The sequence below is a fragment of the Conger conger genome, chromosome 2 (assembly GCF_963514075.1).
Source record: "Conger conger chromosome 2, fConCon1.1, whole genome shotgun sequence".
Classification (NCBI taxonomy): domain Eukaryota; kingdom Metazoa; phylum Chordata; class Actinopteri; order Anguilliformes; family Congridae; genus Conger; species Conger conger.
In genome coordinates, this window is record NC_083761.1 from 17,087,241 (window position 1) to 17,159,329 (window position 72,089).

The 72,089-nt window shown below is 42.2% G+C and overlaps 1 protein-coding gene across 6 annotated transcripts; it reads right to left on the reverse strand.

Annotated features, from left to right (window-relative positions):
* Positions 1-1,044: 1,044 nt before the first annotated feature.
* LOC133122693 (carbohydrate sulfotransferase 15-like) lies at positions 1,045-46,096 on the reverse strand. 6 transcript variants are annotated; one of them, XM_061232792.1, is made up of 9 exons: positions 45,787-46,096; positions 19,101-19,239; positions 18,207-18,789; positions 16,744-17,083; positions 10,007-10,150; positions 6,071-6,227; positions 4,843-4,999; positions 2,763-2,910; positions 1,045-1,629 (listed from the first exon to the last, which is right to left on the reverse strand). In XM_061232792.1, the coding sequence occupies exons 3-9, from the start codon at positions 18,621-18,623 to the stop codon at positions 1,427-1,429; spliced, it is 1,566 nt and encodes a 521-aa protein (XP_061088776.1). In that variant the 5' UTR covers positions 18,624-18,789; positions 19,101-19,239; positions 45,787-46,096; the 3' UTR covers positions 1,045-1,426. The 6 variants fall into 6 exon arrangements, with proteins under 6 accessions (XP_061088776.1, XP_061088775.1, XP_061088780.1 ...); XM_061232791.1 differs by lacking the exon at positions 19,101-19,239; XM_061232796.1 differs by lacking the exon at positions 19,101-19,239 and having other exon boundaries at positions 46,013-46,036.
* Positions 46,097-72,089: the final 25,993 nt, after the last annotated feature.

The window sequence follows — 72,089 nt, forward strand, 5'->3', positions numbered from 1 at the left end:
AAAGTCATTGGTAAGGCACTTACACATTTACGAGGGACCACTTACCTGTTCATTGAGGAATCTTGTGTTCTGTGTACAGTATTGCACACAAATAACATACAGTATGTTCTGAAGAAAATGTGAGCAATACCTTTTTAAAAATATCTATATAATCTTATCAATTCACCACACAGTAAAATGTGTCAGTAATTAATGTAATACAGTAATGCTTTACCAATATAATAGTTTTCCAACATTGTGCCCAAACACGGCACACTTTCCAACTCATAACTACACTGTAAAATATCTGTGAATTGCATGGCAGAAACAGTACATAGATTCCACATAAGTTCTATCACATTTCACCGATGGGACACGGCTCATGAGCTTACCCCCTTAACCAAGAGGCCAGAAGTTTGGAACATGCTGTTGTTTACCTTACAACAGGATAGCATTGTGACCAAACTGTGAATTCATGATGACCGTCTAATTTCATTTACAATACAAAAATGTCATTAATATTTCAAGCATCTTTCTTCATAAACACATGACATTTCTTCATAAATACATGCCCCCTGTCCCCTCTGTCTCTCTCTTTCTTTCACTCTCTCTTCATAAATGCAAATCAGGGTAAGTGGGATACCGATAAATTAGGAAGCATGTTTATAGCATGTTTATCTCCCTAAAATGATTAGTGTTGTACACTGTATGCATATGGGTGGGAGTCAGGTATCCACCAGTAATTGATGTTAACTTGGGGTGCCACTTCTGGTAGTGTCTGCCAATCATGAAGAAAATAAATTGTTTCTACATTTTAGCCAGTAGGTGGGAGTGTTGTAAAATGAATGTTTCATGCCTCGGTTTCAACTGTCCGTAAAAACACGTTGGGTTCCTATCTGTCATTTTACTGCCTGAATTGAGTCATATATTTTCTGTACACAATTTTATTTTTTTGTATTCAAAATACATTCTGCTTATGTTGTCAATCTCTGTTGTAGAAACAAGGACATCACTTGAGGAATTCAGGTATACTGTATCTGCATACAAACAAAATAAATTGAACCATTGCACGTTTAGAACTTAAACATTTATTACAATTATCAACTGATACTGTACAATCATTCTGAAAAAAGCACAGATGGCTCCATTGATGTAAAAAATAAATAAATAAAAGCAGGCTCCTTGGTCATTATGTATTTTATTTAATGCAAATCGCAAATGCGTGACCAAAGGGAAAGAAATGGCCCCTTTTCTCTAATGTAAAAACAAGATCAGATAAGATAAAATGTTCCGTGCCATTTTGCATCAGTGATTCTTCTCTCCTTCATAACTTAAAATAATTTAAATAAAAACAAACATCCCCAATGCCAATTTTTGAATATGGCCACTCTCATTCTCTTTCCTGAACGAAATATTTCATATTCAGATTTTTCCGATCGGGGCTGATTCACATGTGTTTGGAATGGCCGGCCCACAGGAATGACTCATTCCGGAGCACTTTAGCCAGCTTCTGGTTGAAGGGGGAATAAAAATCCCGGAGGATCTCCTTGGTGACGGAGAGCATGGGTCCCAGGTTCTTGTCTGCTGGCCTCCTGGTGTTGGACGCAGGACTTTTGGTGATCTCTGCCTCCTTCTGTTCTGTCAAAGGCCCTGCGTTCATAAGGCATTTACAAAATACATATGTAAAAACTCAAAAAAGCCATCCTTTCACTGTTGACTATCCCTTATATCGGTGCTACTCAACTCTGTGTCCTGTGGACCGCAGTGTCTGAGTTGAGTAGCGCTGCCTTAATCATGCAGAGTTTCAGTTAATCTTTTGAAAGGTGTGAACGGAAGTAAAAAAGGGAAGTTTTCAAGGGAAAATCTCCCACATTGTTAAAGCACACTTAAAGTTACAATAACTGAGGCTGTGTCGTGCAATAAACTTGCAGGAAAAACCTTATAATTAGTTCCAACTGTTGCAATCAACGATAAGGCAGGCTCCGTGGTGGCACTTTCACACCTGCTCGAGATGGCACGCAAGGTCACTGGTTCTAATCCCGGTGTAGCTACAATAAGATCCGCACGGCCCTTGAGCAAGGCCCTTAACCCTCCATTGCTCCAGGGGAGGATTGTCTCCTGCTTAGTCTAATCAACTGTATGTCGCTCTGGATAAGAGCGTCTGCCAAATGCCAATAATGTAATGTAATGTAATGTTATGAGGGTTTGAATGAGGCTTGTATAACAGCACGGCTGCTTACAGCAGGTCCTATGTTCCTCTACTTACTACTTCAGCCCCCTGTGATGACTAATCTTCCCCCATTAGCCTCATAATGATTTAATGCAGAGAGAGCCAGATGTAGAAAGGGAAATTTACCGAACACGCTACAAGCCAGCTAAAGAAAGGATCCAGTAGGTGCTGTTTTCTTTCTAGGGAAGACGTTGTTTGACGTCAAAATGCGTCTCACATTAAACAGAGTTCATTTCTTTGAGTCTAGTGTGCGCCACTGTCTCTTATTTCAGGCTATTCACTGTCACCGGGTAAGGAGTCTCGTGTAAGAGTTCATGCTAAGTGAGGACAACTTAATTTTCACACAGGATGAGATCCTCCAGAGGTGCATTGTGGGATGTAGAAGATATAAGTAAGCCCATTTTTGTAGGCCACTTCTTGGACAGGATCGGAATGGAGGAGGAACTCACAGCAAGATAAAACAGGCGTGTCTACACTGTTTTGTTTGCTCATTCTAAACTGATGTGAAATGGGAGGATGCTGATAAGCCTCTGATTACATCTTGCACACTCACCCAAGCTGAGGAAGTCGAAGACTCGGTGCATGGTGTATTTCCTATTTGAGGCGTGGTCTTCCAACCGTAAGATTAAAATCTGATCTCTGTCAAAGACCGTCAGCCAGTCCAGTAAATACACAATGTACAGCCCGACCTGTAATCGCACCTGCAAGACAGAAAAACAAAGACCCCCCCTTTAGTACAAGTGCATTCTCTGCCATCTCCCCACACAGCACTTTTGAGCACAGTGGCAACGTGGATCCAAGGGAATGCAGTCCCCATCACCAGATCTGTCTTTTAGTTTTTTCTTGTTTTTTTTACTAGGGACAGTGCACATAGCCAGAGATAGCTAATGAGCTCATTTTCATCTGTAGTCCCTAACCTGCATGTCTTTGGACATAACCTGGATGTCATGTCATCTCTTCTGCATAGCTCAGTGGGCTAAATTCTCAGGGTTTGGTGGGCAGTATGGCACTGGTGCGGTGGGGACCGCGTCGATTGATTGGCTCGGCCACGTACTGCAGGGCAGCAGCAGGGTGCGGTCCAGTCTCAGCCCACGGTCCTGTGGGACTGTGAACCCTCCAGCTGTCTGACCACAAACCGTCCACATGCAAAGAATGTCTGGAATCACTCTGCCATCAGCACATATTCCAGCACAATGCCCAAAACCCTGCAATTAGCGGGAGTATCGCTTCATGTCAGAAGTGCATGAATAAAAACCACACGATAACATTGCATGAATGTTAAAACTTGCGCTTTTTCAGCGGACTTGGGTAAAAATGTCACTGAGAATTGTTTGTTTATAAACGAGCCATGCGCTTATTGTGAATTCAGAAAATATTTTAGAAATATGCATTTGAAAATAAAGTGTAGGAATGGTATATGCAAAACAATAAGATGTGTGGCAATGTGATATGGAATAAATATGCAATTTATTCACCCCTACAGGCAAAACATAAAACTGATTTCAAGACATGTACAGACATTGTATATACAGCAGTAACTCTTTTAAAAGTCTGATTTAATATTGTTCTACCTTCTTTGTAAAGCTACCAGGAGTGTGTTTGGGAGCTAGGTACGGTCTGATTCCCAAATGAGACACTTTCCTTGCATCTGTGAGCAAGGCACTTGGAATAGCTTCAGTAAATGTGTAAATAGTTGTCATATTTTCATATTAAATTATTTGTATTACACGATTATACTGTACTGTTGCATTATAATGTTCAACTGAAGAGCCTCCTTGTTTTGCTGGCTCTCAATCCCATCAATCCATCTTTTTAAAATTATATTTAACCATCCATTGCAACAACTCTGCCCATAACTGATCACATGACGAAGGTGAATTTGAGCAGCACAACACATATTATTGTCTAGAACCGAAGAAACCCACAGTATGGTCTTAGGAAATGAGCTAGTGACCAGAAGCAGGGACGAAAACATGGATTCCCACAGAGATATAATCTCCAAAGATCCTAGACCTCGGGCTGTCTCACGTTGCAGGATGCTGGCGGTAAAGAAGAAACAAGCTCCGCACTCTCGCCCCCTCCAGCCCCAGTGCACTGTGGGAGTTTGGCTAGCCGGTCCATGCCAGGGCAAGGCCACAGGTATTTAACTTCTCCCTCTGAGGGAAACAGACCACAGAAAGCACTACCTCTCTGACTGGCCAGCCCAGAAGTGCACTTCCCACCTTCCTTCCGGAACAGCGTGTTAAATGGCTCCAGCTTCAGACTGGTTTTGTGGTTTGCATGTGCTGCCAGTGTCTACACTGAGCAGTCGTGGTTGTTTGTTTTCAGGATGCACTCTGCTGTACGGAGAAGAGAAACAAGTGGAGCTTCTCTTCTTCTTCTGTTTCTGTTTATGTGTCATTCTATCTCTTTCAGCCTCTTTTCTTCTGTATATGTGTCCTTCCCACTCACTCTCTCTCTTTCTCTCTCTCTTTCTCTCTCTCTCAGCCTTATGTCCCCTCTGCTCTGTCTCTCTTTCTTTCGCTCTCTCTCTCAGCAACTTTTGTTTCTACGCCTGTGTGTGCCACATTTTGTACGAACAGATCAAGCTGATAAGAGAGGTTTGTTTCTGAGCTCCCTTCCCACACACTCACAGGCATGGCGTTGTTGAGGGTGGTGTTGTACACGCAGGAGCGCATCGAGAATTCAGCCAGACAGCCTTCGAACAGCTGAAGGGAGTCGGACACCTTCTCATGAAAGTCCTCCGCTGACTTGTTGGCGATGCCGAAATAAAGGTAGTCGGAGTACAACCTGCGAGAAACAGAAACGCAGACAAAATAAACCACCATCCCTGCGGCCTCATCTGAAGCTCTGATTACACAGGACTGAATTATAATCAATCGATTTTTATTTGTCGCAAAGCAGCAGAACCGGCCCCCAAGAGTATGCCTAGGGCAACAGTGGCAAGGAAAAACTCCCTGGCTAACAGGAAGAAACCTTGAACAGAACCTGACTCAGAGGGGGAACCCATCTGCTGCCAGTTGGCACTGGTTTGTTGTAAAAAATGGTATTACATTAAACAGATTATTACAGAATTATAGTATGTAAATGTCCAATCCAAATTTATTAAGTCCAAGCAAAGATAACTTGGGACATTTAGAGAGATGGCAGAAACACCAATGGGTGGCACTGTCAGACAAGGGGACAGGATTGGTGCTACACCAATGAAGTGTAACACTAATAAAGAACTCGTTGATTTGAATATTTCTCATACCTCACACTTTAATCTTTTGCTCAATATGAATTTGCATGGCGCATGGGCTTAGCAAATACTGTACATTTTACTGTTATCATCAGCAAACAGAAGAATATGATCTAGCATCAGGCATTAGCTGGTACATACATATATCATGCACACACAGGTGTTTTTTGCTTTCGGTTTATTTTCTAAGAATAATAAGTAGCAATTAAATAACAATTGCATTTTGAAGGGCACACAATTTCATTTCGAGTGGAAGTCAGTCTTTTGAGTGTTGAGTCATTTTTCACTGCTCCAGATATAGGCTACATTAAGAGCATATCACAAATTACAGGCATTGTTGTGGCCATGTCCACAACAGTGCGAACAGCACTAATTGGCACTTTGCCGAGCTCTCTTTCCCGGTAGCATTGTTTCCATTACTTGTGTGCAAAAACAGCCTTCCAGATTGCTATACGCTGGGAAAAGTGTTATTGTATGACTTTTAGTGAGCCGCTGCCTCATTAATCATTCACACACGAGAATTTCGAATTCATAAATGCTGATGGAAGCACTGCTGGCTCGCCCCCATGCTAGTGGAAACATGCGCTGGAAAAAAACAGACCGACGTCCTGCTGCTCTACCTCTCCACAGGGTCCCTCAGCATCACGATGAACCGGGCATCAGGCTGGACGGCATGCACAAAGTCCTGGATCAGGAACGGGGGTTCGCCCTCCGTGCCGTTGTCGTAGAAGTAGACCCAGGCGTTGTTGTCCCACATCGTGGATGCGCTGGCCTCGCCTGTCATGAACATACAGATTTTTTCAGATTAGATTTACTTTATTCATCCCCCGAGAGGGAAACAATGCACTCGTCAAGGAAAGAAACAAACAGTTGAAAAACAGGTCAAACGTCAAAACAGGTAAGAGCATAAAAAATCTAAATCATTCTCTAATATGGCAATGTAGCATAATGTTTAGACTGTGTAATTTTTGTGTGAGCTACGAATGTAGCTTTGTTTTCCAGATGGGGTAGTGATCCTTGAGACAGACACTTATCCTGACATGTTTCAGAAAATATACAACTGTATAAATGGATTACATGTGAAAAAAGTGTAATTTGCTCCGGATAGGAGCCTCTGCTAGATGCCTAAAATGTAGATGTAATGCAGTGCGTTTCAACCTCTGGTCTTCAGATTCTAATTGTTCCACTAAAAACTCCCTGGTGGTCCATAGGTAGAGATAAAACCTTATGATTAATGTATCAGCGACAGGTAGCTTGTTACCTTTTGTTTTGGCATTTAGCAGATGCTCTTATCTAGAGTGACTAACACAGATTAGATTTTTAAAACCTATTCAAACAGCTGGATATTTACTGAAGCAAATTATGTTAAGTACCTTGCTCAAGGGTACAATGGTAGTGCCTAGCTGGAAATCAAACCCGCAAGCTTGTGCTAAAAGCCTAGTTCCCTACCCATTAGACTGCGCGGACACATTATTGATGCTCAGACAAACAGGCATGCCCATCCTATTGATGACTGAAAGTAATTTTGTCCTTTTAGGCATTTGCAATTTAATTATTTGACTGTATAATACAGATATTTAGGAGAAATGCGAAGATCTTCATTTTTTTTAATGTGGAAAATTAAATTGCAGTTAATATTCAATATTTGAATATCCTGTGGAAATAACTATTTATGTTTGTTGTATCTAAAGTTGGTGTATCTACAATAATGAAATCTTTGGCATGGACAGATGCTGAAATCTCAGTTCAAAGCACTCAAACAGTTTGGAACTGTTAAAACTTTTAGTTTTAATGGAATTTTATTTCACTCCATTCCACCGTTTTGTTTTACTTTTACAATTCAGAAAATGTGCTTTCTTTACACTTGGTTTTCTTTCTCAATGAACCTTCATTCATTTCAATGGCACACTAGGCTCCTTTTTGGAAGGCATCCTGGAATGTCCCTGGTAAAGCGGGATTAAACATCGGAGAAAGTGGATACAAAAGAAAAACTTGCTCGGAACCGGAGACCCAGAGTCAAAGAGCCAGTTTAAATAGAGAAAAAGGGAGTGGAGAAAGCCTGTTTTCCATTTTCAGAGTAGCGCCTCTTCATTGAGATGGCAGGCCATTTTCACGAGGAGCCCTGGTGAATAGCCAATGAGCTGCAGGGGTGTGTAATCATACAATGCGCTCCTCCAGCAGAGCCTCCTTCCTACAGTAACATATCAGCACCCAGCCTCGATGTGACAGGCCCGCTCACCAGCGTCCATTCCCTTCAATGGACTAAAATAATGCAATACACAAAAACACTGCTTCTCATTACCATCTATCAGCGCCGATGCTAATACGGGCTCTTTACGGAACCGTTCTTGTGCGTTCCTTCAAGACCTCAGGCTCATTTCCTCAATTTTCTCTTTAGCACGGGGTCTGGTCAAATAAAACTGCTGAAACAACAACCAAAACCCTTTAACCTTTATCTGCTGAGTAAAAAAGGCAGAACAAATTAACATTCTTATGAACTCTTATTGTCAGCAGACATCGCATCTAATTAGCTGTTAGGTTAAACAGAGACATACTGTACGGTACCACAGCAAATATCTGGTAAAGTTAAATGTAGAATGAATGAAATATTGTGTTATTGCTGCTGAGGTGCACCCAGGGTCGCTGTGGGTTATTGTTGGGGGGTTTCTATGTTGTATATTTGTACAGGATGGTTGGGGGGCAGCTTTAAAGAAGCAGAGACTGTCCTCCTGCCTGGCCTTTTCCATACAGTCCTGGCAAGGTTCACTGTGGATATTAAATTGGACTCTGGCATGCTCCTTATCAGAAGGCTTATTCATTTTAAGAGGCCAGCGAACCTGGCAGTATACTAACTACCTTCAGTGCAAACCTCTCCTGATGTATACAAATGGCTTTGTTGGATTCCGATCAGTTTTTCATTAGTGCGTTCTTCAAATGCAGGGCAAGTACAGTATATGTCATACTCACACATTTCATGTTTCTAAACCTGTCATGTGCACATGCTGATTACATCGGACCGCTTAAGGAAACATGCTTTTGTAATGGTGTATCTTTGTGGTTGAACTGGGAGACAATTGCAATGGTGTAATGTTTCACACAGCATGGGACCGTAAAGAGCTAGCTCGTCATTAATATGGACCTGTAATGCAGTATCCAAGCTCCCACCCTCTGTTTCCACGCTCCACTGGGCCTCATGCTTCTGGCTTTTGTGTGTTATGAAACATAACATAAACCTTTTTACTTCAATGTGCTACACCTATTTTTAATTTAAATAGTTTTCTCAGTTGAAAGATTTTTGGTTCATTTCAATTAACCTGAACATTTTCATTTGATGTGTATAAAATGGAGGTAAACATTTAGGTTTATCCAATGAATGCACTTGCTTCTTGCCCACTCCAAATTGGCAGGAAACATACGGTACAGAAACACTAGCTGATATCCTTTCCATATTCCTCATATTATCCCAGTTAATGCTGCCAATTCAGGACAGTTTTCAACAGTCTTCAAGGGAACTCAGAAAAAATAGGCTACATCAAAAGAACAAAACAAAAGAATAGAGCTTAAAAGAAAATGTGGATTGAAGCACCTGAAATTTATATTTGTTATTTACACTTGAATGGATAAAGTACTCGTTGGCTGCCTTCCATTACAGTCTGTTAAAAAGTACATTTTCGTAAAGACATCTCTGCGGTTTGTGCGAGCTTTGTATGCAAGAACGCAAACGGAATGCAAAATAGGATGACAAATCCCAGAGCATTTTGTTCTAATAATGGCAGCAGGTGTACTGTTCTGTGCTAGAGGCCAGAAATGGTGAGTCAGGCAAAAGAAAACTACTTTGGCCATTTGCAGCATAACCTGCAATGCAGGTGCAGAAACTCGTTAAGGAATCCAAAGTTCACTTTGAATCCGCCCGGCTCTTTCATGATGGAGTGGATCTGGCGCTGTCCGCAGCAATCCCTAAGCACTGCTACAGTACGCCGTGCCCACTGCCTACCGCTCCACCTGCCTCCCGAATAAGAACAGCCACCGCGTTTCTCTCAGGAGGAACCGGGCTTGAGGTCACTTTCACGAGCTGGCAGCAGGAGCTGGCTTCAAAGTAAAATGTTCTGTGTTAAACTGACTCGCAGTGTGTATACGGTCTCAACTGGACTCCTATATGCTCCGTCAGAGTTTAATTAACATTGAACATATTACTGTGTATACTCCCCTTTCTCCGTAGTCTGTCGACTAATCTACCACTAATCTACCACAATGTCATCGGGACTGTCCTCTGACATCAGCATCTTGTGTGTTACTGATCCTGACTGAGAATGAGACAGATGGAAAGGTTAAAATATGCTGCTCCAGACTGGAGAGAGTAGGATACAGATGTTTCATGTTCAAGGATGCAAATGTCTCTGATGTATATGAGGGTACTGTACACTGTATATTAATGGGACCACACTGAAATCTCTTCTTATGAATCCATTGATAAGGACATCATACCCGGAAACCATTCTCCCACTGGTGAACTGCCTGGATGTTTTTGACGAGCAAACTAAAAAAGTGATGGTTACCTATAATGATGTTGCGCTTGCTGGAGCCCCACGATGAGTTTCCCTGCAGGTGATTTTGGATCAGGTATGCCGCGGGATCAAACAGATCCAGGTAATCCTCCACCGGGTAGCGGTCGTGGAAACCCTCGCTGAGCCTGATGATACCTGTGGAGAAGTAAGGGCCGTCATCCAATGTCACACACCAGTAAACAAAGACAGAAAGGACCGCAGAAGAATCCCCTGTTCATTTCACACAGAGAAAAAACACTGATGAACTTCCCTTGGACGCTTATTTACGAAGATTGGCTGCAAGCCTGCCAAGATGAAGAGATGAAAGCTTGGCTCCTGTTACACAAGCTCCTCTTTTTAATCGCCACAAAAAACACGGAGAGACTGGTCTGCTTATGGTGTAGAGGCAGCTTTTGATGGGATTACATGATCATATGGCAGCAATTACAGATGTCCACTTTCCCTTGAGATTAGTAGCTGAGCTAACGTATTGGATGGGAAGAGTCGATTCCTTTGCCGTGTTTTCACCATGTAAGACCACAGAGTTTGTAACCCAATGTCTATAAACACATTCCAGAGATGTGTCACAAAACTTGATACTGTAATCACATGTGGATTACAAATATGTGGCGCAAGCCTCATATTGGTTTTGTTTTATTTTGGGGTGCAGAATAAGACTGACTTGTGTAAGTTTATCATAAAAAAAATACGAATAAGAATAAGTCTTGATTGAACGAACCAAAAGCTGCTTTATATCATTATAAATCCTGCTGAAAAAAAAAACAGCTCAAGCAATGCTTTGAAACAGCTGGTAACTGGTATTCCAAGCTGGTCATAGCTGGATTTTACACCAGGGACCAAAGAAAACCTGCCCTGCACCAAATACAAAGCCAGATTAAGTTACATTCTCCAGGCCAAATGACTTCTAGGGTTTTATAGGTTTTGAAGTCTGTTGTGCAGTGTACTGTAAGTTGCGATTTCTATAAGACTTCAAGGAAAATGTCCAAGCATCAACAACATTACTGGTGGCAAGTGCGGGTAAGTTCTGTCAAAAACATTTTTTAAAATTCAAATTCATTGCTGAATCAGGGGAAATTAAATAAATAACTATGAAACCACAACATAAAAATGGTATGGTATGGGGCAGCCTATAGCCTAGTGGCTAAGGTGCTTGACTGGTACCTGAAAGATTGGTCGTTCACCATCCAGTGTAGCCCTAAAAAGACAATTGCAGCTGTTGGGCCCTTGAGCAAGGCCCTTAACCTGACACTGCTCTGGTGGGGATTGGTCGAATCAACTTTAAGTCGCTTTGGATAAAAGTGTCAAAAGCGTCAAATAACTGTCACAAACTTTGAGCACTGATTATGCATGCAAAGCATTTGTCAGTTCCCTGAGAGGGAGTAGATAACAGTATGGGTTTCAGTGAGCTACAGAGCTTCATGGTGTCCCATGGAGGAATTAGTCTCTGTGGGGACCAGAGCCGCCCCACTCTGACCTCTATAGCAAGTGTAAGAAGAACAAAGAAAGAAATGAGCAACAAGCAATTCACATTTGCATCAAAGCTTATTTCAGCCTGCAGTGCTGTGACATTTACATATTTTAAAGCTTTTACATGCTTTTTTTTATTGAGGTTGAAGAGGAACACAAACCTTTTGAAATAACATGGAGAATATGCCTAAAGAGAGAATGGCTTCCTGAGTTCTGATTGGACAAATGTTTTTATGAGAATGAGGAGCATTGCTACCCTGATGCACAGCCTTTTGCTTTGCTAAGACTGCACAAACAAAAGCCGACTCTTTGATGTGAATAGTGTTTTCTTTGCTTTTTTGGTGGGAACAGAAAGCCAGAGGCATGCTAACACAAGATGAAAATCCTTCACAGCTGTCTTCAGACTGCAGATATAAACTGCTCTACATGGTCAGCAGTAAGGGTCACAGTCTGAGGTTAAAAGCAAAATCCGGAAGATCTGATTTCGGCAGCATTGAGAACATTAAGCCATTCCGAAAGAGGCAGATTGGGCTCACGTCTGAGTCAGGCACAAAGATGCCTCCCACACACTCTGCACATGGGGGCCTACTACAAAACATACCCTCATTGCAAGTGTGCTGCCTGCCCAATTATTCATGAATTTAAGCCTTTTCCTTCCCCAGAAGAAGTGAGATACGAGTTCTATAAATAAAAAGTAGCATTGACAAATAAACATGCTAATGTTCCCATTTTTGTTTTCGGGAAAGGGTTCAATAGAAATTTGAAATGTGAAATATTACTGGCAAAATTCCCACATTCATTTATATGGAAAATAGTATTGTTGTGTGAGCGATTATACTCTCTTCCAATTTCAAGCCAAACTTTGTGTGTGGCATAAATTAGCAACACACCAATTGCCATCATTTACACTTCAGAAGTCGATGTTTCCCCACTGTAAATGAATATGGTTTACAAGAAAGTACAATATTAGAGTTATAAAATGTTTATAACATTTTTGCCACAGTTAGAACTACTCATTGTGTTTACTTGATTGAAAATAAATACATTACACATTACACTCCAACAAGAGATTCCCGCAGGGTAAACAAAAAAGCCAGTCACACTCCATTACTGTCAATGGTGTCTTCTACAAAGCAATTTTCCCCCTCGCACATAATAACCCAGGGCATTTGCATCATGCAACAGGGGAGTTGTTTTACCCTACCACTGTAGCAATCCATCAGTAGTCTTATATACACACCACCCTACTCTAAAAATCACAGCAATAGAAAGCATCAAAAGTTACAACGAAAGGCAAACATCTGATTGGGATATTTGTGCCAAGAAAAAAAAGTATTTCAAATAATGAGAAATACGTAAAATAATGAGAAATAAGTAGTGTAGGATCCAACTTCCACATGCTACTTTAATGAATGTTTTTCTTCTGGGAAAATAATTTCCTGCCGTGCGTGTAATGTTATGTTATGCATACACTACACGGCAGCACATTATTAATGTTAAGTTAATATTATGCTACTGGACAAAACACAATTCGTTTTCCATTCATTCAACAGCAGCTATTGAGACTTCAAAGGAACAAAAGCATTGCCTCAGACTGAAACAAAAACATACAGTGTTTCCCCTTTTGGGAAGAGATTACTGTGCTTATTATAGTAGGTCATGAGCAGAACCTCACCGTGGAATGTCATGTGAGTGCAAACCACAGAAATATGTAACATGGTCATTTGCGACAGAGTTCTGACGCATCAGTGATGGGTTTGTTGGTTTCCTCACAGTTCTACATCCCGTAAGGTGCACGCAATAATACACTCCACGTATTCCATACTACCCTTCTGAAAAAAATGCCATGTGAGCTGAACATTTTCTTTCTTTCTTTTTGAATGAAAATACTAGTCAAATCCATGCTCCATATTAATGCACTTTGTTGATATGGAGATTCTGATAAGAATCAGCAAGGGACCAGGGTGCCTATTTCTGTGACAGAGTAATGCGAACTAATTAAAACGTCAGTCCTGATGATTTACAGCTTAAGCCCCTCGTATATCACGCAGAAGCTCAAAAGTATAATGACTCGAGTCACAACGAAAATATCTAATCATGACAGTAGTTCAAGATCGGCCGCATCTGATATGGTTTGTTGTTGGTGAAGCATTATGAATGCAATAGAACAAAATCAAAATAGCAACTGTACTACAACTGGTCAACCCCTTCAGCCTGCATTTGTGAATATCCCTTCAGAGTGACTCTGGGCTCTTCTTATTAAACAACAAGAGGGCTATGGGTTAGCCTGTCAAGGATAAATAGCACAGCAACATTGAGGTGCCCACATTTGACTGCTCTAGTTCAGCTGAAATGCTAATGATGAACACTCAATAAAGCCCTCCTTGTTGTTACTCATAGACAGTCTTTGTTCTACGACATTCTTTCTCCAGTGCTAGTAAAGCAGTTTAATTTCCAACATGCTGTGAACTGAATTAATGTTTGCCAGCACTAGCTTGGAAAAGAAATGAACAAATTGATGATCTACGGGTTATAGCTCACCCATTTAAAAGCAAATGCCTATAATATGTGCTTTAAGATAACACGTGTTAATGGAAAACCAATGGAATGTTGGACAAATAAAGCATTTATACATCTACCATTATAGAGTACTTTCCACTGGGGTTCATTGACTTATATACTGATACAATTCAAGGTTAAATTATATTCTTGCTTCAACTTTAAGGCAAGCACTGCGAGGTGTTTTAGGGAACAGTCCTAAAATTGGCTTCATACAATAGAACAGCGCTGTGTAACATCACCCAATCACAGTAGTGAGTGGGTAAATGAACTGCATGTAACACGTTTTCTGGGTACTTTCACTACCATTTCTTACAGCCTAGCAATGGATTAAGTTTTAATGTCCATTAATTTTGATGAGACAAGGCACAGTGGAAATATACATGTCACCCAAGGTTCATGAACGAACACCACACAGCAAGGTGGAAATAAGTGTCTGTATCTGAAATATGTACTGTATTGTTATGGACAAAGACCATATGTTATTGAGTAGCTACTTCAAAATAAGCACTGAACAGAATCCAGAATGCACCCTTGATAATTATGCACAAGAACAGTACACATAAGTACTGTGGCAATTGCCCTTTTGTTTGTTTGTTTGGTTTGGTTTGTTTCTTTCTTTCTTTCCATGAACCTGCAGGCATCGAAGAGCACTAATTGACAGGTCATTTTGGCTTTGGCTTTATTTGCTGTAATCAATAGAGAGTTGCCCAACAACACAGCTTCATGGTCATCAGACAGAAAGCAATAGGAAATCGGGGAAAGCACGTGTGATTTATGATGCCAACCTACATGCCTGGGAAATGCGGACCCCGTGTGGGTAAGCCTTTATCTGATTAGACAGAGAAACAGAACTCTAGAGAGAGGGGGGTGGGTAGTGAGAGGCACTGTATTCACAGTCGAGCCCAGCCCCCATCACATGGCACGTAGCAGTGAACACATTATGCGTGCTACAATAGGCATGTACAGTAACACACGCTTGAGTCCAAGCCAATGTTCCCTCATCCCCTGTCTGTGCATGGCTGCATTCAGGCATACAGTATATGCACCTATCATTACATTCAGGCAGGAACTCATACTGACAGCGTAATTCAGAATGACGGTACATTAGTATTGAAAGTTGTTTGTGAAACCAGCGAGCTCCTCCTATGGGGAAAGGTTCAGACACTAGGCAGCTTTTCAGGCATTTCCACCCGAGCCATTAATGTGCAGCACTATTGAGCTATTTCTGGATTTACCTGGATAAGGGAGGTTTGAATAGGACCAAGGCTCGATAAAAAAAGTATTCTTAAAAGCACAGTGTTCGTTATGCTCCAATGTTGACAGTGGTAGCATGTACAGGAGATACACTGTCACATTTCTCCAGCCCTCTCAGTCATTTTCTGTCTCCTCTAAAGGGTACCTGTACCCAAGACGAGCATATGCCTAGATCTGTTATATATCATAAAAATAACTTTTCCCATTCTTGTGAGCTAAATAAGTCCACGCATAACGATTTATTTAAGTATTTATACTCAAAGTTCAAAATGGCACAACGAAGTTTTGACAGCTCAAACAGGAAACTGCTAATTCCAGGTAAACACAGGAGTATCATGCAGAGAATTAGCAGTTTTTTTCAATCTCGGCATCATTATGACTGGTGAAAATTATTCAGAAACTGGTTATTTGTGAAAACCACTGAAGAGGGATTATCCTCATTTAGTATGCTCAGGTGGAGAAAGTAACGATTCAGATGATGACATTATGGGACCTCCAGCACAATCGCTTGCTCACAAGGATGGCATAAAACAGGAGGGTGAATTGAAGTAACTGGCTCAGACAAACCTATGTCAGTTTTGACACATCATCGTTACCAGTCTTGTCCCGACTGGCAGCACCTTTATCATGGGTTGTATCAATTGTCTTCTCTTTTTTGTGTACGAATATCGTTGGTGCGGTGTGAGACCTTCGTTCAAAGCATGTCGGCCTGAATTGATCCTCGCAAACAACAAAGTTCCTGCCGAATGGGAATGTTTTTACGGTGTGACCTGTTCCTATCTAACCACTTTTTGGCAAGTCATGCCTTTTCCACTGTCCACAAAAGTACTTTTTCTCTTTGTTATTTTGCTTTTTATTAAGACAACCATACGCCTTGCACGCCATTTCACACTCAAATGTCCCGTCGATAAAATAAGTGGCTCACATTGGCTCCTGGCTCAGAAAGATCATTTCAGGCCGACATGCTTTGAACGAAACTTACAGGATGTCCTGAGACTCACACCGCACCAGCGATTTTTGTACACAAAAAGGAGAAGACCAACGTGGTCCAACGAAATGTATTTAATATGTCGTTATGCATGACTTATTTAGCTTACAAAAGTTAATTTTATGATAGATGAACAGATCTAGGCATATGCTCATTTGGGGTACCTTTTAAGCATGGACAGACGGTATTGTACCACATAATTCAGACATATGGTCAACTGACATATTGAGTCATGAATAATTGAGGTCCATGTCCCCATAATATGTACAAGGCAGACTTAATCAGAAAACCTTGCATCCATGCGTCTTTTGCGCATATATAGAGTAAACTTCTTCTTCTAGTCTTCTCACAGCTAACAATAACTAATAATAATTAAGAGTTTATCTCAGACATGACAGTTAAAAGATAAACTATAAATCCTTCAGCTATTAGTCTTAAAAAAGAGGCCTTCACTTACCAAACCTTTTCCGGGTCCACCAGTGGGGCTCTTTGAAAGTGGTGAACCTCACATCGGGGTGTAATCTCAGTCTGTCGTAAAGGTCGGTCGTGCCACACTTTGGCTGTCCTATGATGTAAAAGTAGGGCAGGCACCGCAGGCGGTAGTACTTGTTCCCACGGCGATACAAATGTTCCCTGAAAGTGTTCCTCAGGTTGTCGAACGCGGTTCGGAAACGCTTGGAGTAGCGGGCGTACAGGTTCGCGCCGTAAGGGTCGCCGGTGATATTCCCAGAGTGTTCCTCGTACCAACACGGGTTCTTGGCATCAGGGAGGAATTTACGGGGGATAACGGAAAACATCTGCAGAGGTAGCACACAGAAGCCATGAAGTGGCAATCAGTTTCATTCATAGCATAGCTCAGGATGTAACATTTGTTAGCGACACAGAGAAGAAATGTTTCCTAATATAAATTTAGTGCAGCATTCACTTTCAGTCAATAAGTCTACACAGGATTGCTCTGTGGCATCATGTCAGCCCTTGGGTAAATAGGCTATTATTCATACATTTACGATGTAGAGCAATATCAATTATGCCCACAAATTAATTATTTATATCCTGCTCAATAACTAATTAAGAATGCCAACTTGTATCACACTGCATACGATTTTATTCACATAAGAATTTGACTAGAATTTAACCTAGTTTAAACAGATCATGGGACTACAAGGGACAGAGGTCAGATCAGACATTGTCTAGAATATTCAGCATGGTAAGTGGTATTCTCTACAGCAAAGCTCTTCCCTGGAAACGTGCTCTGTTTTGTTAGCCGATTAAATAAACAATAAAGCAAGGAATGCACTGTTTGTGCAAGTACATTCTTCACAATATGTTTTGTTCATTTTGGAACAATATTTCACATTACTTGTCAGCATGTAAATTAATCCATGTTTGGACAAGACAACAATCAGCATGCTATAATTTCAGTGTGTATCCGTTTCCAAAGAAAATGACTGATACAATAATGAAAACCAGTCACACAGTTGATCGGGAAGTTCAATTAAAGTTGAAAAGGAGATCAATATAAATTGTGCATGCTCTGTCATATCAAAAAAAAAAACTTTGTCAATACTCTAAGTAGCCTGTTACATTACATTATAGGCATTTGGCAAACGCTCTCATCCATAGTGAAGTACAGTTTCAAGTGATAGGAATACAACAAATAATGACTATGGCCTTGTAGATTAATCTGACGACAAAGGATTATAGGTATACAACCGTTTTAGGAAACATAACGCTAAAGAATAATATACACTTCTGTAGGAGCAACAATAAACAGCGTACTTAGCCAAATGAAAGTAGCAATGAAACCATCCTAGCGAAAACAACCCTAGTAATAATGAGACATACAATTGTGAGAACTAAGAAATGAATAATGAAAATGTGAATATTGAAAATTCCAGACATCCAGAACCTGGTACTCACATGCGGTTCATTATGGACCAGGTCCCTCCTGTCAGGAATCGGCCTTGAGCTGAACACCACTTTAGACGCGATGGATTTCACCACCATTTTGATGTTGGCGTAGTCCCTGGCTGAGGAGAGGTTGAAGGGAAAGGGACCCGGGTTGACTAACGCAGAGAAGTGGTAAGGAGACGGAGTCAGCAGGAGTCTCTTCTTGTCCCCGGTCAGGATGTAGGAAGCCATGATCAGAAACATGACCATCAGCCCGAAGAAGAAGCCGTATAGTCTGGCCTTCCGGAAGCAGGCCAGGGCACTCCATCTCCGCTGGGGCTCCCTCTTCACCTCCAGCAGGGCGAACAGGTTCATGGGACTGTCCTCCACCTGCAGCAGGAGCGGCCTCTCCCTGAGCAGGCTGAACTTGTAGTCCGTTTGAGTCATATTCCCAGGGGCGGATGTGGGAGTCAGTCAGCACTGGTGCGAAGCCACAGCGTCGGAGGGATGGTAGGCACATGGAAGCGGGCCAAGACCCTCGTCCATTCCGGGTCTTCTGGCAGGAGGCAGGGGGAAGCTTGTCCAAAAGTCGAACCTAAAACCCTTGGTCTCCCTGTAAACAGAAGGAACATTCCGTGAGATTTTTCAGCTGTCAGACTCTTTGTGTCTTACTGAAGATGGTCCACTCAGTAGTAGCGCATATCACCAAGAGGACAATGCATCGTTGCAGCTTTCATATGCTTGCTTTTCTAACCAATGGGTCAGCTCATGCTTAACTGGTATACAGAGCCTAAAACCATCCTCACAAGGATTCTACAAGATACAGACTATTCTCAAGTGAAATAACATATCATGCATTGAAAAAGAAAGGTGGCTAAAGTATATTAGGATGAACTGAGTTGACACAGTACCTAACATACTCACCCTGAAAATAATGCACATAGACTATGCCGGCTGATTTTAAAGTATGGCTTTTGAGGAAGTGCAATCTTGCTTTTGCAATCCGTCTGTTCAATCTCAGAACGTTGGCTGAGTCACCCGCAAGTGAACTATGGTTAAGATTCTGATGAAAGAGATATTTGTTGGTCACATCCTGTGAAAACGCTGCCTTTGCGGATGTGCTCTTCCGGCCATCCTTCCAATGTGCAGAATGACGTTTCTCTGTGTTACAACAGAGCAACATGTGTAGCAAACAGATAGCAGAATGTGTGACAAGCAGATATTGACAAGCAGATATACGTGATTGAAAAGATATTGCAATGTGTCAGCAACGGAAACTGCATTTCGAAATAACAGATACGGAAAAAGCAAGCCAGGTGGTTAACATTGAAGTGTTACAAAAATATTTGACAGATTTAATGTGTTACCAACTTCAACTGATGAAACCACCCAGTGTATATTGGGGTAGTGTTTAAAATGTAATCCATTACCTTTTGACAGCTACAGCACTTGGGCCGTTAAGAGCAGGCAGAAGTCAGCTGTTCCCTATGATGCATGAGGCAGACTGGCCAGAACAGACTCCACTTGGGCATCATCGACAACAAGCAGCTTTTAAAAAACTACGTACTCAGCTTATGCAAAGGTCTTCATCGTCTTTAACTTGTCAGCCAAGCATTAGAGCTGGCTCATTGCATTCCAGCACCGCCCAAGGGTTTACTGTAGGTGTTGAGGCTCAAAATGAATCCTGTGCAATATTGAATGCTTTCAAGTGTCTTTTTTTAATTATGCTAAACTTTTAGCAAGGTTCGCTCTTTTTTTTTTACGCTACACAGTTATCACCAGATTAAATTGCTTGTGATGCCGACACAGATGTCCACTCCATTGCATGGGCACATATTTCAGAGAGAAACTGATAAAATCATTCTGACAGATGTTAAGTTAAAGTTCAGGTGGTGGCATGGAGTTAATCCATTTTCTTTTCCCTGCAATTGATTCCCTCTCGCTATGCCCAAGTTCCAAAAATCCTGATTAAACGGCATCACATCAGATTGACTTTTTCTACCAACGCACTCCCGAATCGCAATGTGGAGGGTCTGATAAGGCAGCCTGTTTTAAGGCAGTAAGGTATGGTATTGCATTCCTTTTCCCGCTTCACAGGGAGAATGTGAGATTTTTCAGGTATTGGGGAGTGAAAGGATTATATTATCAGAGACTGCCATTCCTCTGTGACCAGCCATACCGATCAGCAGAGCTTCACTGATAAACAGAGAGCATTCCATCTCAGTGAATATACTCTAGTCTTCTATGCCAACACAAATTAGGATTCTCATACCTTCTCCAGCCGGCTTGGTTAGTACATCTTTTGGCACGCAATACCTGAATTCCACTCAGTCCTTCCTGGGCTTGAGAAATGAAAGTAGCACGACACAAAGTGTGTTTTTCAATCTGCTGTATTTCAAAAAGTACACTTGGATATACTGCATTGCCATTAAACTGTCTGCCTGGCACCACACACCAAGCCACAGAAACTCATTCTGTCTCTAAACGCGGCACATGGTCTCCTCATCAAGTGTCTTTGCTTATTACAAAATGAGTCGAAAAATGAGTCACCATAACTCATGGCTCTTGATATTGCTTCCTCGCCATCTTACTGCCAGGAGAAGTGGAGATAGCAGCAGGGTCACTGAGTGCCCACGTAGTGTCATTTACCTCCAGCTGGGGCCCAGGAAGCCCCAACACCATTCCAGGCTTTTGGCCTGATGAGAGCCATGATGGCTCATAATAAACTTACAACTGAACGTAATCTAGGCCCAAACTGACACTAAAGCCAGGAAGGTCTGTAGAAATGGCTAAAGCCTAAAACCTCCGACAGCGAAATCATGATTATTATGATCTTGCATTCCAATAGTGATAAAAGGCTTAAGACTGAGGCTCAAACATCTAAAAGTGGGAGGAGCTAACATATGCAATTAGTGACAGTGAATTTATCATTTGTTTTACCGTAGAGAGCAATTATTTTTTACGTCTTTTGAAGCATGCAAGTCAGTCATATAGTCAAAATTAGCTGAAATCTGAAGACAAAAGCAAATTGGTTGTAAAGGCTTTCTAGGAAAGTAGTGTAGAGCATTTTCAGTTCACACTCAATAAATGCTATTTATCTGTTCCACTGATTCTGCAACGCATCAACAGTTAAAATTAAAGCTTTAATAAAACCTGTACTCTCATTTCAATTCACCAATCTGAATAGCAGAGATTATTCCTCAGAAATGGTTTTGGATAGTTAATTTTCATAATTCAACATCCCCCGCAAGGCTCCTTCTGCTAATCATGACAATGAACAGGCACTCTGATGAGATGGAGACTGTCTCTATAATCTCCGTGCCATCAATGTTTATTGATTCAATCAAGGCTGAAGTCAATTTAATGGTTTTGCCTTGGGCTGTGGAAGGAGGGAGGAAGAGAGTGAGAGAGAGAGAGAGAGAGAGAGAGAGAGAAGGAGAGGGAAAGAGAGTGAACAAGAGCGAGACAGCAGGAGGCACAGGCACAAGGGTCATGCCAAAAATATATCTGTACAGGAACTCATGTGGGAAACAGGAAAGACAATGCTAATTTGTACATCCACTCAACAATTAACCCAGTTCTCCACCCAACCGAAGCACAGGAAAGAGGTCAATGGTCAAGAAACTGTTATTGCTAATGATTTTCCTTTTGTCATTTTTCTTACATTGCTAAGTTTTATAAGAGAGAGAGAATTTAGCGTCTTTCAAAGAAACATACTTTCAGTTCACATAGCTCTGGCAATACATTACCCTGTATAAGCTCTGGCAATACATTACCCTGTATACAAAATCTCCATCAATCTGGCCATAAACATTATACTTAGATCATGTGATGCTGTAAATTGAACCATCTCATGGCATCAAATTTATTTTCCTTAAAGCCATTTGCGTAAGTGTTTCACCTAAGATGTAGCCCTACAGTATGTTGTTCTTGGAAAGGAGAAGTTACAATAACAAGTGTACAATAACAATAACACCTTGACCCTTTCACAATGTTCAGAAATGTGTTCTAAATAGACATAATATTAGTGCCAACAAAGTTGGGAGATTAAATCTGACAACTGTCACATGAATTAACCCATTGTTGATTGTGGTGAAAGCCACCTGGTCTAGTTGTTTAAAATAATTGTATAAAAGGCAGTTCACGATTACAGAGCCAAGAGCTAATTTTAACTTGTACAAAGAAAATGTTTTTCCCTGTATCCTTTAACACTTTCAGGGCTAAAAAGTACATATGAAGACCATCATATGCATATGTTGTTCCGGAAATGTATTTTAACTGCTCACAAAAAAAAGAATGAGTCCAGATCCTTGGTGGCCTAAAAGTTTTTGTGACTTGAGTATAAAATGGGGAGCAGCGATCCTCATTCATTATCAGAGAACAGTGTCCCAGTTCTGGAAGAAACTTTCTTAATTCTCTCCATTATGTTGAAAAAAATCACATAACATAAGACCCACTTACCATTACTTGTTTGGTTTGTTTACATGACCGATTAACCTTTATCAGAAGGAGCAGGGGTGCTGCCATTTTGGGCCCCATAAAAGATCTTAAACTGGGCCCCACCACCCCAGGCCACACCATCCCTGCAGTTAATTTAACCACAGCATTTTTATGAGGGCCCTGACTTGGAATCATCCAAATCCCCCCACCCCCTCCCCTCCCTTAGAGCGAGCCACATCCAGAATAAGGCTTGTTTTGGTAACTTCAAATAGAATGGAATGTTACTCAAGATTTCGCTAAGCCGAGTCAATAACCTCAAGAAAGCACAGTCCACAGCCTTGAAGTCTCCCAAGGCAAATACAGATCCTTCCAGATACTTGCTGTCGTAGGAGATGAGAGTTCCGATTGGTCAGCCTCAGATGTCTCAGGAATTTGTGGTCGGAAATAGAGACATCGCCTTGACTACTGAAATCCATGGCACAACACCGTGGCGAAGCACAGCTACTCAATTAACCAACGTCAATAGAGCAAAGCAAATGAAAAAATTGTACAGCTGTGGGGAAAGCTAATTGGTTGTGTCTATTGTGTTGTGACACTTGGCTTGTTACAGAGGCACAGAACTCTCACACCAGGGAGTCAATATTCCAAAGCTTGGAATTGATCTGGACAGTCACAGCCTTGCATAAAGGTTAGTATGATGGGGAGAGCAAGGGGATTTCTCCTCTGTCAAGGTACTGTGAGCCAGCACCTTCCCCTCTTTGCGCTACAGGTTTGCCAGGCTTGACTATCAGTGCTGGTGCAAGAGGAGAGCCAGGCCGCAGAGTACAGGAGAACTCCAAAAACCAAAAGGAAACCTCGTATATAATGTAGAAAGAGTGCAGCCAACAGAATCAACGATATCTTACACTCAAAAGAATCTACCGTAGACTGTGGACCCCCCAGCTAAATCAAAGGCAGACACCTCAGGAATGTTCCCGTTTGTTTACTTGTTTGTTCCTGCTTTGTGAAGTGATGCACTGCTGAAAAGGCATTGAGAAGTGTGAGTGACAGAATGTGTGAAAGAGTGGGCCTGAGGTACCTCAAAATGAAGGCCCTCCTCTCAAAATGAAGGAACAACACACCATAGTAGTGGCATGTCCAGCCATAATAGCTGTTCTGAACTTTGGCAAGTGGAGTTTCAAAACAAGTCTATTTCTATCCGCCTCTCAGAGATGCCATCCACAGTAATCCTTCGCTCTGGACTACACGGAAAAACTTTACAGAAGTTTGTTTCATAACAAGAAAAACAAATGTTGCATAATTGCGCACGTCACTCTTTAGACAAAACACGAGCGCTCCCATGAAAAACAAACAACAAAGAAATAGCAACAAGTACAGTAATATAGCCCATGTCAAAAATACAGTGTTCTACACACAGAAAATAGTGTTACAGCATTCACATTGACTCGAATGCAGCACTTTTCTGATAGCACGTCTAAAGTTACAGTATATCAAACAATATCGTGTAACTTTGTCACCAGCCTCAGTCATAGAAAGTGTCACCAGCCTCAGTCATAGAAAGTACAGTAACCCCAAACAAATGTTTGAGCAGTTCCTCACAGTTCTTTACACCAAGCTGAACACGAATACTGTTTTCCACAATGCAGCTGGATAAAACCAAAAGTCCAGCAGCAGATTGAGCCGATTAAATAATGACTCATCCCATGATTTGCTCCCCACTTTCCGCAGGGCGCCCCTGTTCATTCTGTCTGCTATTTATGGACCATTATAATTCCTATAATGTGACATGGCCTCCGCCCAACTAATTAATTCAGTCTGAATGAACTGCATCCGTAACTAAGAGTAGGTATCAGGGTGTGCTAACACCTAAGCAAACCATAATGCAAGCAATACAGCATATATGGAAATGCAGCAATATTCATTGAGTACTGATTATTGTCTATTTAATATATAAAGAAATATAATAATATCCAAATATGACAGGGCAAAGGAAGGTTAATAGGTGAATTGAGTATTCCCACAAATATAGGCCTAGCAAATATAGGCCTAGCAAAAATACTGCCTTTGTATTTGTGAGTGCAGTCAGGTTGTGAGTGCAGTCAGGGGTGCAAATGAGGCTGAAACCTGAAGGCTTTCTTATCGTCTTTGCACACATTTTATTCAAAGCACAAGGATGCAAACCTTTTCTCGGTTCATAATTAACACTACATTCGGACAATGATTTTGACACTAAGCTGTCAAGGGTGGACAAACAGCATATGGTGAATAAAATGTAGACTATATTATGCTTATTAGAACACACTTCTCAGACAGTGCTTGAATAAAAATGCTGTGTGCATGTGTGATGGAAGTGTCCATGTGTGAGGTTAAAATAAAACTAGCTAATACAGGACAGGTCGCCAGTCCATCGCAGGGCACACACACCATTCACTCACACACTCATACCTAGACTCTCCAATCAGCCTAACCTGCATGTCTTTGGACTGTGGGAGAAAACCGGAGTACCTGGAGGAAACCCACGCCGACATGGGTAGAACATGCAAACTCCACACAGAGAGGCCCCGGCTGACAGGGATTCGAACCCAGGACCTGCTACCCACTGCACCATCCGTGCCGCCACTGTAGGTTTTCATTGCAACCCAAATTTCATACACCTGATTCTACCAATTAGCAGGTCAACAGGATCTTTAGATGTTGAATGAAGTGTGCTTTGCTGAGGTGGGAGTGAAAACCAACAGGACAGTAGATCTGCAGAAACAGGGTTGTGACCCCTGATGTAGACTATTATGTTCTGTCCCACGTTCTCGAGAAGAATGATTCACCATAAAGTTCCAGAAAAGAATCTACCCCTAAAAAGGATTAATGTAACCCAATTCAATTTTTATTGAATTGCAGGCCTAATAAGATATTAATAAACGGAAGATCAACCATATTAACATGTGAAATTTAAAATAAAGTCTGTTTTATTGTTGCTTTAGGAGATTTGTCTGGCATTTCTATGGCTACTGAACATAGACAGTTGTAAACCACTTGATTTATAAGCTCAATGCACTGCTTGTAAGTAAATTATGAACTTGCTATGCATCGTACATCACACACAGTGCAAACGTGTCAACTGGAATCAGTGATAATACAAAATATATAAATTTCTCATTAATCTATCACACAATATGCTAATTTCTCATTCATCTATCACATCCATCCTTCTAGGCATAGTAACCACTGGGCTAACCTCAAGCTGACCTTGGACCTAAAGCAGGCCAATGACTCTGGAGTCCTCCCAAGTCACAGTGCTCTTTCATTATACACATCCTGTCCCCTAAGATTATGTTGATGTTTTGAATGAGGATCAGATGAGAAAAGACCACTTCAGCACTTTCACATCAAATCTTTTATTCATTATTATAATTTCCTGGGAAGACTCTATACTAAGACTTCTGTGGGGTGGATTAGAGCTTTTAATGGAGTCATAAATATTATGTAAAAACAAAGATTAAATATTAAATTATTAATTACTGTAATGGCTGTATACTGTTTGGCCAGAGGCAATGTAGTGCTTCACAGAAATGTTGACGCAGCAAGCATAATAATAATTAAAAGAATTCAATTTAACTAAAGACAGCGGTCCCACATTATACACTTATTTAAGTTCTGAAGCTTGGGTTATATAATATGGAAGAATACCTTCCAGGTCAACCAGGGATAGCCTAACTTGAAAAATAAGCACAATGAGGTGAAGTTCATTTGTTTGAAGTTTTAATTAGAAACAACAGTGCATCAGTCTTTAAACCCCAGAGAGACAACTTCATACAACACTGCAGAAAATCAATCATAGGCCTTTTATATGTCCAATGCTTAACAGTAGTTTTAGGCAGCAGTCTCTTAATGAATAATTCACCAGATTAAAAAAAGAAAAATTGAAATAATGAAGCCTATATTTCTTAGTTATTTTTCTCATGTTATTCATACCATGACTAATATATGGAAATTCCAGTCAGAAACCTTACCCTGGATTTATACATTTGCATACTTATTTCAATTTCACCCTCACCACTTTTGTTTTCTTTCCAGGTTATCACAATGTACACTGCGAGAAAGTTCTGGATTTCTTTGCTCTGACCGTTCACATTCAACTGCTGCCCTCTCGATCTCTCTGCTCTGCCACTTACTACACCAACACCAGGAAGGGGTTTTTTGAGATGGGTGATTCTGGACTCATCCTCCCTCTCCATCCACTGGCCTATTTCTTGAAGAATTGTCACTTCAGTTACTTACCCTCATAGGTGTTCTTTTCCTAACAACACCCCCCATAAATCTCTAGTTACTTATCAGGTAATTCCTCTCTTTACTGTTTACTTTTTTCTGTTGCTCCTCCTTTTCATCTCAGGCAAACTCTTTTTCTCATTTTGTCTGTCTCTCCCCCTCTCTCAAAGAAACCTCTTTCATATTCAATTGTTTTTCTGTGGTGGGTACTTTGGGAGCCTGAAGTGTGCAGCATTGAAAATCAGAAACACGGCTGACAGTGATGTGAACAGCGTCAGTAAGCCTACTTGCTTGTTTGTGGTGTTACCAAGCCGGGCAGCCAGCATACCCTGCTACTTATAGAGCGCACATGAAAGACATGTGAGCTGGGTTATATGCGCAAAAGCTGGTGCACACATGCTTACCAAGGCTGCAGCTTCTACTGAAGCATAAGTCCGCACAGAAAATTTACAGGACAGTCAGCGATATGGCTGTAACTAACACTTTGAAAGGGTAACATCTCGTTTCCTGATATAAGACATCAGGTATCCAATTTATGGCATTAGATTCATATCTGATACAGATGGCTGTTGATCCATGGTGAACATTCAGAAATGAAATTAAACTTTAGAGCCAGTTACTGACACAACACCTACGCATGTTCCAATAGTTCTGCCTACAGTTACAGTATTTATAGTGAATTACCACAATTATAGTAAGCTTGTGAATATTGTATCAAGCTGCTTTAAAAAAATGTAGATTTGTCCGCTCATACTTTTGATAATGAATGGAGAGAGAGAGCTAACTGTTACAATGGATCCAAAATGATACAGGCAACCCAGCCATACCGCCCTCATAGCCTCGGTAAAACAGGAGAGCCCCTGGTGAGTTCTATTTGTGAGGAACCCGACGTGTGTGTCGTCTGAAATGTATCTTGCTTGCCCACCATACTTGAATTGAAAGCATCTGTCGTTTCATAGACACGACATTTGGAGTCTGATTTTGACTTGTGATTGGTTATCATGCTTTTAGGAGGGAGATCTTTCGTTCTGTTAATTTTCCCCTACACATCCTGTGGTTTTAAAAGTGAAAGCGAGCCATGTCCATTTCATCCAACAAATTTAGCTTTTGTTTTACCCTGTTTTTAATGGGTTGTATGCAAACCAGAGGCAGCCACTTTGGCCCAAAGCAAAATACAATAAAACACTACAAAACACAAGTTGGATAAGGTCCAATTCTCATAAAGTACTAGTTATCCATAGCCAAGAACATGAAGTCTAGCTCACAAGGTAAGCTTACAGCATACTAAGTCGGTAAAGTTCTGGCAAGTCATAAACCAGAAGTGAGTCATGATTACAAGAAATATGATAAAGAGCAGCAAGAACATCAAGATGAAGACACAAGTGCAAGATAAAGATACACCTGCAACAAGACAGTGTTAGACAAAGACACAAGTGAAACTTGAAAGTGCTAAGTGTTGCTGCAGGCATGAGGCAAATAACAGCAACAAACTTCTGAAGCACATCATCCCAGTGTCTTCCAGTCACATCCTGAAAACGTGCAAATACTTGTGCTAAATGTGCTAAAATGTGCTCAAATTTTCCTCTTCCTACAAAACTATGGTGGCTCCTCAGAAACACCTCTGTAAAATTCAGGGCTGTACGATGCAGAGATGAACAGGGCTAAAGCAGCAGACCAAGGTAAGAGGGATTTGTTCACTGTGTTAGAGAACGAGCAGGCATGCTGCGTTTGGACTCTATTATCCTCTCCACTAAACCTCTTTCACAGCCTACCGCCATTGCTCTCCCCTCTCCTGTAAGCAAAAGCAATTAGACCACCAGAAGCAAACAGCAGTCAAATTGTTGCTTACTTCTGAGGAAAACCAAAGGGGTTACTCACTGTATGTGAGATACCATCAAATTATTTTGACAATGAGAGAAGAGCTTGTTGGGGAAGCGAGGATTATGTCAAATGCGTTTAAAACAGAAATTACTGAATCCAGCCGTTTTAACAGTCAACACCCTCGTTTAAATGTCCAGCACCGAACACTGATCAGAAGTGTGTCAACAGTTAAAATACCTCACTTAACCAACATTTAAAAAATATTTATTTGATTTAATTTGGTAATTATCAGATATGTCATCAATTAAATCGGCAAATTCTGTTGGATCAACCTTTATCAAAATGTACATCGGGTTAAAATTAAGAAATGTATTATGCATGTCTAATCTAAAGACATGGTACATCTACCTCAAAAATAATGAAGGTCACAGACACAGACACATAACAGTCACAAAGGAAATGGATGAAAGAAAATACCAAACCCCAGCAGCCAACATTCCAAAAATAATGGAAAAGTATAATGCCAGACCAGGGTGCAGGACTTAGATGTTAACTTCCAAGTCTACCCAAAAAGTAAAAAGCTAGGTCTGTTGTAAAGTTTGGGATCTGATAGCAGGATGTCAGCATGAGGCCTGTTAGGCCACTCCCATTGAGACAGACATACACACGCAGGCACACGCACACAGACACACACAGAAACACACACATTTGGCCCAATGGTGAATTAGGAATTAATTCCCTGACAAGCTCTAGCCCCTGTTTCCGTCCATACTTTCAAAGAGGCAAAGCTCTTGTAGGTTCCGAAGGGTAATATCGTATTTAGTAATCAGTCTCATTTAATTATTAAATTTAGCTACGTTATTAATAACGAACTCAATGGTAATGATTTAATAAATCATTCAACAGTCATACCGTTGAATTAATACTATGAATTCAACAACCACTAATATGAGTTCGAATTTTATAAGTAGCCTTATAAGTAGTTCTTAAATAGCTAGTTGGCTTGATTTAGTGTTTGAAAAACATTGACGGACAACCGGTTACAATAAAGGGGTATTTATTGAACACAAAAAACATATAAACACAGCTAAATAAGAAGGGCGTGACGGAAAAGTAACGCATTGAAGTGGGAAGAAAGATGGAGGACAAAGGAATGCGCGTACACGTATGCCCGCGTCAAGAAAGCGAGGGAAGGAGACAAAGGAAGAGGGAAAGAGCGCGTGCACGTGGGTACACGTAGCGGGCGAAGAGGATGGGGGAAGGAATTGGTGGAGAATGTAGGTAGGGCCTTATAATGGTGGACCTATGGTTCTAGCGCGTAATGGCGCGTACACCTAGCTAAAATTTGGGTGGTCAGGAGACAAATTAATGAAATCAGCGCAACAAGAGTACTTGCGCTTTGGGAAGCGTTTCCGCGAGTTTGCGGTGCTTGATTAAATTAATTTATAAACTTACAATCCACTGACTATAAGCCCGGAGGGTTATTTGTACGGAGGAGAGAGAGAGAGAGAGAGAGAGAGAGAGAGAACAATGTAATTGGATGATCATGTGGAAGTTGTAAACGAGAAAAACAATTTAACAAAGTTACATAAAGTTAATCTAACGATACAATGTGTATAACATTAACAAAACTAATGCCCAGATGCGCAGCCTTACTTGGGGGCGAATATCTGATGATATTCGACCAGTCTCAAACAGCTGACCGTCGTCAGCAGGCAAAGTTTCTTGCTTGGAGAATCTGTGATGCTCCAGGGAATTAACGCTGCCCAGGTACCGTTGTCCCGGGGGAAGGGCGTCTCTGGCGGGACCAGGGAAATCCGTCTCTGGCCTAACCAGGGGAAGGCGTCGTCGTCTCACGCGTGGTTGGAGGAGGAAGAGAAGCCGGTCATCTTCTAGCTCCAAAGTTGATTAAAACCGCACAATGTATGTGCGATCTCCGATAAAATATCGGGTCCTTGCAAGTATTCGGATGTGTATAATTTCAGAACTAGCAGGCCCAATGAATAGAACCGTGATCAAGGGTTCAGACACAAAGGGAGTGTTCTTAAAATTAATTAGATGGGAGTCTCTTTTGGAACGAACAGCATGGGATAGCCGTAGATTAGAAAGAGGCCGTGAAATTCGCGCCTGAGGCTTTTGTGAGGTCCAGCAGTTGCGTATTTCCGGCTGTTACTGTATTGGCTAAATTTCCATTAAATTACAGTGGGAGGCGGCATTGATTGCGTCATCAATGGCGTGGACAAAGGCGTTTCCCTGTTTCAAAAAGTTCTTACGTTGGCCCCAACACTCTCTTCCCCTCCATCTACAGAACTCTTCTTCTGTGGGTTTCCTGTTGTCTTAACCTAAGTTACCACACACTGGCCTGCTTATGTTTGTTGTATAAGTTCATTCTTCTCAGCAGCTTTGATTCCACTTCAGCTTAACAAATGCAAGAGGAAGGACTGAAGAACGAAGGAGTCTAATTACCCCAGTCTGGATGTTTACTATGTACACTGTGCATGACTGCTGGCTGCAGTCTAAAAGAGTTTATATGGAATTCAGTGTGTGCATGAGCAACAATCATGGAAACTATGTCTTGCTTAAAATGTAACTGATTTGCATATGGCTAGTCACATATAGCCAGTTTCCAAAGTGGTTCCCTTTTTTAAAGCTTGGATGTACTTCCACCCACAATCTTACAACCAAGAGGAGTATGTAGGGATGCAATAAAACAAGTTGTCTTATACTTGGCTTTAAAACATCCATGCTTGTTTCAATAAAGACAGTGACTACCTTCTTTAATCAGGTACACATGTCCTTGGCTAGAACTGTTGGCAATGCTGGCTATACTATTTGTTTTCAACCTCATCTAAAGAAAACACTGAAAGTGGAACTTTTGTGGGTGTCAACACTAAAATCCTACTAGCCTCTTTTTATCCAGTGGGTTTAAGTAAGATCACACTTCACTTCTATTGAAAATAAATAGCTCTTTTTAGAATGGATGCAATGAGTAAAGACCTCATTACAGTCTTACACCCACGTCCCTATCTAATTAAGATGTAGACCCGGTAATGTTGGGGACAGAACACAGTTCACTGTTATCCATGTCACTGATCAAATCATCTTTCATCCCAATCTTTGTACTAATATTTGCGTGTGGGCTATGTTATTATTGTCTATATTTGTATTGTTGCCTGCTATTTTCTGTTATCTGGGAAGTCATGGTGACAATGAAGCTATTAGAAAAAGAGCAAGAAGAAAGAAATAATAATAAAAAGACAACATTACTAAGAAAGCCCACACATTTTCTGGCAAAAGTAAACATAATTAATAGGAAGGATGACTTTTTAAAGAGTGACCCATTTGGAGCTGAAGTTATGAAGTATAGACGGTCTGCATATTTGAATTCTCTCATATTCTCTGTCACTGAGTACAAAACCGACTTTGTCTCTCATACACTCTTTCAGTGAGACAATAAAACCAAGTCTGAGGCCTTTGGATGCGTACAAAAGGCTGAGTTGAGGATAAAGCTAGGAAAAGCATGCACACCCAAAAGTGTTGCTGTTGACATGATTCATCACACACATGCCGAATGACTCTTGTGCAAGCTAAAAGTCATCCTCCCCCATTCCGTTTCTCCTCCTCATGAACCACGAAACAGGCCAGAAACAGGACTGTTTATTCCACTGTAATGTAACCTCTCCACACGTGTCTGTCGCCGCAAGCACAAACTCATTTAACAGATGGAGGCAAACCAGAGAAAGGCAAAGGGCAGTAGTTATTTGAATACAGCTACATCAGTAAATTTGTTCAGGAGCAGAGGTCATGGAATTTAAAACAAGCACAATTAACTAAATTCATCTGTGTGTGCTTTAAACATGTATGAACATTTCACATATAAAATGTTAAAAGAAACCACGGCTTGAATTCAATCACGGCTTGGATTCAATGAAAAGTTGCCCTTGACTGTGACAAAATGAAACGATTTTTTCCCCGGCGAAACAATTGGTCCAATTCAGCAACCATTCAAAAAACCTAATTTTCCCATTCAAAAAAATAAACACACAGCATTATAAAATGTGCTAAACTGTGAAATATTCAGGGAATTCACTTATTTGTGAAGGCCAAGCCTTGAATCAATGCATTGGCTCATTCAGCATATGAAAATTTTGCATATTCGGTAGCAATGAAAACTTCAAGGTCTTAAGTGTATTAACTGTCAGTACATGAATATGAACCCGAACAAAGAGAGATTCGCAACAGCAAAACACACAGGTATAGCATAGCTGTAAAGAAGGACTGATGATTTGAGACTCCACTATAAAACATACCATTCTCTAAGAGCAATTAGTCGTCCATGCTACTCACTCAGGTCTTTATCACAGTGAGATACACATCTCTTGTTGTGTAGTGTGGAAGATGGGAATGCGGATTGAAAAATACAGCATGACGCGCCTCCATTACAACAGTGCCATGACCTGGATAATGCAAACTGATGCCTATCAGCTGGCTGCAGGATTTTAAAGGGAGCTCGACAGAACTGATTGGCTTGGGAATCCAGAAAAAGTGTGTTGTCAGGGCTTTTGGCAAGGTACCCAGGTTTTCGGGTCAATGAGCTGATCGCACACGCTGGCGCGCCATCCAGACGGCGAGGACCGTGGTTCAGAGCAATCACCTGACCCACCGCTATTACGCATGCATCGCTTTTCAGCGCACAGAGCTACTTTCTTTCACCAAATCCCACGCATCCTGACAAAATTGCCATCCTATACACTACATTGACATCTTGGCTCCTCCATTTTTAATTTTAAGATTTTTGCCAATAATGAGATATGGTAACTGTCACCAGCAATACATTAGTAGAGAACAGGAGAGCTCCAAACGGTCATCTGCAAAATGAATCAAAAATTAACCAAAAGCCTCTCAACAGGAGACACAAAGTCCATGAAGTGCGTACTGTGGTTAAGTACACACTTCACGATCCACGGCGTTTTCCACACACAGTGCAGACACCCAGAGTGTTCACTGCAGAAGGGACCCTCCTCAAGATCCCACCCCAGGCCCCTCAGTTTGCTTTAGCAGGCCCCCCGCCCCGCTATGTTTACTTAGACAGCCTGCTGATCTCAGACTGGGGATGTACACATGACTGGGCAGCCAGTGGCCCATGACCCTCCAAGAATGCATGTGGATTAATGAAACTTATTACTGGCAAGCTAACGGCTGCCTTCTCTCCCTCTCTGAAGTAGAGTGTCACTGGGCGGGTTGCGCAAGTCGACCTTGAAGCGTCCAGGAAGAAACCTGGCAAAACGACAACGCGCAGTTTACAATTTCAGTTAAGGATGGGTCAAACTATGCTTCTGCTTTGCTTTAATGAGAGGAAGAAAATAATATCCTAGCTAGAAGGCAATTAATATTCAGGCTAAGGAGTGAGTTTAAAGTACAATATTAAATCAAACTGAATGAATTGGTCAAGCGAGCGCCTCCTATCTTAATTACAAACAATTAATATTCACTTGCCATTGATCCACTTTTGTGCGCCTCGTAAAACCTATTCCCTACATGCAGCATTTCTGGTGCAAAAAAAGAGTAAGGTGCTCTTGTGAGAATAAATCTCAATAATATATCCATTCCCTCAGTGCACAGACTGCTAGTAGATTGTAGCGCAGGCAATTTAATCACAACTGTATCTGCTGGGCCAGCTTGTGACAAATGGAGCAGGAAACAGAAGTTATGACAACAGCCGCACATTCATCTTCCCTGCTTAAACTCCCCATAATGCTGCCCTTCACCAAGTCTGCCAGGGTTTACGACGGCCACACGAAAAAATATAACACGCCCCGCCAGGTGGGCAGGTTTTAAACCACACAATATGTAAAATGCTGCAAGTATTGTAACAAGAAAAAGGCCTTTTAAGGGCATATTGGAAGAGTGAACACTAGCTGGAGATGGTTGCGCGTGTCTAGGCACACAGTCATTCTGGGTCTTGTAGAAAAGTGAACACTAGCTAGGGATAGATGTGCATTTCTAGGCATTCGTTTATTACCTGCAAGAGTGAAATACAGCTGTGGACTGTACACAGTAATGGAAGTCTACTAGAGAGAACACTAGCCATGGAGAGACTCTCTTGATTTATTTCCCAAATTCTGCACAGGAGAGAAAATTGGGTTGGCACAGGGCAGGGCACCGAGGGATGACGTCCTCTGGAAATTTTGAGCGTGCCTGGCAAACGGAACTAGACGACGACCTTTCACCTCTGTCTGACACAGAGTCATGAAGGCGCTGGCTGGTGTGTAAACAGCAGGGAGTGTTTTCTCTGGGTGTTCCAGAGGTAACAGGCAGGTGTGGAGAAATGTAGCACATTTCTGCCGAGAAAAACATCTAAGGAGTTCCACTGGAAAACAAACTTGCCTCCCTTATGTGCACTCCAAGCAGTGCACTGAACAATCAGCACAGCATGCATGTTGATCAATGCAAGGTCCAGGTCATGGCACTGTTGTAATGGAGGAGCGTCATGCTGTATTTTTCAATCCGCATTCCCATCTTCCACACTACACAACAAGAGATGCCATTATCTCACTGTGATAAAGACCCGAGTGAGTAGCATGGACGACTAATTGCTCTTAGAGAATGGTATGTTTTATAGTGGAGTCTCAAATCATCAGTCCTTCTTTACAGCTATGCTATACCTGTGTGTTTTGCTGTTGCGAATCTCTCTTTGTTCGGGTTCATATTCATGTACTGACAGTTAATACACTTAAGACCTTGAAGTTTTCATTGCTACCGAATATGCAAAATTTTCATATGCTGAATGAGCCAATGCATTGATTCAAGGCTTGGCCTTCACAAATAAGTGAATTCCCTGAATATTTCACAGTTTAGCACATTTTATAATGCTGTGTGTTTATTTTTTTGAATGGGAAAATTAGGTTTTTTGAATGGTTGCTGAATTGGACCAATTGTTTCGCCGGGGAAAAAATCGTTTCATTTTGTCACAGTCAAGGGCAACTTTTCATTGAATCCAAGCCGTGATTGAATTCAAGCCGTGGTTTCTTTTAACATTTTATATGTGAAATGTTCATACATGTTTAATGCAAGCTGACTTGATTACACCTTAAGTTTTGCACTATTGACAGAAAACCAGAGTCACCAGAGCTATCGAAACAGCATAGATCCTGGTTTTATGAAAGGGAAAAGTGTACTGCAACTGGCCAATTGCAACAATCTGTCAAACAATTTGTATCAGAAAGCAGGAACATGACACATCCCCAGTTGACAGGTTTTCATTGCTCGTTTCCACAAAAACCCCAGAGGTACTGTAAATGGAAAATTATCACATCATCTTAGATGTGTAAAGACCAGGCTCCCACCAGGTTTAGGTTATAGACATACATAAAACCCACATCTGGAAGACATATGCTGTGGCAAAGAGACAAACAGAAGCGAGTACAGGAAAACTTACATGCTGACTGACATCCTTTTGCAGATCTTATATCCTGTCCTATATATTCCCTCTAAGTAGGGAATTCCCTCCGCCTCAACAATGATAAACTATGCTGCCGCCAATATTGACACACCATCTGCCCCTGAGGTACAGAATAAAGTGCACTGCTAGATTGAAGCTGTGAATCTGTGTTACAGTGCACCACCAGTTCTGGTTTGCAATGAAAAGGTGTGGAATTAAGTGGAATTAACAGGACACTGCAGGGTGTGAATCACACTTCAGGGTTCCTCCGTGGCTATTTCCAATAAACTGACCAAACAAAGCACAACTTTTACAACTGAAACTTCCACATCCTCCAAGGAAAATGGCCTGTTACCATTAATTGAGTCTGTAATTAAAACAATCAAATGCACACCATCTTCCAAATTGTTTTGATAGAATCATACAAGAATTTTTATTTCTTAGATTCGACTGCCAAAAATCGTACTGTAGGCATCACAATGCAGAAACGGTGGCCAGCCCCCAATAAGTGATTCAAATGCCGAAATAATATTAATGGACAGCAGGCAATTTTTTAATATGCAACACTGTAACCATGAGCGTTATACTCACCCAACAGTGTATATCATTGTGAATTCAAAAAGGTTAATTCCCCCTTTTCTGTTCTTTTCAATTCTATTCAATTTGGCATTGAATTCCTTCCCCTAACCCCATGAAACCTGTAAATATAAAACCTGATTACAATTCAACTTCAAAGCTTCAGCATTGGCAAGGAATGTAATTACGCCATATGCCATTTTTCATGTTTCTCCATTCTGCCCATCGCAGTCCAGAACTCCACTATCAAATGTTGGATGTCCTCCCCAAACTGTAAAGGTCAGCCACCATTTTTAGAATTCCTCCCCCAAAAAACGTAGTCACCTCAGATGTGTTTTCACAGTGGTGCCACTCAACACAGATTGGAGTCGGGCTGGGGGAGGGGAGTATTCCATTTTACAATTACAACGGGGACCAACCCGAATCTTGGCAGCGAAACGTAACCCAAAGTACGTCCTCCGAAATCCACCTTTTTCCTCCATCATGCTTGCTCTGATGAAGCAAAAAGGATGTTTAGCTTGGGTGGCCAATGCTACTTTGGGGCCGGGCGCAGCTCAATATTCCTGAACCTTTCCAGCAGCCCTGAAGCTTATCTTCACTGCAGAGGCTCTACCAGACCTCCCCCTCTCTCCCACAGGCTCTCCTGGGGAGCCATGCTGTGTATTTTCTGCAAGCCCCTAGAGATAAATCATCAGATACAGGTCAACGTCTGGCAGATCTCTCCATTCTCACCCCCAGAGGAATGCGGAGATATATGTTAAAGAGGTAAAGGGACATCAACATTTTTCAACTCCGTTTCTCCATTTGGAAATGAAGTGTCTGTCCCATATTGCTGTAAATCTGCATTCCAATGCGTAGATGGGAGCACAGTGAAAATTATTTATTCGTCGTCGCACTATACAGACTGATTCAGCAGTGACACAAATTTCCCTGAATGTTGAAGTGGAAAGACCTATAATGAATCACTCGGGAAGACAAGTGTATAACACCTCCTGGCTATAATGTCGTCTCTTAATCCTGTTGTCAGGATTGATTTGATTTTCCCTGTTACTCTAAATCAAGTTTTGGATCAATGCTTCAGAGTCATGCACTGTATCAAGCCACCAGAACACCGCTGACTGTTTGTCTCAAGCAATTTCACAAGCCTCTCATGCAAAGAATGTCATTTTTTGTTGCACAATCTTTGCTGACTGACAGTGAACTTTTAATAAAGCCTTGTTCTCAATCCTGAAAACGACTTGTGCAAAGTGCTCTGATGTGCGTACAGTGAAACCCCCTCCATAAAATATTTTAATTGAACACTATGATAGGTTTGTATTAGGAAACCTATAGTTCAAATTCTATGATATTTGATGAGACTAATACTGTAGGTTTTTAGATACATAATAGATTCATAAAGAACTTAAAGATGGTTTACTATACCGCCATATGCACACATATTGTATTGCGCTGTGTTAAAAATGATCCATTAAGGAATGAATTATGGAGCCCTGATATTATTTGTGAGTTGGCTGTTATTGACTACAGGGAACCTGGGTGTTTGATCACTTGCAGCTCATCAATCAATGGGACAAATGGCTTCGGTGTACTGGAGGCAAATTGCCAGGAGTAGTGAGGGTGGGGGGCTGAGCACGGTTTTGAAGGAAAAGGAGCACCCATCATTAGCCCTAAATGTTTCAGACTGGAGATACGTGGCTAACATTAAGAATAAACAAATGACAAATGTTCCTCATCAGAGACCCAATCAATCTCCCCCTCTCACCTACCTGCATTCTGCTTGAGATAGCATTCTAATGCTATGCGCTGCTGTCAGACATTCTGTGGCTAAACGTTAGCCTGGCTCGTTGTCACATGCACAATGCTCATCAGTCACAAAGCTTTTACTACACTGAGGTTTCACCGCTGAGAGACATACCGCACAATAGAAGTTAAACGTGGTTCTTTTTTTCTTCTTCTTTTTCATTTGAATCAAATTTTTTGCTGTCACAATGACTGGATTTCGCCAGCTCCATGTTCTGTTTTCTCCTCTTTACCTTTGCTGGCTCCTGTCAGACACTGACCTTGACCACTAACCGCTGACCCTGACCACCAGATACTGAACACTGACCCTACTGACCATTTCACTCCCTTTAGTAAAATGTCATGGTGCTTGACTCTGTAGTGGCACCATTGCTCATATAGGAAAGTCTCTCATGCCACACTTTCATTAATGGGCTGTCGCTTGAGGAAGATTTAACCTTCCACTGTGATGAGTGTCTCTGTACTGGAAATAATCAGCTGCAGGGACCACACGGTCAGAAAGCCGCACACTTCCGTGTCACTATCGCCAACAGACCAATGAAAGGTTAAGTAGACCCTGGTGCTAAATTTCTGCACCAGGGGCAATATCCGTGAAGGAGCTCAATTACGGCAGGTTCACAGGCAGCCATGCATAGCTACTACAACATGCAGTTTCTATTTATGTTGCAGGGGTTCCACATACAATTTTTCCATCCATCCATCCATCCATTATCTGAACCCACTTATCCTGATCAGGGTCGCAGGGGGGCTGGAGCCTATCCCAGCATACATTGGGCGAAAGGCAGGAATACACCCTGGACAGGTCGCCAGTCCATCGCAGGGCACACACACCATTCACTCACACACTCATACCTACGGGCAATTTAGACTCTCCAATCAGCCTAACGTGCATGTCTTTGGACTGTGGGAGGAAACCGGAGTACCCGGAGGAAACCCACGCAGACACGGGGAGAACATGCAAACTCCGCACAGAGAGGCCCCGGCCGACGGGGATTTGAACCCAGGACCTCCTTGCTGTGAGGCGGCAGTGCTACCCACTGCACCATCCGTGCCGCCTACAATTTTTCCTTCTGTTTTAATTTAAAAAAGAAACACAAGCACACTTCAGACCTGCTCCACATCCAAGCCATCACAAGAACAATGTCAAATAATATATGGAAATGCATAATTCAAACATCAACATCAGTAATCGACAGTAGTCAATGCACATACTGTAAAGTCAAATATATCCAAATTCTGGCTTGTTTTAACATACTGTAGCACCTCATATGCAGAAATCTCAAAGCCCTTTACAGATACAGCATCCCTTGCTATAATACCTACAGCCAGACCCACCCAAGTAATGGACAGCAGCCATTTTGTACAGTCCAACACACATTTGTTACAGTGAAGAGACAAGAATGTAAATATCCACTTAGAGTTTGGTATGAGTTCATGGCCAGACTGACAGAATTAGTCACATAACAGGTGTTATGACTTTGCTACAAAAATCATGGGTTTTTAGGCTATAATCACAAGCCTACCTTGCAGTGTAAACAGTGGTGAGATTCATTACAGCATAGGGAATAGTGGTCTAACCTTTCTCCATGACTGTGTCATTTATAATGCGTTAAACAGCTGAGTTTAGTATTTTCAATGGTCCCTGCTTTCTCCTGAATAAGTCAATGATGTTCACAGTCGACTTATTCATCGAGCTAGAAGTTGCAATAGGATGCTATCGCATTGCAATGCCATTTGTGTGTCTTATACCTGGAAGACTGTTGCAAATAGCTTGATCAACCTGCTTCATCTGAGATCAAAACAAGTTTTCACACTACAAATGGAACATGTCTGGGGTTTCCCCCCCCTGCATGGTTTCATCATCTTGGTCAGTCTGGCCTCCACAGAGATTAAAAGCCAGAAGATATAACTCAGAACGGTCTGCGCTCCAGGCAAAACTAATACTGTGCACAGGCCACTGAAAATCCTCTAAGGGCCCAAATATTGCTTTGTATTTTCTTCACTTATAAAATATGGAGCCTTGGGAAAATAAAAAGATTAGGGCTGAAATTAAAAGTGAGCGGGCATATTTGTCCATGCTGCAATGGTGGGAGTAGGGGGATGGGAAACAGGCGTCATGTCTCTGGAAACTGGAAGTTGATATGAATCTGAAGAATAGGTCTGGGAGGACTCTACAGCTGCTCAGAGAAAAACAAGCCTGTCCCAGGAGAGGACTCTAGCAGTCAATAGCCCCTCTTCTCCCGTGCTTTGTCTGACAAGGTCTCCCTGTATTTACTGGAAAACCAAATGAGGGGACATGGTGAGAGGGCATTTGGCAGCCAAGAACCAGGATAATGGGGTGCAACACAATGGCTTTAAGTGGTTTATATTTCAAACCAATGCAGACTGGCCAATACGTTTACATGTCTGTGTGGCTGTGAAAGCAGCATTTATTTATTCGTAATGTTAATATTTCGGTTTGGAAAATGTTGATGCTCAGAACTTAGCAAGGCACAAGTGTTCGAAAACTTCTGCTGCAGTTTCTAATATGGCCTATTGTAGGCCACAAGAGATTGGCTAGTATATGAGCTCAGGCAATTCCAAATTTAAAAAATGTTTCATCTACAAAAATACAGGACATTGACACTAAAATTGCCTTCCAGCTGATGCCTTTCCCCAGACGTTTGTCAGCCTCTCTGAGGTAGCCAATTCCAAATAAATAAAAAATGTAAACTGAAAAAATGCAGGACATTGACACTGAAATTGCCTTCCAGTTGATGTCTTTCTCCAGTGGTTTGTCAGCCTCTACGAGTTAGTAAATTAATCTTTGGTTTCCTGTTTATTCCGAAGACCTCCAAAAGTTAACACAATCTTGAAAGATGTAGTCCCCATGCCAAATCTAGGTTGAAATGCATACTAACCCTCAGTCTCACAACAGCAATGACCAGCGAGAAGAATGGTCAAAATAAAGTAGCCTTACTGAGACTAACTCATATTCAAGATGCACAAAGAAATCTGAACAGCATAATTTAAAAACTTGGAATTAACAAAACTGGAGTCCCTGCATTCATCATGATAAAATAGCAAATGCAGGCAGAAACTTGACCAGAGGACCCGTGTACCTGACCTCATGGCACAAACTTGTGAAGCCATATGAAAGATTGTGATTTTTTAATGAGCAGCAACCAAGTAATTAATGGAGCCTGTGCTAATGTGTATCACATGTGCCATTTGTGTGCGGCTACATTCCTTCCATTTCATTGCAGACTGGCAATTAAAATACAATAAAAACATTTTATAAACAGGAATCTAAGAGTAATGGAAAATACAATCCTTGTTTGGCAAAAAATAGAATACAGCAGTATTTTACTGTGGCTTCTCTTCAATTGTCTTAGCCAGTTTCTGCCTAACAACAAATTAAGATGTTTGATCTTCAGATCATCTCATCAGAACATTTTGAAAGTGACTGTTGTTAATAGTACCTTCAGCGTTATGATTAAATTAAGTGAATGATCACATGTGCTCACTTAATCACAGATTATAGCAAGAATAGACTATTTTAGTTTTTACTTATGTTACATAAAAGCAGCTTGGCAGCTGGAGGTTGATATTTTAGCATAATGTAGCCAGTCACAAGGCTCCAATGAGGTGAAAGTGATGTTAATGGCAAATGCATATTGATGGAAAAAGATGTCTTTTATAAATAGATCGTTGAACTTCATTAGCATGTGTACTATGGATTTACATACAGATACAAAAGGCCATTGATAAATTAATGCAATCCTATTTAAAGAGATATACAGTACTCAACCATGTTTTATGGTCATTTAAACAGAAGGGAAAGCAGTGAGCTTTTCTCTTTGTCAAAAGTGCACGTACCATCCATAGGGACTTCACCTCTTTTCCCTCCAAATGAATTCACTTGATAACATGCTGAAACTATCAACGGACGTTTCTATTATTCTCGGTGCACACTGAACGTATCTAACACATACATACACACACAGAAAGTGAGAGAGAGAGAAAGGGAGAGAGAGAAGATAAACCCTTCAAAGCAACCTTAGATCTACTGAAACAGGCACAGACATCATGCCAGTGAAAATGTGTGCTAGAGAAACACAGCTTCAGCATCAGACTTTGTAACAGTTATGAAAAATCGAGAAAACCTTTCTGAAACCCTGCTTTAAAATCAAAACTATATGCCTCGTAGACGAAATGACAGCTTGTTATTTAAATCTTAGCCTTATCGTTCATCCCACTCACTGTATAATAATGCACTTAACTGCACTGCTTGTGCAGCATTGGAGAAAATGACACTATTTTATCACCTCGCCTACACGGCATTGTTCTCTGATTTTAATAAATAAAATAAAAACATTTTAATTAACAGGCACAGAATGAGAACATGAGGGAAAACTAAGCATGTTTCTGCACCTTACTGTGAGTATCGCTTGATGAACCTTTAAATATGACCGTGACTGCAAATGTTTAAATCTCCACACTTAGTTGACTCCCCTGCAGAAAAAATAGCACAAGCTAGGTTTTGAAAACAGCTGGTAGCTGGTTGACCAGTTAAACCAGCTCTATGCTCAACGTGGTTTGACCAGCTCAAGCTATGTTTTGAAACAGCTGGTAGCTGGTATTTTAAGCTGGTCACAGCTGGATTTTACACCAGGGTATACTGACATTTTCAGTCCTGCATATGTGTGAGAGAGATCCTTGTGTCAAAAAATCTCACCTATTTTGTGATTTGTACACCCTTTCTAAAAACCTGTGTCTAGATGTCAGAGGTTCCTCTGCAATCAGATGGGCTCAGCAGCCTTCTTTCTGTTGCTTTTCAAATAAACAGGTTAATCATTTACCACCCTTTTTATAATTTAGTTCCCCCCTCTCCCATTCAGAAAGCAAAGCAATCACACATCAATGCAAGATGAATGTATGTGTTATTAACAACACCTTAACAACAAGTGGATGCACATAACAACAAGCATGTAACAACAAGTTCTTGCATCAGACATACTGAAAAAAGTGTGTTTCTTGTGGTAACATTTCTGCACCATCTTTCAAACTTTCTGTGGAATTATTCTTCAGACCTTCAGTTCCCTCCTCTCTCAGGGACATGCAGTAGTAAGTTATATTCCTGGAGACAGACCTTCTATTTGAATGCAGAAGTGTGATGATAATAAATGGTCCATTTTATATGCAGGTTGTGCTGTGCTGTTCCAAGGTCAGGGGAGTGATGACTTTGGGCCCTACATAAAGCCACTCTAATTTGAATGGACCAGAATCAATTTAGCAAAGAAAATGAAAGTGCTGTACGCTGATTGATTTAAAAATGCTTTGAAACAATGACAATTTGTTATGAATTAATCTCCATTTTTCTTAGATAATTAGCTGGTAGTGTCCGGCCACAGATAAGGACTTTAAGTCAGGCGGTTGCAGGTTTCAATCCCAGGAACAACTATCACACTATGTGAGGCACATAAGTGTAACTGCACATAAATGTTCTGCTATGAAATACGATAATAAACAAAATACAAGACACTGAAGCTGACCAAGAACCAAAAGTGCCTATAAGCAGTGCAATGTATTCAGCCATGTGGTAAATACATAGAATGTTTCATATTCAAGGCATGTACTCTACATGCAGTTTTATTTTTTCATTTATATCTGTTCTAAAGAAGAGTTGTGCCTTGCTGTGAAGCAGTTGGGGCATTTTTGTGTGTGTGGGTGTGTGTGTGTGTGTGTGTCTGTGTGTGCGTGTGCTTTTACTGATCAAGCCAGGTACATACTGCATATGTCTGTAGCCTTACACTGCTGTTGAGATGAACAAGGAAAGTACAGAAATGCAATGTCTCCACAAGAGGAAACTCCAAGGACAACAATATATCACCCCTATGTATGACAAATCCCAAACCTTAAGATCAGCAAGTAAATCATAGGTGTAGTACTTCAAAAGGATAACAACAATAACTCCACATTTGGAATATGTTCTGGTGTAGTTATATAAATGAAAATAGGGTGAATTTTGATGGAGAAGAAGAACAAGAAATGGTGGCTCTCAGACACACACTAAATTCCTCTTCACACTCATTCTCATCCTCTGCAGCTGCTGTATAAAGTACTGATCTGGTGCTCAGAGAAAACTGTAATCTGGTGTCAAGAACCCAGACAAGGCATTTGCACACCAAGGTGTAACAAGCTCTCCTTCAAATGCAGCCATTCATTCATCATCCAAAGGGCAAGGATAATCAGCAAAAGGAAATATATTGCAATAAAAAATGAAAATTAAATATTGTAAGAAGAAATGAGGAGTACTGTTTTATATGCATTCCCATTTAATTTAAAAATCGAGACTATTGCTTCCAATTGATTCTGTTATGCTGTTTTATAGGCTACGCGTTTGAAACCCTTACGCACGTCTATCCCCACTGCTTTGTGTGGTTGTCCCTGTATGCCACAGTGGATCCCTCCACACAATAGCAAGTGGGCGAATCCCTCACACGTTCAGAAGTAGGTGGGAAGTTACCAGAGTTTATCAGCGTTGTGGGTGTGCGTGTAGTCTATTCTGAGCCAGTTAAGATGGGCAAAGCCCTACATCGCATCTTTTGTTTTCAAGGCAACCACTTATTGCGAGAATAATCATTTTCAGCAAGCACACATGGTTCGATGTGACGATTTGTTTTTGCACTGCTAATGCTACTTATAACTCACGCCTTTATTGGATGACATCACAAATACGGTTTTTGTTCTTTTAAATGTTTTCTTGATATGGAAGTAATTCGACAATGAAGCCTTATCTCGGTTTCAAATACAGTGCACGTGTAGCCAACTAGCTCGTTCACTCAATTCAGAGAATTCCTAAGAACCTTCGTAGATTTATAGTTTACCGTTCGGCTATAAAGATATCTGAAGACATAGAAAGTCTTTCATCCGGCACCAGCCGCTCGCAGTGAAAGACACCCGTTATACTACCGAGTCTGCTTAACATGAATGAAAGCGAATGGAAGCGTTATAAAACACCGGGATGAAACGGAGGTCACGCAACTATGCGTGGTGCGATAGATAAAGAGTAAAACGAGCATAATCTATAACCCAACAAAATGTTGTGCTAAACCACGGACAAAAACTGAACTTAAAACAATGACAGCATGAGATACCGGCTCTCCAATCGCGTTCCTCGATTGTATTGTCTGTAACAGATCTCGAAATGAACATGTCAAAAAACATGTATCGTGGAGACAAACATTTTCATTAATTAAAAAAAAGAAGATTTCAAAAACAGCCTACCATGAGTGTGGACAGTTTATTCTGTGAGTTCGAAGCTTTTTCAGTTCATCAACGCTTTAACAAGTTCCTTCATGAATATGTTTAATCCCCATATGGTTAAACAAAAGAAAGAATGAATAGCGCTTGAAGATCCTTGTCCTTTCGCTTACTTGCAGTGGGTTCTGAGTTATAAATTGAATGTGTATATGCCTATGGGAGTCCGTTTGAATGTCGTTGGAGATCGTACCGTTTCCATCCTTCTGAGTAGGTGTTTCTGAATGTATACGGATTTCTCTTCCTCAGAGTGATTTTCAAAGCTGCAGTCACATAGTCGAAGGGGGGTAGCTTGTGGGGGAGGGGGCGGGGATAAAGAGGGGCAAAACGACTGGACAGCTGCACGCAGCGGACCCTACTCTTTGCCCACACCCTCGCTTACAATCTGAAATCTTACTAGTGTCTACAGTAATGGATAATAAGGATAGGGTTACAGCACGATGAAATGAAAGAAAAGTTTCAACGAGGGTAACTTTGTCATCTTCTTAGTCTTTCGTAATCGAAGAAATAAACTTTTATATTTAATTTTGAAGTAGGCACTAGGTGAGCTACATATCATAACACCGTAATGGACCAGCGAACTATGGCGTGGTAGGTGGTGGTACTAGGTGGAGATTTATACATGTATAACTCAACTTTGATGTAACTTATTATTTAATAATTTATAAAAAAATCTCTTTCCAAAACAATATACTGTAACCGTTTGTGTGTGTGTGTGTGTGTGTGTGTGTGTCTGCGCATGTGTGTGAGTGAATATGTCAGCTGACTACCCATGTAGTGCTACTAGTCTACTGGGACACCCCTGTCTGTTTTCCCCTTCCATTGCCTAGGCATGCCGAGAAATAAATGCCAAATCAGAATCAATCAGAAATAAGTGTCACAACCATCCCTAACCTGGGCAGCCATTACTATGCCACATGCTATTTTGGCATGTGCGTTTGAAACAAGCATGAATTTGAAGCATCACATTAAGAGAAACTGCTTATTACTGCCACGGAAATGAAACCATTTTGCCTACAATATTGTGACTGCTAAACAAAGAATAGAAGCGATGTTAATTATTACATTTGTACGTCAAAACCTTTTCTTTTTTTTTTGGGCTTAAAACACCCACTATTTAATATAGAGTCATCAAACTTCTCCTGTGAGCTCAAAGGGCAATTTGAGTAACCCATTGTTTTAACCATCCTTGGTCTCTTCTACTGCTACTAATACTATTGTAATAATAATAATAATAATAATAATAATAATAATAATAATAATAATGAAACATATTGTTAATTATTATTATTATTATTATTATTATTATTATTATTATTATTATTATTATTATTATTATGTCAGTTGTAGTAGTGTGTATATGTTTGTCTCAGATGGACTTGACCGTCAATGCAATGCCACTGTAATTTTTAAGACTCTAAGATGTATAGAAAAATTCAGAATTCATACTCTGCTGCATGCCAGTGTTTGTGACGCACTGATCTGGTAGGGCTTAGTGATCCACAGTAAACCGCTTGCCATTTAGACAGTCCTGAACCCAGCACTTATAATACAGTAGTAGGTTTCCTTCTTTTTGAGTGGGCCTTTTGTATAGACAGTGTGATTAGAAAAAGACTTAGTGCGAGGATTAATTGTGATTTATAGGTGTGAAATAAGATTCTAAGTCAAATCTAAAAGATTACAGTAAGTGATAAAAAAAAATCTGATTCATATATTTTCAATCGTTTTAGCACAATAGAAACTCAGAAAACATCTATCTACAATTCTTGGGATTAACCTTCAATTTATTTAAGACTTGATTTTCCCCCCCCTACATAATCTTGGATTGGGTTAACCTTCTGTATGTCTGTAGGTAACTAGGGCTCTACAATAATAATTATGATTTTTGAACAAGTTCTATGTATACATTTATTGTAAGGTTGTTGCATGTGACAACTGCCCCTAAATCATTGAGATAACTTGCCCCACACTAACATGTGTGGCATTGCTGGCTATATCTGAAGGTCAGCTTGACATGATACTTTATTATCTCCTGTATTCAGTACAGAAAATATAATTTTGAACATTCATACCTAAAATTGTCTTATTACATAAATTGTGATGTGCCATTTTTGACTTTGTTCTCACCTCAGATTAGTGTGACTTTGGCCAGAAGGTGACCTTTGGCCAGAAGCTGAACATGAAATCACAGAAAATGGCTATTCAATTAGTGCCTCTGGTTTGAGAAATTAACAGTACAATCTCAAATCACTTTGCAGAGAATGGGGTAGATTTACCTCAACCACCATTAATGATTGATTGATAGGTTGGGATTTACCATATGGTAGTTGTGGGGATTGATTAATCTATTCATGTATTTTATAAAAATGAACTTGTGAATAATTTGGCATTAAAAAAAAACACAACCCACGCAGACCGAATATGAAATATTAAATATGCAAGGTACTTGGCATATAATATATGCCGGTGACTCCTTTAGTTGTTGGGAGGTCGCTATATTTATTTCTAGTTGAGAAATATATTACGCCCAAGAGAGGTACTGTCAGCAGAGGATTTAACTGCAAAAACCAGAGCACTAAGCCTTTCAAACATTGTCCAACCCCTGTGCACATATGCATGAATGCAAGTCCAAATAAATGCTGTGTTCATAGGCAAAAGAAAATAGGAATTTCAGTGATGGAGCTCAGCTTGAAATGACTCTATTAATATGCATCTCCAAAAAATAAGTAATTCTGTACAGTCACATAAGAGAATCCACACAGAGTGGTCAATAATTACTCTTCATTGTGATCTTCTTAGATGTCTTTAAATTATTGTCTATCCTTCACTCTTCTTCTCTAGATAAATAAAGAGCTGGTAATCAGGGACTTCTGAAAATGCTGCAGAATTGTTGCCCTCAGGAGTGAGACTGCAATTCACTTTCAGCTTTCAGCAGTTATAGGTGCATTGAAACCTCACAGATCCTGTAACATGTTTTGGCTATAGACATTTTATGTTTTTTTTACATTAAGCATATACTTTAAGAGTTTACATCCTTCATTGGTGGGACAGTAATGAATGGTATTGCACGAGGGGAAACGTCTAGAGTAGTCACAGGTGTTGAAAGGTGTTATTTCAGTTATTGCTTTTCTAAGGGTGTCGCAGAATAAATGAGTTATGCTTGTTGTTTACAGGCCCATTTGGCAAAGTGTAGCCAGAGAAGCACATGATGAATGGTGTCTGGTTGCTGAATGCAATGTCCAAATCTGTGAATGAACAAAGATTGCTTTTCTACACATTGCAAAGGTTGGTTTTCGCCGTATGGTCTGAGTATAGTCTGCAGTACGCAACCATGAGCGTGTGGCACATCCTTTCATGATGCAAAGATGTCAGAGATAATTTGCCGGACTGGTTGTTCGAACATCTGTCAGATCTGTCATCGGTGGAATAACACACTCACTGGCAAGCTGGTGTCTCTGCTACTGTGAGCTGACTGGTGCCACTGCGTGCTCAGATGCCTCCTGCCACCTGGAGCACCAAGCTGCCTGGAAGGCCTCTATCTGGGAAGGAAATCCAGCACATCTTGATAAAGGGCTCAAAGGAACAAGCACAGTAATTAATCCAGGCAGCAAACAGGCAGTCCAGTAAAAATAAATCAATGATCAGCCTCAGTAAACCTGCCTTCATGACATTAAACCGCGAGCGATCCATTTCAGGTTATCGTAAAATATGTCTGCCCACGTTTGTGAGTATCTCTTTCGACCCCTTCTTGTCTGTAAATTTATGTACGGATTAAGTTATAAATCAATTAAATCACGGAACAGACTCTTTACCCATGGCTGACCGAGCCTTCTGTTTCTTAAATATGAATGTTTTTACAACTAAATGTGAAACCGTTAAAAACCACCTTCTTTAATTGTGTCCCAGCCAACTGTTTTTCCAGCTGCGTTATTAACATGTTCTCACATGCGAACAAGAACAGTTGCATTTGAATGCTTCCGACTATTGTCATCATTTTGGTTATAGTTATTCTGCTTAAAGACGACATTTTATATTAGGATATTAAAATACCACCAGCACCAAATCAAATTTTGATTATTGAATTACTTTTGGAATGAATTGCTACAACTGTGTCGTAGAAATGGTTCAGGTATGTGAGTCTGAATACAGTCTTCTGCCCTGTGACTCATGTGTCTGGCTTATGAGTCAGATGGCTCACAGAGATACTGGGGGTCTAGATCGGTCTTGCTCCCTCACAGCTGCAATATCCATGGAAACATTATCCCTCCAAAAAAATATTGGGTTGCACGAATGAGCTATTTATAGTAGAACACTTCCCATTGTTTCCCAAAGTGACTTCACAGGATCTTTTTGAAGCAAATCTTTTCTCTTAACTTCTGTGATTCAACTGCTAGGGCTTGACTTGTCTGATCGTTATAGTGGAGTACTTTCTATTAATTGACATAAAATATTAACTTTATAACAAATATTAACTTTGTTATAAATTATGAGGAAAAAATTGAGGGGAAAATCTATAATTTAACCAATTATTGTATTGTAGTCATGGGATTTGTGGTGCCTGGGGGTAAATCCTGAGGCCGTGGGTGGGCCCAGGTGTCCGTTGGTAATGGTGGGGCCTCCTTTTAGGTTTAATCCTCCAGGTCAGTATGGTAGAGGCTCTTTCCTCTGCTCTTCCTTCCTCAGCATAGGCGCCGACCGACTCCGTTTGCAGCCTCGACCGCGCCTTAAATATCTTCCCCTGCTCATTAGGGAAAAGAGCTGCAGCTGAGTCAGTAGTTTTCCACCGTGTTCACTTACGTGCGCTGTCCGGGGTCCTGGACCTGCAGGTAGAGGGTTCTCTCTCCATGGTGCTGATCTCCCCATCACTTCCCTAGGGAAATAGACCCCTTCGCATACCTCTCCCAATGCATAACGGTTGCAGGGTTGCGTTGTGCGGGCCCTTCTGGGGTTCTCTACCCACGTGGCGCAACATGCAGGAGCAGGGGCGCCACATATTCCCCCCCTCAGCTCCAAGCCCCGGGCGGGAGCGTCTGCCCCTAGGCCATCCTCTCTCCTGGATAGCGCATCAGCATTCTGGTGCAGCTTCCCAGCACGATGCTCCACCTTGAACCTGTAGGGTTGCAGCTCTAAAAACCAGCGGGTCACTCGGGCATTGCTGTCCCGGTTAAGGTACATCCATTTTAAGGGGGCATGATCAGTCACCAACAAGAACTCACGGTCGAGTAGGTAGTAGCGTAATTTACCTACTGCCCATTTGATGGCGAGGCATTCCTTCTCGACCGTGGCGTAATTCTTCTCATGGCTGAGGAGTTTCCGGCTGATGTACGTCACTGGGTGCTCCACTCCGTCCTGGATCTGCGAGAGTACAGCCCCAAGTCCCACTTCCGATGCGTCGGTCTGCAGCACAAAGGTTTTCTTAAAATCAGGGGTGATCAGTACCGGTTCCTCCCCCAGGGCTGCCCGTAAGTCCAGGAAGGCTGCAGTGGCGAGGGGGTTCCACTGGACCCGGTTGGGCTGCTCCTTTTTGGTGAGGTCGTGGAGCGGGGCTGCTCGTGCTGCAAACTCTGGAACAAACTGTCGGTAGTACCCCACCAGACCCAGGAACATTCTCACCTGCTTCTTGGTGGCCGGTTGGGGCCAGGTGACGATGCTGTCGACCTTGTTCGACTGGGGCTTCACCCGTCCCCTCCCGACAGTGTGGCCAAGATAGGCCGCTTCCTCCAGTCCGAGCCGGCACTTCGCAGGGTTAGCTGTCAGCCCGGCCTCCCTCAGTGACGTCAGCACAGCTTCGATCCTGCCGACGTGACTGTCCCAGTCGGTGCTGTGTATGATTATGTCATCCAAGTAGGCTGCGCAATACATCTGGTGGGGCCGTAACACCTGGTCCATCAGTCGCTGGAACGTGGCTGGGGCTCCATGTACGCCGAAGGGGAGGACTGTGTATTGGTAGAGGCCCGCGGGGGTCGCAAAGGCCGTCTTCTCCCTGGCACGGGGGGTTAGGGGAACTTGCCAATATCCCCGCGTCAGGTCCAGGGTGCTTATGAATCGGGCCGGTCCCAGCCGCTCGATGAGTTCGTCCACTCTCGGCATGGGGTACGCGTCACACAGGGAGATGTCGTTCAGCCGGCGGAAGTCGTTGCAGAACCGCCAGCTCCCATCCGGCTTGGGGACCAGCACCACGGGACTGGACCAGGCACTGCGGCTTTCCTCAATGACCCCGAGGTCAAGCATTTTCCTCACCTCCTCCTGTATGGCGTGTCTGCGAGCTTCCGGGATTCGGTAGGGTCGTAGCTTCACCGTCTTCCCTGGTTCGGTGCTGATGTCATGGGTGATCAGGTGGGTGCGGCCAGGCATAGTCGAGAAGACGTCCCGGTTCCGGTCGACCAGCTCACGTAGCGCTTGCTTCTGCCGGCAGCTCAACTGCTCTCCCATCCTCACATCAGGGGTCGGTGGTGGGACACACTGGGCGGAGAGGGCTGGGGTCGGAGCTGGGGGTGGCTCATGCCATCTCTTCATCAGATTAACATGGTAGATCTGGAGGTGGCGTCGTCGCCCCGGCTGCCTCACCCGGTAGTTCACTGGTCCCGTGCGCTCCACGACCTCATACGGCCCATGCCATTGGGCCAGAAATTTACACTCACTGGTGGGGACTAGGATCATCACCTTGTCTCCTGGGACAAATTCTCTCACCTGCGCTCCCCGGTTATACAGCCTCGCTTGCTCTTGTTGGACCTGTTCCATGTGGGCCCTCATCATGGGCCAGATCTGGGCCATCCGCCGGTCCATTTGTTCCACGTGTTCGATCAGGCTGCGGGTTTTGGACGGTTGCTGTTCCCAGGCCTCCTTTGCCAGGTCTAGTAGTCCCCGAGGTCGTCGGCCATATAATAGTTCAAATGGAGCGAAGCCGGTCGTGCTCTGGGGTACCTCTCTGACTGAAAAGAGGAGATAGGGTAAGAGCTGGTCCCAGTCCTTACCGTCAGTCTCGATTGTCTTCCTCAGCATGGACTTGAGGGTTTTGTTGAACCTCTCCACTAGCCCATCGGTTTGGGGGTGGTAGACGGAGGTCCGCAGTTGGGTCACGTGTAGCAGCCGGCACATCTCTTTTAGGACCCCTGACATGAAGCACGTCCCTTGGTCTGTCAGGAGTTCCTCCGCTATCCCGACCCGGCTAAAGAGCATGAACAACTCCTTGGCCACTGCCTTTCCTGTCGCAGTCCTGAGCGGGATAGCTTCTGGGTAGCGAGTCGCATAGTCCAAGATCACCAGGATGTACCGATGTCCCCGGCTGGACTTCGGCAAGGGCCCCAGGATGTCCATCGCGATCCTCCTGAAGGGTACATCGATAACAGGAAGGGGGATTAGTGGGTTTCTCAGGGTTACCTTAGGGCTATGGAGTTGGCACACAGCGCAGTGGCGGCAGTAGTCCTCCACAGCCTTTTTCACCCCGGGCCAATAGAACCTCGCCAGGATCCTCTCGTAGGTCTTCTCCCTTCCCAGATGGGCTCCCAGTAGGTGAGTGTGGCCTAAATAGAGGACTCGGGACACAAACGGTTGGGGTACGAGCAGCTGCTCGACTTCCTCCCCCTGTGGGTTACAGACCCGATAGAGCAGGTCACGTTTTACCCTGAAGAAGGGATAAGCTGGTGTACTCACCGCCCCTTGGGGTACCCCGTTAATGTCTCGGGCGTCTCTCCAGGCTTGAGCGAACTTGGGCTCGTTTAGTTGGGCAGTGCCGAAGCGGGTGGGCGCTTCGGCCTCCTCGCTCGTCTCTCGGGGCCCATCCGAGAAGGCCAGACGGACGTCTTTCTCCGGGGGCAGGGCCTCCCCAAGCTCTTTTTCGGTCGCGGTGACGGTTCCACTGGTGGCCGGGGGTTTTGGTTGGCGTTCCCACTCTGGTAGCGGGGCCTCTACTTCACTGTCCCCAGATGTCACTGCCCAGACTGGATGGGGGGTGCGGCGGGCCGCCCGTCGGGGCCGTCGTGGCCTCATCTCGTTCGGAGACCGGGGCCCCTCCTCCCAATAGGTCCGGAACAAAGGGCAGTCTCTTCCCATTAACACAGGTACGGGTAGATTTGGTACCACTCCTGCTCTCACCGAGTGGGTTCCCCGTGGGGTGATTAGGTCCACCCACACCGTGGGGTATTTCCTGGTGTCCCCATGGATGCATGCCACAGCCACCTCTTCACCCCTCTCTTCTCCCGCAAATTCTGGTCGCAGCAGGGTGATGGCACTGCCCGAGTCGAGCACTGCTTCAGTGTCCCGGTCCCCCACTCGTACCGGGAATCTGGGGGCCTCCGTACTCTGATGTGCCCAGCAGGTGGTCAGGTACAGGCAGGGGTGCACGGGGCTGCTCGCACCACTGGCGGTGGGCCTGGACACCTCCTTCCCAGGGCAGTTCCTGACTAGATGCCCCTCCTCTCCGCAGTTGTAGCATCTCCACTCAGGCCGTGGTCTCCCTGTATTGGGTCTGCCCCGGCGATTTGGGTTAGGGAGGGGCGGTGGGTGCTTCACAGGTTGTGGGCCCTGGGTTGGTTGGCTCTGGGTTTCGGTGCGTTCTGGTTGGAGCATCTGCTGGGTTACCTGATGGTTTTCAAGGAGGGCCACTAGGAGGTCTACCGAGGCGGGTCCCACCTGGGCTACGTATTGTTTGGCCTCCTTCGGTAGGGCGCGGGTGCATCGGTCCAACACGACCCTCTCCAACAGGGGTGGCCCCTCTCCCTCGGCCAGCCAGCTCTTAGTCAAGCGGGTCAGGGCGGCGATTTGGGACCGGGTAGGCTGGGAGGCATCATATGACCATTCGTGGTAGCGCTGGGCTCGTGCGGGGAGGCTGAGCCCATATCGGGCCAGGATGGCTTTCTTCAACTTGAGGTAGTCGGTGGCATCAGCCACGGCCATATCCCGGTAGGCCTGTTGGGCCTCCCCCATTAAGAAAGGGGCTAGTATGGCCGCCCAGTCTGCTGGCGGCCATTCTTCACGTTGAGCTGCTTGCTCGAACACGTGGAGGTACGCCTCGACGTCATCGTCGCCCGTCATCTTCATCAATACATCTCGTGGGGTCCATCTCGACCCGTCGCGTGGAGATAGGCGACAGAGTTCAACCACCGCTTCCTGCAGGGCCCGCTGGGACTTTGCCAGCTCGGTGATGACCGCTTCCAACATCATCCCTCGGGACTCCTCCTCTGCTTCTGCCTCTTGCATCTCGGCCAGGGTAGGTGCAGCCAGCCGTGTCCTTCGTCTCCCTTCACTGGGGGGTGTGGCCTCCATTCGCGGTGACCTCAGTCGCGTTGATTCTTCCGTCCAGACCAACTTTCCCAGCGTGGCATCAGTGTGCCCGCATTCTCCACCATATGTGGTGCCTGGGGGTAAATCCTGAGGCCGTGGGTGGGCCCAGGTGTCCGTTGGTAATGGTGGGGCCTCCTTTTAGGTTTAATCCTCCAGGTCAGTATGGTAGAGGCTCTTTCCTCTGCTCTTCCTTCCTCAGCATAGGCGCCGACCGACTCCGTTTGCAGCCTCGACCGCGCCTTAAATATCTTCCCCTGCTCATTAGGGAAAAGAGCTGCAGCTGAGTCAGTAGTTTTCCACCGTGTTCACTTACGTGCGCTGTCCGGGGTCCTGGACCTGCAGGTAGAGGGTTCTCTCTCCATGGTGCTGATCTCCCCATCACTTCCCTAGGGAAATAGACCCCTTCGCATACCTCTCCCAATGCATAACGGTTGCAGGGTTGCGTTGTGCGGGCCCTTCTGGGGTTCTCTACCCACGTGGCGCAACATGCAGGAGCAGGGGCGCCACAGATTGTAATTGATCTCTCAACAACTATAGTTTGAAAGTTGATCATGGCCATGGTGCATCAAGCTCTCCCTCTCCCTCTCTCTCTCTATGCAGTTTTCTCTATCAGAAGGATTTATTATACTCTGTTGTAAAAACAGCAGTGTTCTGTGTTGGCTGGCAGCCAGTCGATGATCACGTGATTGTTGTTTTCTTAGTTGTGTTTTGATTGTATGGTATCAGTCAGTTCTAATCTGGATAAGGATTGAGCCCATGATGCCAAAATTAAAGAGTAGCTGGCCGTCATTTGTCAAACTGCCTCTTGGCATAATTCAGTCATGTCACATTTGCCTTCATAATCCGTACCGTACATTTTTGTTCTGCTCATGGCTCTAAGGGTTTAATCTTGAAATCAGACAAGTCGGAGTGCTACAGCTAACAAAGCAGATCACATGCCCTACACAGTAAGAACTAAATCATCCCCAGTGATTTAATCTGCCTTCCTTTCCCCCACCGGGGACAGTTGGAGCTGTCATCCGCAGAAGCCGAAAGAATGTTTGATGAAAAGGATGAAAATTTTCTCTATTGAGGATTGAATTTCTTCTCATCCTGACCAAGATTCTGCTATGATGGAGTCAACATTGGCCAAAGAGGTGGAAAAGCCTGCCAGGCCTATTTCTAGCCTTTTCCGCCTGTTTTTCCTTCCTACCGTTGGTTTACCCAACATTTCCTTTTGAAATCAATATTATCACCCACCCACAGCTGGATTAAGCAAATTAAGCTAAATGTAAACATCAGTTCTTTGCCACTACACCACATAAAAAAATAACCAAATATATCCCTTAATGATTCCAGTCATGCTGAGAGAACTCAAAAATAAGAAATGCAGAAATATTCACTTCTGTCAATAGATGCACTGAGGTTAATGCTGTACAGGCAATTAACAGATTCATGAGACCCTAACCTTTCTCAGCGTCATGCCCTGATGGACCAACAGAGGTCTTAAACACACACACACACACACACGCACTCACACACATGCATGTGCACATACACAACCACACACACACACACACACACAAATTAATTCTCCTACTGCATTAATATAATCACTCTATTAAAAATAATGAATAGATGAGATGTTATTTATTTTAGACCAGTGTAACCAAAAACAATTATTCCATGTCCTTCCCTGGGATAACCAGTATGAATAAATGCAATTAGTGAACAGATAGGCCTGTGGACTATAAGTATCAATGCCTGATGAGGTCACTGCAGTGTTAGTTAAATAATGACTAGATAGGCCATACTAAGTCAAGACGAGACACAATAAAAATAATTGTTTCAGAATGTTATCTTCCCTGGTTTTGCTTTGCGTGTTGGACCCACTTACAGCCTTAAGCTAATGGCTGTTTGTGATTTCTCAGAGAGGCAGTTTGTCCCAGTGGGGCACCAATGAAACAAGGAAACCAGACAGGATCTGCCCCATTATCAAGGAATTGGTGTCAGAATAGCCTCATGGGAAAGCTAAGAACAGGCACTCTCTCATTGCGTGTATAGCTTAAAGTCTATTATGACACATCAGGCCTTTATGCAGTATCCCTCTCTCACTCACTCGCACTCTTCCTCTCTTTCCCTCCCTCCCCCTTTGGCATCACACGCCACGCTTTTCCCATCTCCAACTGCAAAATAGATTCAGTGAAGGGTAAACAAAGGAAACATTTCCCTGTGAAGTCACATGATCTGAGCTTCCAATCAAAAAATTCTACTATTACAGGAACTTCACACAAAGCCTGATGCTTAGAATGGAAAACAGTGAGTATGAGAACCATATTGCCTATTGCACTGCACTTTAAGGGACATTCACCTCAAAGATGATTCTTCTGTGTTTGGCCTTTCATCTGCACTATGAAGGCCCTGCCATCACTACCACCCATAGAGTTTACTTCCAGTCAAGCAGAAATTAATTCACTAGTACAATTACAAAGATATCATTGTGTGAGAGAAGCTTTTCTGTGCTTTATACAGGAGCTTTTTCGAGGTTACCTATAGATTTTCTCAGTGCGGTGGTCAATACAGTGCATGGCCTTGTTATTATCATTTCACTTACTCGCCAAACTAGGGTACTGAGATTCATTTCAAGGTTTCTGGTAAGTCAATAATCAAATTGCCAATAGAAATCCTGGGAAAGTACATGATTGAATGTATAGCCATTTTCCACAAGGGTATTTCCACACGGCTGTTTGGCCATGGTAGTTTTCATGAGCAAATAAAGTATATCATACAAAATGAAAGTTATGTAGATGGAAGCCTAGAGTTGGTGAACCTGTGCGGTTTTCTTGGAAACAGAAGGCCTCACATTGGTACTAACACATAATATTGTTCAGTTTAGTGTGTCCAAGCAACCACTGTCCTTGAGTTTGCTGTTAAATATATTTTCATATGTAGCTTATTGATGAATGGGAAAGGCATCTGTATTGCGGTCGAGTTTCCGTGGAAGTGAATGTCCAGTCCCTTTATGTTTTTCTAACGCAGCCATTCCAAAAAAATAATAACAAAAAAAGTTAAAAACAACTTCTGTGATATAGTATATTCTCAATTATTTGATGGCACCAGTGTCATTAGCACCCAATTAAGCAGTTATACTTTTTTACATGTATTCTTCTTGAAATTCTTTCCTTAAAAATAGATTTAATAATGTGTTTTAGAAAAAAGACACTGAGCCAACCATTTTAATTATTTTGTAGGTTTAGCACAAGGTTATTTATTGCACTGCAATATCATTTCCAGCAGCAATAGAGCTTGGTTATTGATATTGTATTTGACTTTCTTTGCTACTTCTCCTGGTCTGTTTGCTTAGTAACCCAAATGGAGTGAAAACCCTCTCATACTGCTTGGTCAGTAACCACACATCCAGCCTCAGGACTGTTTCGTGTGTAACAAGGCCTTTTTTTTGTCTATACAAAAAATCACTCCAGGAGCCTGCTGCACTACAAGCTTTTCCAAAATGTTGATTTGATTCGCCTTGCAGATAGTTTTTAAAAAGCATTCCAATTCATGGAGTGGATGAAATAAGGTGAGCATATTTCATGCCATTCGTATATGCGTGTTCGAGTATATAGTACGTATGTGAGGTTTTCCATTGATAATTCAGATGGAATGTTCCCTCAAGAGAGCAGACATTGTGGAAACAGAGACTACAGTACTGTGAACTCGCCTGAACATATTCAGCAACGTACTTCACCAGGATTGGTGCCAATCAATTCCCATTTCCATGCAAATAAGAATAATTAGAGTCGATTTCACACACATGCCCGCTCAATAGAACCTCCGTCAGAGATCAAATGGAAATAATTGCCATTATGTAATGCAAAATCAGTACCGTGTATGGCGTAATGTGCGAGGGATTGCTTGCAGAACACAGAAACTGAAATATAACATAGCGGGATGTCCATTGGTGGTATGACAGTCTTTTCAAACAAGAGCTCACAGGCAATTCATCACTAATGCTCTATTCTTTTGTGCTCTTTGCTACTGTGATTTCTATGAATTCCAGCAGAAATTCTAGAAAAGTGCAAAAGTGAAAAGCAATTGCGTGAGGTAAAGGATAATCAGGTAGTATTGTATGCACAAAGAAATAAAACATATAAAACTAAGAACATCATGTAAAAATTTAACATTGCACCACTTTAAACGAATAGATTCAAATAGCCCATTGGTCAATTTAAATTATGGATAGGTTACTGAATTTCCACAGTGATGTTTCAGGGTATATATTTTTCAACATCCATGCTGGGTGATGATATTGCACGTAGGTACAATATTAGAAGGCCAGAGGTGACAGTGTAAATGCACATACGACTGTCTCTAAGAAACCACTAGTAACCTCTCTCAGAGTAGTGATCATTGCTCTCAGACTTGTACATGTGAGGTTAGCCTTATACACAGTCAAAGTCTCAGCAGCCTTACATGTCTCAAAGGCCAAAGAGTACATTACATTACATTAATGCCATTTGGTCTTATCCAGAGCAACGTGCAGTTGATCAGACTAAGTGGGAGACAATCCTCCCCTGGAGCAATGCAGGGTTAAGGGCCTTGCTCAAGGGCCCAACGGCTGTGCGGATCTTATTGTGGCTACACCGGGGATCGAACCACTGACCTTGCGTGTCCCAGTCATGTACCTTAACCACTCCTCAAATAGTTACCAGCCGTAATTGAATGGATAGTATACTGCAGGAATTGAATGGGAAGGGAGAGGGCTATTGTTGTTTGGGTATAGACACTGCACACATACAATATAGCAGACAGGACTGAACTCTAGATTGTTCTTTAACTTTATTCTTTTTAAGTTAGAGGCAGCATGTAGGCTAATAAACACACAATGTGACAATAGACACAATGTGCTCAATAGCACATGATATTAACTAAGCCGAAAACAGATATGGGACATGTAGGTCTGCACTCGGATGTGCTACTTGCTGAGTCATATCAAACCATTGTAGGAGGAACGAATTACAGGAAACTGTTGCTGTGCGGTCTTTTATTCACAAGGCCAACACAAAGAATGTAAAAGTGCCTCTCATGCAGAAGTGCAGCCTAGCACTGACACATTTATTTATCGTGACATGGTGGGTAGAGTTATGGCTGCACCTTAAACGCACTGATTATCAGGTCAACCTCTCGAATCAATGAATCTGCAGGGACACGCTTTAATGTGACCCGTGAAACATACGTATTTCACCAGATAATTTACAAGCTTCCATGTTAGGCTAGAGTCGTGCAATCCTAGTCCTTGACCAAACCTTCTATGGCAAATATCCAGAGCTTGAAAGAAAGGTCTTTCTCATGAAGGAAATTATTCAGTGTGGAGTGAATGCATTAATATTCATACGGTTATACAGTTTTATTTGACTGGGAAGGGGAGGTGGGGTGGGGCGGGGGGGTGCTCTAGTGTTTTTCATGGGTTGAAGGAATTACTTTAGAAATAAGACCTGCTGGCATTGACCTTTTATTCATTCCTGCATATTTCACATTGAACATTTTTTAGCTGCATTCACCTATCGTTATATGTTGGCAATAATTTACATAAATGTGTAAGTAAACTTGAAATGTTATTATACTGATGTACATTTACAGACTTGGTACCACAGTGGTTTTGAATAAGTGACTGGGCATGGCACGGATACCCATAGACTGACTGAGCCTGTTGCTTTCACACAGCACTGTCTGCCCGTTCCCTTCCAGGTGTAATTCTGTGTTCCTCTGCCAAAGCGTTGACTTCACCTCCTCAACAAACAGTTGTCTGTTCCCAGAGAGAGGACAAACAGAAAATGAAAGGAAACAGGGTGGAGCTGACAAAGGCAGGAACAGAAAGGCGAATAGAAAATGGGCAGATACCACAGGAAAAAATAAAGAGATGGAACATAACACATAACCATATGTGTGACAGTGGTATAATTTGCTTTGGTTCTGTACTCCAGCACACTGGATTTGAAATGAAACTGAACTGAAATGAAGATGAGTTTAAAATGCAGACTGTCACCTTTTGATGGTATGTACTTCCATATTGGGTATCTGTGTAAAAATTACATTTTTAGACATAAAATTGTAATCTTTTTACTTTTTAGACATATTCCCCCCATTTTAAGGGACCAAAAATGAATTGGATAGTTGGCTTCTCAGCTGTTTCTCATTAGACAGGTGCATTCAATCGCTTCCTTAGTGTAAGCATAAGAAAGCTTTCAGTATCAAGTTTTGATTCTCGGATTTCGATTGCCTGTTATTGCCATTTGTCAACATGACAGTCAAGGAAGCCATTATGAGGCTGAGAAATGAGAAATAAACAGCCAAAGACATAGGCCAAACAATAGGCTTACCTAAATAAACAATTTGGAACACCATTCAGAAGAAAGAGAGCACTGAGCTAAGTAATTGCAAAGGGACTGGTAGGCCATGGAATACCATAAAGTTGATGCCCAAAAAATTCTCACCATAATAAAGAAAACCCCCCAGACACCTGTCTAACAGATCAGAATCACTCTTCAGGAGGCAACTGTGGACGTGTCAGTGACTGCTGTCAGCAGCACATACAGAAATCCAGAGGCATCACATCTCAAAGCATAAAGCTCAGCTGAGAGGTGACAGTCTGCACTTTAACCTCACATTTAGGTTTTCATTTCAAATCCAATGTGTCCAATGGACTCCAGAGTCAAAAGAACAGATATTGTACCAATTCTCCAAATACATATGGACTGCACTGTATATTCTGACTGAAATACATATTTGTAATTATTCTTGTTTTGAATGTAGAAGAACAGAATTTGTACTAAACCGTTTCGGTCAAAATCGCAGAGCAATTTGAATCCACCGTGTCCATTATATTCTAGTATAATAGTCTTTTCTGTCCTCACTTTCCAGATGTGATGCCCTCTGGGATAGAGATTAAGACTATCCACATATAAATCACCACCCTTTCTTTCTTTTATTTTTCTGTTCTTAAATCAAACCCAATGGAAGCCTTGTCACACTTATCTATACGTGTGCCATCACATAACCTGCACCTGGGATGTCTGAGAAGCCTCTATTCCTTTCCCACCAGGAGATCAGCTGGCTCAGACAGCTGTCCACACGGACCTACTGTGCTAGTCTGTTTTTCCCTTTGTCTTTCATCCATGCTCTTTTCCTCTGTGGAGGATTTCCTACTAGAGTTTCCTTCTGTTCTTACATTGTGCTGAGGAGTTTTATATACCGGGTATAGAAAATGATAGGCCTTATTATGTTGCAGGCTGACCCATGTATTCGCCCATTCACACACACACTAATTTCACCGCTACTACTGTTCAGGAGATACCTGTCTGACGTGCTCATTTTTTTGTTCGAACTGCAGGATATTACAACAGAAACTGCCATCACAACACTTCTCATTCGCCGAGGCCCGGCTTTGCCGAGCCCAGATTTGGACGGCCCTTCTACGGAAACCAAACAGCAGCCACGCTTCTTCTGCAGAGGCACCCTGGACTTGGCCTGCTTGGAGAGCGGCACGCGCATCTGGAGTGCTAAAAGTAGGACGCGGTTCACGGGCCAGGTTGCGGCGCTCCCGTCTGGCTCCCGTCTTTCGGGAGAGAGCGGAGCAGCTGGCTGGCGATAGGACCCCATCCCCACCGTGCTGGCCGTGCTATTTTCCCCACACAATGCTTCTCTGTCACAGAATGTCAGTGGAACATCGGGATGGTTTTCACAGCAACCCAACACTCCGCGCTCGCTGAAAGTACGCCTCGCGGTCGAACACTTCGGCTATTCACTCTTTATCGAGGCTTGTTTTAAAAAGGGTGGAGGCAGGGTGGTGGAGGGGGTTATGAGGGGGTCTTGGGTGGGGAACATATAAAAGAATGGATGATTTTTAACCGTATACACTTTCCCTATCTCAGCTGGCAAAATACTATCCCAGGAAAAAATCTTTACAGTCATATACTGGTCACATGCGAAACGTGCTGAGTTCAATTCATGCAACAGGTACTGGGGAACCAAACAATTTTGTTCCTGGGATGAAAATAGACCCCTTCCTTTCACTGTAAACCTTTTACCTGAAGTACCTTTTACCTTTCTCCAATCAAGGTTCAGGGGTTCGGCTTTAAGTCCCACTGTTGTAGACCAGCTGCATTATTTGGGATGCAAACCCAGGGTGTTGGTAGTAACTGGGAGTACTGGTAGTAACTGTGCATGAATACACCAGTGGGAACAGGAGTTGCTGTTCTGTGCTGACATGTTGATGGGAATGTAGGGTGACAGGGTGGTTTCATTTGGGCTCAAGATTTGAAATGAAACCACAAGCAGTGGAAATGCTGCAGTTCACCTGATTGACTCCTCGCTTCCAAAAACCTGGCAGGGTTATAATGGTGGTGATGAGAATAAAAACACAGGAATGGAAAAAGGCTGTACTGTGCTTTCAGTGTCAAATTTTCCTCAAAATATATTTTTTTAATTCAAGGGCTAACTCACGCTAACATACTTTTCCAATAACCTCATGTCACTGTTTCACTGGAGGATGTAGCTACCCAGCTTACACTATATATCCCACACACACCAGACCGACATAGTGCCATATGGAATGGGCTGGATAATGCAACCATATTACAAATGAATTGTTAAAATGGTTGAATCTGGTGTTCTGCATGTCCAGAATTTCATACAAACTACATAATATCCTGTTGCTGTGAAACTCCCTCAGATTTGCCAGGTTCCACAACTCAACTGTAGTCAGTTAAATTATTCTCAATAAGCCAACAGTCCAAAGCTGGCCAACTTCATCTGTATACAAACCTTTGCAAGCCACCTGATCTGCTGGTCTTTTTTCAACCTGAAATCAGCAATCATTTTACACCTGAGAAAAAAAGCGAGGTCAGTTAAATGTGTAATGAGTTGCTTTAATTGTACAATTAAATGCAGAGAAACCATAAAAACCAGTCAGCCCCACAGTTTCTAGTATGTCTACCCCTTCTTGAAATCATGATATTAAACAACAGGTTTTAGAACAGGTTTTAGCAGGATGCAGAATGCTGGCTGCAATAAAGAATAACACACACACACACACACACGCACACACACTGCACAGGAAATCCTCTGCATGTGATACAGTATTAACATGAAGTGATATAAACATAAAAGCATTCATTAACATAGAGCAATATTTACATAATATCATGCATTATTTCAGCATATCAAGTGAACATGCTTCCCCCATGGATATCATGATATGAACAGTGCTTTTGTTGGTACATGGGGTGATATGAAAAAAATATTTATTCTTCATGTGCAAGATGGAAGGTAGTAGGAGTCTGTATTGAGTCACAATATTGAGCTGTTGCTATATTTTTCCAGAGTCATTCTCCCAGTCATCGAGTGGCAGAGAGCGTAATTTCCACTGTTTGCTGCTTAGAGAGTGTAGTAGAATTAAGTGAGCCACTGTGCTGTGCTGGGAACCTAAATAATGCATGCCTTACTGTTCTGACTGCTTAACCTCTGTGTTCATTCTCTCCACATTCGGTGCCTGATCATTCATTGAACCTCCAGCTTTACAAAATGATAAGACGCATCGGTGGCGTTTTTTTAAACATAAAGAGGCTTTATTCTCTGCGCAAATCTCTGCAGGCACATTGCAAACCATACTGACCTGCCCACACTCCCAGTGGCTCTACACAAGCGTCGAGTTGGCATACATCTTGGGGCCGCAGATGATAAATATTGTATCACCGAGCTGCCTCTTTGTATTTCTCGTCCGTATCCAGCATTTGGGGTAAATATTTCATTGAATCAGATGAAAATTAATTACAAAGCACCCCTGAGGTACATGTCCACATTAGTTCCCTGATAAAGTTCTCTAATAGGTTAGACGATGCTTACTGAAGATTCTCAGTTAAAAGACGGATGCCAGCTCTAGTACTCATGTACACACGTGCTCGCACACACGCACGGAAAATTGAATATTAAATTCCGAAGTAATTTTTGATAAAAAAAGCAGCCTCAGGAAGCAATCTGGTGTATGCTGAGATAAAGTGTGATTTTAATAGGTTCCACCTCTGCTAATGCATATTCATGATGCTGCATGCCTAATTGCAGATAATCTCCCATGCATGAGTGCTCACCATTTATAAACATCGCACACAGGAGGCGTGCTGAATACAGATTAAGCAACATCATCTGTCAGGTCCACATTCCTCTCCCACTTCTTTAATCAGTCCAATCTGTTTGGCGAATGTCATTAAATGGCTTTTTTTGAATCCTAAAGAGAAAAATAAATAATGAAGGGCACAACTGAGAACTTGCGCAAAATTAAATCTTCAAATGAAGACGGAGAATCTTTTCATTAATTTCTCAAATGAGCCTTTCAGATCTGCAGATGTTACTGGGGAATATTCAATGTATAGTGGCTTCTAAATATCTATTTCAGATATTTCAAACTCAATTCCTGGAGGCCTGTACATAGGCTGACTCTAACCACTTTTCTCAATAAACCATCACTCATTGACATTTTCACTTTTTTTCTGAGGGATTAATCACTATGAAAGATTGTGTTTAACCCTGTACTCAAGCCGCATTTGTACTGGCATGGATTCAGTAAAATGTCATGTGACAAATGTCAACGGACAATACAATAATTAAGGAAATTACACCAAATCATTCTTGATTTGCAGAAATAACAGTAATGAAAATCACCATATATGTGCCAGCACCACCATGCAATCACATTTGATATCCATGGTGTCCGTGAGCAATATAATTTATGTCAGGTTAATAAGCCTTCAGATCATATATCTAGAAACCACATTTCAATTGTGGAGCCACCATAATTCAATACTGAGGCAGGCTCCTTTTTGGTTTGCTCACTGCCTTGCTTCCATGCTAAAGAATTATATCCTCTCAAGACCCGGCAATTCATTTTTATACCCTGTAGGGAACCTGAGTCTCTGGTCTCATCTGAAGAACCATATATTGCACTTTCCTGGAACCTGCACTACAAGGGATATTCAATGAAAGTGTAAAATACATCATATTCTTGAAAATATTTTCACTGCAACATGTTTTTGTCATCCAAGACACTTGCGTTATGTCAAAAGAAACATTTAAATGCTTCAACTTGTCGATGTCTCAGGAGTATACACAAGCAGTAATAAGCAGTGGTACTGATTGAATACTGATAAGCAGTGGTATAATAGTTTCATGAGTCCTGGCATAGCAGTTTGTGACAGAAAGGGCTCTGGATGTATGCAGTGGAAGATAGACAGACAGACAGACAGACTTGATCGATCAATAGATAGATAGATGGATAGATAGATAGATAGATAGATAGATAGATAGAGGAGGGTGGGTAGATAGGGTGAGTACAGTAGTATTGTCTGTGATCACTTTTGGGCAGAGGGCACGGAAAGGACACCGGGACCCAATCAGACCACCTGTGGACCAAAACAACCAGGCTGGACCAGCCTGGGAGCAACAGAGTGGGTGTTCTGGCACATACTCGATTGTCTAATCAATGTGAGTTTTTGGCAGCTGGAGGTACTGTTTGTGTCTAATTGAATCATGTGCATTACCATGGACTAGTGCATTCTCCCCTGTTTAACTAATTCAAGAGGTTAGTATCTCAATGATGTGAGGTACTGTTTCTATTCTGAAAAGAAATAGAGTCCTTGCCAACTCTACTTAAGGAATATAACTCTCTGTAAGGTATGCCGACCACACTTATTTGTAATTCATAATACACTCCAAAATGTATAAATTGTCATTATAATGGATAACACAAGGCAACACTGTATTTTAAATTTCAGTTCATACATTGATGTTTGTTTGAGGGATTATCAGCAGAAAATTATTTCATAGAGAACATAACCCCTCACAGGTTCTCAAGAGGTCCAGACTTCATAACCTTCATATGTTTTGGAAACCCTGCAGAAATAATCCTTCAGCACTCCTTCCCTTATCCCACTGAAGGACGTAATTTCAGGCAGTTTGATATTCCTTTCATGACTGGAAAGTTGCCGCTCCTATGAAGCCAGGGGAGATATTCCCATTCACACTTTTTCTTTAGCACTGTTCATTTTGCACGTTCCCGTGCATCACCCATTACCCGAAGCTGCAGGAGAATTGTTTTTATTCAGGTTTGATAAAGGCTAGATCGGCGGTGGAATCAACCGTGGAAATCTGCCGTTATTCCAAATGAAAACAAGGGTTTTGGTTGCCTCGGCTCTATGTCTTATTAAAAATGACGTGGCATTTGCTTTTTAGAACTGATGATTTATTGCTTTCATTAAAGGAGTTTTTTCTTATTTTGATAGACTACACACCATTTTACACAGAATCCTTCAATGTATTTACTAGATGTCAATTGCTCACAGGGAAATGATCTGTGTCTGTGTTTGACTGATAAGCGACAGTCAATCACACACTCACTGGCAATTACACACAATGGCAGCAGGAATCTCGGGTGATAAAGACTTGTGATCCATCAACTGACGCGGATGCATTCCATGCAGAAACAGTTAATTAGCTATAGTCATTTCTTTAAAATATCCACACGCAGGCATGGGTGAAATGTAAGAAGTAGTGGGTGGCACATTGTAGAGAAAAATGTAATTGATGCCAATTATTTGATAGTTATTTAAAAAAAAAGTAAAAATATAATATTTAATCAGGAGTATGAAACAGCAGGGTGGCAGATGCTGGTAAGAGCTTCGCAACACAGACCTTGTTCACACCCTGCCTTTGAATCCACAGGTTTCTGTGGCTCAAATCATACATATTGTCTGGAGCAACCTCTGGTATCAAAGGGCCGAGCCAAAAGTGCCATGCCACTTATTTCAGAGCCTGCCAGTCTCTGTCTCTTTCTGTTTGCAGCTGACGTGGCCTCTAAATTAGCATGTATAACAAGTTTTTTTGTGTCCCAGTGGCTTGTGAGGAGATAATTATGGGAAGGGTTGGTGGGTAACACAACCGAAGAGAGGGGGGCATAATTTGTTCAGAAATATAACACTCCTGCCCTTTTACTTCCCAGTGAACATTTTTGTGGAGAAAGAATGGTGAAAAGGTAGGATGCTGTCTAGACATTCAGGTGAAAACCCAGATTTCTCTACTTGAAAAATTGGCAGGACTAAGCAGACTGAAATATACTGCAGTGAAGTTCTGTCCAGGTAAACCCTCAACTCTATCGGGGTTAACCAAGTCTGTTTATGTCAAAAACGTTTCACAACCTAGATATCCACCCCTCTAGACATTTAGATTCCCGCTTTTGCTCCATGTGTTTTAAGTTCAGCAAACACACTTCAAACCCAACCTCATTCCGCTCAGTTTATCTGGTTCAGGAAAGGGGAGGGTTCCTCCTCTCAATCCACAAGTACAATTTTTTGCTCCATTATTTCACCATTCATGCAATGTAATGAACAATCACAATGATGGACGTTACTGGCACAACTTCCTCCAACCCTTCCCTCCCCTTGGATCCCCAGACTCTGCTGAATGCATGGCAGGTAATGCAAGCTATATCCCAGCCATGTGCTGTACTCCACCCAAGAAAATCTTTACACATTATAGACTAAACAACTGTACCCCTAAGGCTATAACCCAGTCTTCCCTCCTACATTGCACTGGAATTCCCCTTCTCACTCCATTCTAATGGAGAGGTACAATAGTCAGGAAGTATATACACAGACAGGTGGGATGAGGTATTGTGCATGCTACGGTGATCAGATGACACCCACTCCAAAATAAAATTAACACTAGCCCAGCCCCACAGCCGTTGGACTCCTGCAGTCCTGGACCCACCTCACCCGGCTGATGACTGCATCTTCCCTGCCGGGCTTGGGATAGACTATGAAGAGCCATTTTATGTGCAGAACCGGATTCGCGGGATATCCGCAAGCTTCTCGACTTGATTTCTTGCCTTTTCTGAAGCTGTGTGACAGCCTATGTCATTGAGCATTGCCTGCAACAACAACAGCAGGAGGCATTTTAGCTCCGCACTAAAAAAAGCACTTCCACCTGTCTCCATTTCACAGCTGCATTTCTGGTTCCCAGATATTCAGAAACCACCGCCTTCCCTTTTGTGGAGATAAGCTTTTATCACCTACACAGGTTCTCCCCCAACCCCAACCAGGCAGGCGTACAACTGGCAACAGCATGGAATGGCTTGGGAACATTAGAGATCAGTCAGATTAATTTGCAATGTTCAGCATGTTAGACTGCACTTCATTTAAACCCCAGAATAGGGTTGCAGTGCACTAATTTGTATGTGTGTTCTGTGATACAGCATGCCGTGTTCAGATAATTAGTTTCAAATGGCTGAGCGGAACTGATGATGAGCAGGTTCAGGATGCCTTAAGATTACTATTCAACTGGTGTGGTATTACCCTGCTTTCATGGAAGACCAATTTGTAGAATGAGTGCAGCACTGCATGCCGGGACACCCAGGGGGTGTGACGGTTTGGTCCACATAGTAGCTAAAACATACAACCCCTCCCCCGAATGTATACAATCTCCTAAGGCAACTTTTTACCCCATAATCACACATCTCTGACCAAAACATTCCAGATATCACCACCAAATCTATTTGCTTATTTTGAAAGAAACATCCCCATGCGAATCTGTGCATAAACAGATGGGCACGAGACAGCTGCAAACAATACAGGGCTCTTTTTGTGGTATTTTTCGTTCTCATAATAACTCCCTTCATTGTGCTAAAGCAGGTGCTTTGCTGCCCCATTCTCTCGAGAATGGCTGCAGTTTTTATGTTGATGCTCGGGAAGGAAATGGGCATTCTGTTTAGATGTGGTTTTGAGGGCGTCTGTGCAAAATTATGAACGTGGCAGCTAGAATGATTTATTTAGCCTATTGCTGCCAGTGTTGTGCTTTTTGGCAGGCCTTCTGCTCTATTAAGTATTAAGAGTATGCTGGCACTGTCCGTACTGAGCTTTGACATGAACATAAATATGTGGTTGAAGTCCATTCCTGGCTTTAGATTTCGGAAATTGTTGTACACGTATGAAATTTGGAAATTTGGCCACTTTACTACGTTATTAATCTTGCATCTTCCTGTTTTATTTCAATTTTATGTTTTTAAACAATATTGCATGCCCGCCGAATTCTCTGACCTTAATTAATCTACCTCATCATTACCCTACAGTAATAATCCACAGTTATTGACTCCTAATATAAGAACTAAATACAGTGTGCTCCGTTGAAAATTTGGGCCAAAGACATAGTTTCTCTTGATTCGGCTCCGTACTCCACAACTCCACAAGATTTGTAATCAAACCATTCACGTGTGGTTAAAGTGTATATTCTCAGCTTTTATTTTAGGGTATTTTTATACACTTTGTTTTCACCATGTAGAAATGACAGGACAAATCTTTGTGTCAAACATTATGAAGCTCACAGTATTTGCAGCCACTCTTTTTAGGGTGAACTCTGTCTGAGGTATCCACACAATAGAAATGTAGCTAGTACGTTTTTTATCAGGATTCCTGATCACATGAATGCTTATTGATTAGTCCGTGCCCAAAATTGTTATGTTGCTTTGAAGCAGCCTTCACCTTTAAAAGTTCTTTATATCTCTTATCAAAAACAAATAAATTTAGCTCAGTGGGGAATGTTTTTAGCAAGGACACAGGAAGTGCCCATATCTCCACACCCTGTTTTTGTTTCCCTCATTCCCTCATCACAAGATGAGTGACACAGCTAGAAAATGTGGCCATAAAGCTGAAAAACTACTAAACTACAAAGTGACTGACAAAATCACTGTAGACTATAATCTGGGAACATACTTTAAAGGGTTCCCAAATTCTCTTTGAGTCTATGACCCTGTTCTGGCCACTCCAACTCTCATTTAAAATATAGAAAGATACAACTGCACCCACACCAGCTCATTTTGGAATTCTATCTTTGTCCCTTGTGACTCGTTTGAAGTTCTCAAGTTTGAGGTGTAGACACTGCAGGACCAAGTGCTAGTAGTAGGAGTGAAAGTAGGAGCTTTGTTGTTAAGGCCTGTCAAGTGAATTCCATTTCATGTAAGGTTTCAAACATATTCCCTAACACTTGAATGCACTGATGTGGGCATCTGTGAGAATAAAAGGCTTCTAACAGACATATAGGCAAAAACCTGTGTAAAATGTTTTCATCTCTCATCATACCGTTCCTGTATATTGGTTGTTGACACTTGTGACTTATGTTATTGATTGTATTTCCATATAATGTGACCATTTCCTTTAATTCTGTACAGCTTCCTCTGGATAAGGAGATCTGTCAAGCAAATATGAACACTGAGGAACCACAGTGTTCATGAAGTAGACGGGAAATTTTGTGTATACAGGAAAAATAGTTCAAATACCTGAACTGTCCTGAAGAATGGCACCACAGCTAAATGTTTCCCCCTTTCAGTCTCTAATTCACATCAACTAAAAGTCCATGAACTTAGTCTTGAGAGTGTGTACAGGCAGGTGTCAAATGGTTCTTGTAGCTCTCTCAATGTTTTAATTTCCTGACGCAATCGGACCTTCGGGTCTCCTGCAGGGCAATCTTGCAGAGCGATCTTGCTGTAAAAACTATTTAGGGGATTTTCTTAAAGGGATAAAAAAATTCTAAATATAGGCTTGTCTGTCTGCATGGAATTGGCAGCACTGGTGAACAGTCGAAGCACTGTGCAACAGCACCGCAGGAATTTCTGCCGCATGAAAACCAGGGCTCATTATACGGCCTCTAACTCTGGGGTCCGAACACAGGGGTGCTGATAGGAGAAGTTGAAAAATCTACTTCCCACGGACATTGTGGGTTGATAGCAGTGAAACACCCAGAGGACCCTTATGCAACAAAAATATACTAAATCTCATACATTCAAAAATGAACTGCAACACATTGAATAATGCATTTGAGTACATGGAGGCAATCCAAGTATATTAAATAATATTTTTTTGCTGAGGTATACTTTTCCTTATTCATTTTAGTTAATCAGAAATATCCCACCC

Bases quoted from the DNA above. Each gene is read 5' to 3' on its own strand.
- LOC133122693 (XM_061232791.1), bottom strand. From the start codon at position 18,623: ATGACTCAAACGGACTACAAGTTCAGCCTGCTCAGGGAGAGGCCGCTC. The intron at 6,228-10,006 runs GTAACCATCACT...TGTTCATGACAG, and splicing joins CAAGCGCAACATCATTATAG to GCGAGGCCAGCGCATCCACG. The intron at 5,000-6,070 runs GTAGAGCAGCAG...TGTTTCTCGCAG, and splicing joins CTGAGGGACCCTGTGGAGAG to GTTGTACTCCGACTACCTTT.